Raw genomic sequence first — 72,089 nt, 5'->3', positions numbered from 1 at the left:
ACCTATAAAACTATTCCCATTAATTCAGCCCCACAGAACTACATTAACTCAGTTCCCTAGAGAAGATGCTAAAGTGAATGTTCTGTAGGGCGATCTGATGCCGGGATTGAAATTGTAATATAATTGTCTTTGCTGCTTACCCCAAAGAGTTTGATGGGCTGACACGGAGGCATGCCCCTTCGATTCTCCTGGTTAAGATAAGAAAACTCAGATCAGTACAGAATATGATAAAACAAATCTTTACAATGTCTTTAATTGCACTTTTCCATTCATTGATTATTTTCTGCTTACCTTGCAGTGATAGCAATGGTGGAAGGGGAATGTTGACGAATGATGGTGTTCTTCCTGGATAAAACAGAGAGAAGATCAGAAACAAATATTTCACAGCGCAACTGAACGCAAAGTTTGTAAAAGGTATTTTTTCTGCTTACGTCATCTTGGCTCTTTTCAGGCTCCTGACAGTCCTAATGGGAATACAGAAAAAGGGGATTAAACTCAGTTCAGTTAAACTCCTTATTGCAGCGCAACACAACATATAAACGTAACATATTGTGCCCATTGCTGCTTACCTGCGGCAGAGCGTCGCCTGCTCCCTCCTAGTTTTGGCGAAAAAAAGAATAATATTGTGTTAATTTAGCCCCATAAATCATTCTGAGATAAAACTTGTATAAAGGAAAGTAATATAATACTGAGTGGCGCCATTTTCACAATATGTCTCCCTTCCCTTTTACTTACCTGACAGGTGTTAGTGTCAGTGGGAGTCTCAGCTGGTTCCTCCTAGTTAAGAAATAGAAAAGGCCCAGATCAGATCAATTCAATGTAGTAATGAGGATTTTGAGACAGGGTATAAATATGACAAAGGGACACGGTAGGAATGACATTAATATGGCTGCTAAAGTGTAAGAGAGCAGAAACAATTATTCCTTCTTACCTGGCGAGTCTGAGCCCCGGGTGTTTCTGGGCGCTCCTGGGTAAGAAAGGGAAATGAAAAAGATGAGCGAGGTTGTATGATTTCTGTTGTAAATAAGCCGATTGGCTGATAAGTGACTTTGATTTGTACTTATCCCTCTCTATTAGCCTAAAGGTCCCCATACACGGGCCGACTATAGTTGCCGATATGGGTCCCTTGGACTGATTCCGCAGCTAATCGGCCCGTGTATGGGCAGAACAGAGCGGCCAGCCTGACCGATATCTGGCCTGAAATTGGCCAGATCTCGATCGGCCAGGTTAGAAAATCCAGTCGGATCGGGGACCGTATCGGCTCGTTGATGCGGTCCCCGAACCGACTGCCCCATAACCACAAATGTAATCTGATCGTTTGGCCCCAGGGCCAAACGATCGGATTATTTTTTTTTAAGTTCCTTGCTACCCGATATTGCCCACCCATAGGTGGGGATACCGGGTGAAGATCCACTTGCTTGGCGACATCGCCAAGCGAGCGGATCTTATAGTGTATGGGCACCTTTATGCTTACCTCAATCTCCTCGCCAGGCTCAGCAATCTGCTCTGGTTCCTCCTGATGAAGAGCGATACGATTAGTTATGGGATCAACTTACTATAGTTCTGTAGCTCATTATCATTAATTAACTCAGTTTCAGCAAATAAAATAGTTCCTTTACTACTTACCTGGCAGATGTTGGTCTCAGGGGTCGGCGGCTCTGGGCAGATGTCAATGCCACATCCAACCGACGGAACCTGATTAAGAGAGGAAAATAAATCAGATTCACACATTTCTGGATTTTTCACCAAAAACCTCAATCCTCATTTTCACAAGAATTTCCATGTGCTTACAAACAATACAAATCATGGAAACCCCTTGAGCCAAATATTCAATAAAGGCTACAATTTGCCCAGCGCGGCTCCCACTGACAGCTTTTAGATTGCGTCATTTTCTATTAGGGTTTTTACACTTGGTAAATCACAGAAATATTGTGTAATTAGTAAAATACTCAATTTTTAGGGCTAAAAAGGTGCGATTCAAAAAAACAAACAATAATGTAGGGTGTCAACTCCTTTTCTGCTTACCAGGCAGGTGGTGGTCTCCGGAAGAGCCTGGGAATGAGATAAACAAAGTGATGTTATTTTATAGAATTAACGGCCTATCATCTATCAAGATCTATATAAGGCACAAAATGACTAAAGATATGTTTAGTACTGGGGGAAAAAGTGCTTTTGAGAAGATATCATTCATGTGTATAAATAAATGCAGTCTGTACATGAATTTATTCTGATATGAATTCAAAGGGGAAGGGGCTGTCTCTTGCCAGGGAACCAAACATATTGAAAAGGGTTTCAGCCAATAATAATCTATTATATATATTGATATGTTATAGAATGTGCCAGATATGGTTTGTGGTAATGAATGATTTTGTAGATTTAGATATAAAAGTGGGAAAGTAGAAATGATGGGGGAATGGGGTCAGTAGTGAATATACCAGTAAATTCTCAGCGTTATTAAGGGCCTGTGACAAAGTCACATATAAATCTATAGGTCAGTAAATAATAAGGTTTCAGTAACACAAATAACCAGGAAAGTTGTGTTTTTTACATTTGGCCAAATTGCTGCTTACCACAATGATGTCGCCGGCGGGTTCGTCTTGGTGGTTCTAGGAAGGATAAAATCATGTTTTATTACAAGAATAAACGAGCAAAAATGGCCAAAAATAATAGTAAATGAAATGGCTGGAAAAGCACAAATAGTGAGCAAAGTGTGATCATTATATTGTGTTAACCAGTTCCTCCCTGCTTACCACGACGACCACATCGGCTTCATCTTTTTCAATCTAGGAAGAATAAAAACACATTTTATTACAAAAATTAATGAGAAAAAGGCAAACAGATTGTAAATGCAATGGCTGGAATAGGGCAAATAGTAACGTGGGAATTTTATATTGGGTTAACCAGTTATTCTCTGCTTACCGCAAGAAATTCTCTCGGGGGTTTATTCCGTTTTTTCTAGTGAAGAATAAAAAAAGGTTTTATTATCAAAGGAAATGAGCAAATAGGCAAAGTAGAATGAATTCAGCAATACAATAGGGCGAGCAGATCCCTTGGGAATTCAGGGACACGTCTGAAACTGCAATCAGTGCCGCCCTGCAACATGGATTTATTAGACGTGTCCCTGAATTTTCAAGTGATCTGATCTCCCTACAATAATATATATATATGTATAGGATCCCTTATACGAAAACCCGTTATCCAGAAAGAAACAGTACCTGTACTTGATCCCAACTAAGAAATAATTACCCCTTATTGGGGGCAGAACAGCCCTATTGGGTTTATTTAATGGTTAATTGATTCCCTTTTCTCTGTAATAATAAAACAGTACCTGTACTTGATCCCAACTAAGAAATAATTACCCCTTATTGGGGCAGAACAGCCCTATTGGGTTTAAATGATGTTTAAATAACTTTTTAGTAGACTTAAGGTGTGGAGATCCCAATTACGGAAAGACACCTTATCCGGAAAGCCTCAGGTCCCGAGCATTCTGGATAACGGGTCCTATACCTGTATATAGCAAGGCTATGAATAGCACTATATGAGGGATATTAGAGTAAAAAGAATAAAGTACTTACCCTCGGCACGCAAGGCAAAAACGAAAGTAAACGCCGAAACATTTTCTCTCACTTTCTCTCTATGGAGACAAACAGAAATATCCCTTTAGTTACAGTAATTAGTGAGTGAAAAATGAGTGAAACTGTCAAAAAAATTGCTGTGTGGGTCAGAAACACGACGCGCAACATTTCTTTTCATGTCCGTCAATTTTTTTTGACAAATTGTTTCCGAATTTTTGTGCCATTTCGAAAAAACAATACACCAAAGCCCCCACAGCGCCAGTATTAAACTGATTCGTTATTATTATCTCTTATTCCTGCTAACGTTGGCACCAACACCCCTAGAGCTCCACCTACCTCAGTCACCTGATCAAGAATGAGCCAGTTTGGCCGCTGCTTGGGCACTTTGACTGTGACATTGTGACATCACAACGACATCACTCACAACAAACACTAATTACATTGACTCCAACCTTTCTGAGGTTCAAACCATTGTGACATCACACGTGCAACTGGGGCCTGGGAATGTGGGTTACACACATATAGTTACATAGGGTTGGAATAACAATGTCACGTGACCAGCCCCAGCTGGGAATGGGTGTCATGTTACAGATGGCAGTTGAAATGGCAGATCTGTATTCCTGCACAGGCAGCGATGGGTTAATGTCTGTATAATAAATCCCATTGACTTAACATTGAGGCCGACTGTGAGGGATTGTAGCGCAGAGAGGGAATTGGTTAGAAACGTGAAATTTACCACATTTGAAGAGGTTTGCAACCTGTGTCAGAAGATACCCCCCACAAGGGTATAAGTTTTACCCCTGGGGCAAGAGTGGTCCCCAAATTAGCCCCATTGACTTATAATGGGGATTGTGGCAAATAACTAGTTTGTCGTAGACCCATGAATGAGGTGTCAAACCGTGCGGCTTATTTGGGAATGGGGTGCTATGACTTTTCCAAGGGGAGGTAATTGCCCCAGCAGGGGGCAATTAACCACCATTTGTCGTAGACCCATGAATGAGGTGTCAAACCGTGCGGCTTATTCGGGAATGGGGTGTTATGACTTTTCTAAGGGGAGGGAGGTTAATTGCCCCAGCAGGGGGCAATTAACCACCGTTTGTCGTAGACCCATGAATGAGGTGTCAAACCGTGCGGCTTATTCAGGGAATGGGGTGCTATGACATTTCTGAAGAGTGGGCAGTTAATAGCCCCAGCAGGGGGCAATTCTCCACCCATAGACTTAACATTGAGACCAACTTTGACTGAGTACCGCAAAGTTTGTCGTAGACCTATGAATGAGGTGTCAAACCGCACGGCTTATTCAGGAATGGGGTGCTATGACTTTTCTAGAGGGTGGGAGGTTAATTGCCCCAGCAGGGGGCAATTAACCACGTTTGTTGTAGACCCATGAATGAGGTGTCAAACCGTGCGGCTTATTCGGGAATGGGGTGCTATGACATTTCTGAGAGGTTGGCAGTTAATTGCCCCAGCAGGGGGCAATTAACCACTGTTTGTTGTAGACCCATGAATGAGGCGTCAAACCGGGCGGCTTATTCAGGAATGGGGTGGTATGACTTTTCTGAGGGGTGGGCTGTTAATTGCCCCAGCAGGGTGCAATTAACCACCGTTTGTCGTAGACCCATGAATGAGGTGTCAAACCGTGTTGCTTATTCGGGAATGGGGTGCTATGACTTTTCTGAGGGGTGGGCAGTTAATTGCCCCAGCAGGGGGCAATTAACCACCGTTTGTCGTAGACCCATGAATGAGGTGTCAAACCGGGCGGCTTATTCAGGAATGGGGTGCTTTGACTTTTCTGAGGGGTGGGGGGTTAATTGCCCCAGCAGGGGGCAATTAACCACCGTTTGTCGTAGACCCATGAATGAGGTGTCAAACCGGGCGGCTTATTCAGGAATGGGGTGGTATGACTTTTCTGAGGGGTGGGCAGTTAATTGCCCCAGCAGGGGGCAATTAACCACCGTTTGTCGTAGACCCATGAATGAGGTGTCAAACCGTGAGGCTTATTCGGGAATGGGGTGCTATGACTTTTCTGAGGGGTGGGGGGTTAATTGCCCCAGCAGGGGGCAATTAACCACCGTTTGTTGTAGACCCATGAATGAGGTGTCAAACCGTGCGGCTTATTCGGGTTGGGGTGCTATGACTTTTCTGAGGGGTGGGGGGTTAATTGCCCCAGCAGGGGGCAATTAACCACCGTTTGTCATAGACCCATGAATGAGGTGTCAAACCGTGCGGCTTATTCGGGAATGGGGTGCTATGACTTTTCTGAGGGGTTGGGGGTTAATTGCCCCAGCAGGGGGCAATTAACCACCGTTTGTCATAGACCCATGAATGAGGTTTCAAACCGTGCGGCTTATTCGGGAATGGGGTGCTATGACTTTCCTGAGGGGTGGGCTGTTAATTGCCCCAGCAGGGGGCAATTAACCACCGTTAGTCATAGACCCATGAATGAGGTGTCAAACCGTGAGGCTTATTGGGGAATGGGGTGCTATGACTTTTCTGAGGGGTGGGCGGTTAATTGCCCCAGCAGGGGGCAATTAACCACCGTTTGTCGTAGACCCATGAATGAGGTGTCAAACTGTGCGGCTTATTCTTGAATGGGGTGGTATGACTTTTCTGAGGGGTGGGCGGTTAATTTCCCCAGCAGGGGGCAATTAACCACCGTTTGTCGTAGACCCATGAATGAGGTGTCAAACTGTGCGGCTTATTCGGCTTTGCTTTGTACCCCCACTTACTTTATTGTGCAGGATATACCACTGGGGGCATATGGGGCTATTATATGAGAGAGTACAGACTGGGCAGGTAAATAAGCCTGGGATTCCCAGCATGCTTTGCTTTGTACCTCTGGATACATTATTGTGCAGGATATACCACTGGGGGCATATGGGGCTATTATATGAGAGGGTCCAGACTGGGCAGGTAACTAAGCCTGGGATTCCCAGCATGCTTTCCTTTGTACCCCCGGGTACATTATTGTGCAGGATATACCACTGGGGGCAGCTCCTATGATACAGAAACTGTGCCGCTGACCTGATTGGTCACAGACTGGGCAGTACAGTGTTTGGGGAATAAGGCATAGATTCCACTTTTCCCTTTCTAATGCTAATTTAAACACAAGTGTGTAATACAATAGTGAGTCTTTAATAGGCTGTGTGGGATCTTTGGCTGGTAGTGGCTGCCTAACTGATGGGCCAGATTGGGCAGTTCCATTCATCAGGCCCCTGGGACCCAGATACATGGGAGGGGGGTTGTATATAGGGGCAGGGTTGTCTTGTTGCACTGAGCCCTACGCACTCCTCAGCTAGGGGTATTCTCTGTACAGGGAAGGCACTGAGGCCATTGTATTAAAGGGTTAATGGGCTTCCTGAGCAGAACTGCAGGGAGAACCCCACTGACCAATTGCGTTGGCCAGTGAGAAGTTTGGAGAGTCGCAGCCGCTTGTCTGTATTGGTGCCGCCTGTCACTCAGGTCTCTTAAGCAGCCTGTGCCAAGTCTTTCCTGCCCCCAATGTCCCCGGTGTTAGTGTGGCTGTGTGCGAGGGCTGAAATCTCTGTGTGAGCACTAACACCTTCCTGCTTGGCTTCTAATGGACCTTCCCTCTTGTCTCTAACTAGAATGGGTTTTTCCATCAGCACGGCGCCCCCACCAGCGACACCAAAGTAAAGTACAACAGCCGCAGCGCCCAGATGTACCGGGAGAAGATCAGACAGCTGGCGAATGCTGCCATGTCTAAGCCTGGCACTGATGTGAGTGAGCGAGGGAGGCCATTGGGTAACAGTGCCCACAAATGGCAAAGATGGATATCATTGTGTGTTTGTATTGGTACTCTTGGTACCGTATCCATGGCCCGGTGCAGCCCTCAGTCACCGAGATTTGTCAGTGCATCACCTCACCCTATTGGATGCTGATCACAGCATTAGTTTGGGCCTGCCTGGTATATAAATGGGCACGGTTACCATCAGGGGCACTGCAGTCAGGGGCTCCGTGACAGAGGGAGGGCAAGAGCTGGAAAGGCGCAGTTAGTGGGTCAGGAAAGGGTTGGACTTGTGGGGAAAATGTGGGTTTTGACATAGGATTTGGTCAGGGTAGATTAGGGTGTAAGCAAGGTGCCTTTTTTTCATTGGGGCCCCATTTTACTTGTTGGCAGGGCCTCCAACCAGGGGCCCAGATGAATGAGCCAGTGTACTTGTGCCACATGAGAAGTGTTTATAAGATGAACCTCTGTCTCTTGCCAGCTCTGGATCGATGGGATGAACTGCGCTCTCGTTCAGCCGGCAGAGAAGAAAGAATCGGACTTTTTTGCAGAGATGACCCAGGTAAGCGCTGCTCCCGTCACTGTCATGGTTACATTTCACGGGCGCCATTAACTGGACCCATTGTAATCGCTCACCTCTTCAGCCTTCCAGCTCCTGGGAGGCAACCCCAGCATCAGAACCCGCATCTACCCTGTAACCCCTGTAACAAGAACTATACGCTCCCCGGAACCTGCTGATTCTGCAAGTGAGTGTGTATTTGTTTTTATAACTTCTTTATTATGAGTTGACATAGAAAGGTTCCAGTCATGTTAATATTCACATCTAGTGCCTCCTCTTTCCTTCAACTCAGGAGAGAAGGTGTAGCGTTATTTTTACCTTTCCCTTAATCGTTTTTAGCAATTCAGTGTCTATTAGATTAACTCAGTATTAGAAAATAGTGTAACATTGTCGGCTTATAACCGATAAGTAGTAACTACCTCACCGGGTCTGTCCTTGTGCTGCTTGCTATTGGTTCCCAGTCTGAATGCACTTGTTTGATAGGACTATGAAAGTTCTGCAGTCCTGTTTGGGGGGGTTAGTACTGTATGCATTCCACGGGGACCATATCTTTTTGTAGTTGGTGAGTCTGTTATCTTTTCTCGCCGACATTTTTCCCATTGTTGCTCTCCTACCGATCGCTTGTATGATTTGTTGTAAGCTGCTTTGTCCGCCTGTTTCCCAGTGCCTTGCTATTTCCGTAGTTGTGGCGTTAAACACATGAAGTAGAAGTTTTCTGTTATGTTTGTTTTGGGAAGTATAGTAGTAATGCTGTTTCAGGAGTTTTTGTGATGTTTATCTCTGTATTGATCCAATGAAAGACTTGTTCCCACAGTTCCTTTATTTGCCGGCATTCCCACCACATGTGGAATAATGTGCCTTTCTGATTGCATCTTCTCCAGCACGTTACAGGGTATGTGCCTGTTATTCGCTCTCATTTCTCTGGTGCCATATGCCATCTGAGTAGGAGCTTTTTATATGCTTCAATGTGGTTGGTGCATCTCGTTGCTCCTGTAGTTGTGCTGAGTATTTCTTGCCATTGTTCCTGTTTGATTGTTATTTTTAGGTCCTGTTGCCATTTTGTCATGTGTGGGTGTTTATGATCTTGTGGGATTGCTAATAAGAATTGGTAACATTCTGAGAGGGATCCTTTTCTCCTCCCCTCTAAAGCACATAATTGTTCCATTCTGGTTTTGTGTCTTAATGTTTTATATGAGGGCATATTCGTGCTTAATAGGTGCGTGATTCCCATGTATTTATAATACTCCTTATTTGGGATTTTTCCTGGAGTTCTTTGAATGTCCTGTAGGTGTTAATTAGATATAAGTCTGCTATTCTGTTGATACCTTTGTCCGTCCAAGTCGGGGAGATTGTGGGTCAGGGGCCCAAAGCTGCTATTGGTGTTATTGGGGAGGGGAATTCTCCCAGTTCCCCTTGTTTTGGTTGTGCCAATTTGAAAGTCCAGTTCTGGTGGTTGGTGATATCTGTGGTGTTTCCGGTCTCTGGGATCCGTAGTAGTTGGGGTATTGTCATATTGGGCAGGAAACTATATTTTCAATGTCAAGCCATTTTTTGGTGTGTCGAGGGCTGTGCATTTGGGCTGCTGTGCCCGGTATTGTAGCCCTGTAGTAGTGCAACAGGCTGGGAACCCCTAATCCGCCATTTGTTACTGAGTACTGAAGAATTTGAGTTGCAATTCTTGGCTTTTTATTGGCCCATATAAAATTGTTAATATGTGACTGCAGAGTCTGAAGGTATGGTAGGGGGAGTTGTATCTGAATTGTTCTGAAAAAGTATAGAATTCTTGGTAGGGCGTTCATTTTAATGGCCACTATTCTGCCTAGCCATGAGATACACTGTGCTTTCCATTTCTGGTAGTCATTCTGAAGGGCTTTTTGTAGTGCTTTGTAGTAAGCTTTAAACAGTAGTTCAGGGTCTTTTGAGAGTTTTACTCCTAAATATTTTATAGAGTGCTTCCGCCATTCAAGTTTTCTTTCATAAGTTGTATTTCTGATGTTGGGATGTTTATCGGGAGAGCTTGTGTCTTACTTGCGCTTATCTTATACCATGATATTTGATATAATTGTTCTAGTTCCTTCAGTAAGTTAGGGATTGATATGTGAGGGTTGCTGAGTGAGAGTATTATGTCTTCTGCAAAGCGGCCTGTGGTCTGGGGGCAGCCTGTGTTTGTGTTCCTGTGATGTTGATGTTCGCTCTTATTTTGCATGCTATTGGTTCTACCATTAGGGCAAATATTAAAGGGGACAGGGGGCAGCCTTGTCGCGTGCCATTCGTGAAGCAGAAAGTCTCCGACAGGATCCCTGCTGCGTTTACCCTAGCTGATGGTAATGAGTAAAGAGTCATTACTGCCTTTATGAAATGAGTTCCTAGGTTACATTTTTTGAGTTTGTTCCATATATTCCCAGTGGATCCTGTCGAAGGCCTTTTCTGCATCTAGAGATAGCAATAACGCTGGTGTTTTACATTGTTTTATTATTTGCAGTAGTGTGTGGAGCTTTCTAGTGTTATCTGGGGCCTGACGTTCCATCACAAATCCGACCTGCTCTGTGTTTGTCAAGGAGGGTAACATTTTATTAAGTCTATGTGCGAGTATTTTAGAATAAAGCTTTAGGTCAGTGTTTAATAAGGCTATTGGCCTAAAATGCTGACACATATCTGCTGGTTTCCCTGGTTAAGGTATAGTTGATATGTGCGCCTGTAGGAATTCTGGAACAATTTCACCTGTGTCCGTGATGTCTGTAAATAACTGTAAAAGCCGTGGGGCTAATTCTTTGGCAAATGTTTTGTAATAGATATTTGTATATCCATCTGGACCTGGGGCTTTCCCAATTTTGAGTTGTTTTATTGCTTGTTGTACCTCCTCTATTGTGATTGGTGAGTTAAGGGTTTCTTTTTGGTTTTGTGTGGGTTGTGGAAGATTCATTGATGTAAGGTACTGTGAAATAGTTTCTGCTGTAGGTTTTGGTTCGGTGTTATTTGACGTTAGATTATATAAGGGGGTGTAGTAGTGCTGCGAAAAGATCTGCTATTTATTTGTTCTGCAATATAGGGGATCCTGGTTAAGGCCTGTTTGTTTCTCAGCTGTGGGGCTAGTAGTTTGTCTGCCTTGTTGCTTTTAGTATAATCAGTTTGTTTTAGAAGCTTTAATCGGTTTTCTGTTTTATTCAGTAGAGCTTGGTTTAGTTCTCTCTTAGTGTTTTGAATATCCTGGGCTAGTTGTTAGTGGGGTTATCGTGGAATTGCTTTTCTAGGTGTTTTATTTCTTGTTCTAAAGTGATTGGTTGTTTTTCAGTTTCCCTACGTTTCCTTTAGCCATAGCTATAAATTCCCCTCTCAGGGTCGCTTTATGTGCGAGCCATAGGTATTGTGCTCCTACCTCTTCTGATTTATTGTTTTTAACCTTTTTAGTGCCATAGGACGTAGATTCTACGTCCTAGGTACCAAGGGACCAAAGTGCCATAGAACGTAGAATCTACGTCCTACAGCACTAACGGGTTTACAAGCACTGCGCTCGCTTTTAAAGCAGCGCAGCGCTTGTAAAGCCTGCACAACCCCCTAGGCAACGAGCAAGAAAGGACATACTCACCGATCCGGGTCCCCCAGCGCCGCCGATCCGGGTCCTCAGCCAATGACAGCAGTGGACACGCATTGATGACGTGTCCACTGCTGTCCCTTTAATTGTCGCCGCCGTCGCCTCTTCACTCTGCTGCCACGTGAGACTGCTGGAGCCCCCCTGCTGCCTTCCTGCTGCCTTCCTGCCAGATTGGTCGCCCTGACTGCCTGCCTGCATTGTGTAAGCTGAACTACAACTCTCTATCCACTGTTTATTTTGCTTATTTCTATCTCAACTGTCTAAAATTTTTTTTTTTTTCCATTTCTTCTTCTATCTTTGTCATTATTACACTTTTACACACATACACACTTATTTACAACTTTCCCAAGCACACACAGACACTTACACACACACTTACACTTACACTTTTTTTTTTTTTTTTTTCTTTCTTTCTTTTCTTTTCTTTCTTTCTTTGCTTTCTCTGGCAGTCTTTTTTTTTTTACTAAAACTTTATTTCTGATCTTGCTCTATAATTATCTGATTTATTTGGTTGCATTTTAGTGTTTTTTTTGCATTTTCATAATTGATTTCTGTTTTTGAATTATTCTATTGCACTGTAACTTTTGTATTGCTATTGGGTGCTGAATTTGCAGTGACGTTGGTGGATCCAGGGCTCTGACCACCGATTTCATTGCAATTATTGTTCTTCTGTTGGTTTGAGTGGTTTTTATTTGAATTTACTGATTTTATGGTGTTTTATCTTTGCATTGTTCTTTATTGTGTATTTAGTGCCCCAAAAAGGTTGCTTTTCCAGTGACATTGGTGGATCCAGGGCTCTGACCACCGATTTCATTGCAATTATTGTTCTTTGATTGCTTTTAGTGGTTTTATTCCATTTTAACTTCATTTGATTTCAGTTGTTCTAGAAAGGTCCAGAGGTGCTAAGATTGTTCTGGTAGTTTCTATTGCCAAGGGTTAGGCTGATGCCACACATGGTGTAGGGCTGATTTTTTCAGCAAGTGGAAAAACGCTTGCCGAAAATTCAGCCCTACGCCTGCTACTTGTGCCTGCACCCGAATGAATGGGATACGCTCGGGTGCAGGCACATGTAGCCGATATATGCATGAAAACGCGAGACTTTGCATTCTCACGCGTTTTCATGCGTATATCGGCTACATGTGCCTGCACCCGAGCGTATTCCATTAATTCGGGTGCAGGCAAAAAAAAAAGGGGTGCATAGAGTGCAGCCCCAATATTATGCATTTTCAGGTTTGGCGGCCATGTACTTATGTGCACCCATACATATGAGGTATCGTTTTATTCAGGGGAACTTGCAGATTTATGGTTAGTAAGTTTTTGGTAGTTGCCATGGAGATTTTGGGGAGAAATCTAGGTTTGTATCTGGTTTTTCCTTGATTTCTGACCAAAGCGTGACTTCTGCAAGGGACTGCGGCCACAATTTTCCATGTAGAAAGAGAAGAGTGGTGTCTTTGAATAGCTGAAGCTGTGCACTTTTCATAAATATATATAGTTTGCGGGGGTTATTTCACAGGTAGGGGGGTGTTTAGACTAAATAACTGCAGGTAGAGCACATAGAGCACAGACCCCCCTTATGCATTGCCCCTGTTTGGGGGCATTTGGTGGCCACGTTTTTATGTGCACCCATACATATGGGGTATCGTTTTATTCAGGGGAACTTGCAAATTGAGGTTTAGTTAGTTTTTGGTAGTTGCCATGGAGATTTTGGGGAGAAATCTAGGTTTGTATCTGGTTTTTCCTTGATTTCTGACCAAAATCTAGGTTTGTATCTGGTTTTTCCTTGATTTCTGACCAAAGCGCTGACTTCTGCAAGGGACTGCGGCCACAATTTTCCATGTAGAAAGAGAAGAGTGGTGTCTCTGAATAGCTGAAGGTGTGCACTTTTTGGAAATATATAGTTTGTGGGGGTTATTTCACAGGTATGGGGGTGTTTAGACTAAATAACTGCAGGTAGAGCAAAGCCCCCCGTTATGCATTGCCCCTGTTAGGGGGCATTTGGTGGCCACGTCTTTATGTGCACCCATACATATGGGGTATCGTTTTATTCAGGGGAACTTGCAAATTGAGGTTTAGTAAGTTTTTGGTAGTTGCCATGGAGATTTTGGGGAGAAATCTAGGTTTTTTATCTGGTTTTTCCTTGATTTCTGACCAAAATCTAGGTTTGTATCTGGTTTTTCCTTGATTTCTGACCAAAGCGCTGACTTCTGCAAGGGACTGCGGCCACAATTTTCCATGTAGAAAGAGAAGAGTGGTGTCTCTGAATAGCTGAAGTTGTCTTTTTTTAATCAATATACAGTTTATATGGTTTTTTTCACAGGTAAGGGGCAATTTTGTCTGAAAAGCTTTGAGATGTGCACATAAATTGCAGCCCCATTATTATGGATTGCCCCTGTTTTGGGGCATTTGGTGGCCACGTCTTTATGTGTACCCATACATATGGGGTATCGTTTTATTCAGGGGAACTTGCAGATTGATGTTTAGTAAGTTTTTGGTAGTTGCCATGGAGATTTTGGGGAGAAATCTAGGTTTGTATCTGGTTTTTCCTTGATTTCTGACCAATGCGCTGACTTCTGCAAGGGACTGCGGCCACAATTTTCCATGTAGAAAGAGAAGAGTGGTGTCTCTTAATAGCTGAAGGTGTGCACTTTTCAGAAATATATAGTTTGTGGGGGTTATTTCACAAGTAGGGGGGGTTAACACTGAAAAACTGCAGGAAGTGCACATAGAGCACAGCACCCACATTTTTAGCTGTAATTGCCCTTGTGCATTGCCCCTGCTTTGGAGTGTTTGGTGCCCATGTCTTTATGTGCACCCATACATATGGGGCATCATTTTATTCAGTAGAAATTTGTCTTTCAAATTTGCCTTTGTTAGAAAATTTTTATGAGATTTTTTTTTGTCAAATCCACATTTGATCATGCGTCCAAGTTTACGTTTTAGAAAAAAAAAAAATGTCAAAAAAACTTCCAAATTTCACAATGCACTGACAAAAAGTATTTGGCTTTTGAGTGAAAACTACATTGCACCTAGAAACCTGAAGGTCTGTAGTTTCTAAAGATACCGAACATGAGGGGATATTTTAGATTTACATATAAGTTATGCTGCATTAACTGTTACAAGCGCTTTTCCGCTTTGTTCTGGTGTGATATTGTACTAAGTATTGCTTTAGTTTGGGGGTTACTTCTGGACAGGAACTGTGGGGTACCACCACATATTTGGTATCGTTGGACTTGGGAGTATCAGGGCTTTTACAAACAACAAAAAAAAGTGTGTAAAATTAACTTTTCTATGGAAAAAAAACTCAAAATATACAGAAATTTTTCATAATTTTTTTTTTTTTTTACATAATTCACCCAAAATACACATCATATCTCCAGAAAAGTTATAAAATTTGGTATGTATGTCGAAGCCCAATTAGTGACGAAAAAAACGATATATAATTTCCCTAGTTTCATGGAGGTTTTCCTACCAAAAAACATTGTTAAAGCGAATGAGTACAAAATGCTTAAAAAACGTCTGGCACTGGGGGGAACCGAAATGACGAATTCGGCTGGCACTTAAAGGGTTAAACTATTTGTTTATGTTTTGTTTTATTGGGTTTTGGTCCTCTCTTCGTGTGAGGAGGGAGTCGTTCAGTCTCCAGGGTTCTATGTTACTAGTAGATCTTCCTCGTCCTATTTCTACACCTATTGGGGCGAGGTCCGACCAGTTTTGAATTCCTATCCATGCTTTGGTTATTGATGTCGTGGGTTGTCTGTAAATATCATGTCTATTCTAGAGTGCATGGAGTGCCTAGGGGAGTAATAGGTAAATTCCTTAAGCTCTGGGTTTTTTGCTCTCCATGTATCCACTAGTGCTAAATTATGGAAAAGATCCCTAAACTTCTGTGCTGCTTTTACCTGTTGTTTGGTTATCGTTTTTTTCACTGTTCTGGCTATGTCTTGGATTGGATCCATTATGCAATTAAATCTCCCGCTATAATACATTTCCCGCTTTTATATTCCAAGAGATTTGTGAGTGTTTTGGTGAGGTATTGTAGCTGGTTGTCGTTAGGGACATATATATTGATCAGTGTGTATACCTGGTCACCTATATTGCATATCAACATCAAGTATCTGCCCATAGAGTCCGCATACATCAGGTGCATATGAAATGATACTTGGGAGCTTATTCGCTTATTACGCCTTTTGATTTGGTTTTGGAGTAAGCGTGGTAATTGTGGGGATAGTTCCTGTTATAAAAGTTTGGGTGATTAGACTTTTTAAAATGGGTTTCTTGGTAAAATATCAGGTCAGCTTTGGCTCTAAAAGCCTCATTTAGGGAGAGATTTTGCGGGGTATTTAATCCCCTGGCGTTTATAGAGTATACATTAACCATCTCTGCATTTTGATGTATGCTTTACCCTTTGGGTTATTAACATTTTTGCCTTCCTGTGGCACAGTATTTATTTGTTGATACTGTGCCCTTTTATTTTCCAAGGCTTTTGCCGTTGGAGTGGGGAGGGGGGAATGCGCGATGGACTTCAATTTGCTCCGCATTCTCTGAGCTGCTTTCAGTTGCTTAATGTCTATTTTAGTGGTAGATTGTGAGGTTCACCTTGTGCATAGTTATGGAGTGTGCCATTCCCTGGGAAGCTTACGAGGTGATGGTGTTTGCGGAGGGGTGCGTTTGGATGGAGATGTTGGGAGTGGGAGGTTCCAGTGTTGCTTTGGCCTCTGGGGAGTTGAAGACAGTCGGTGAGCCATTTCTAAGCGCTATAAGCTTAACCGGGAATCCCCATCTGTACGGGATCTTGTTCTGCCGGAGCTGTGTGGTGACTTTGGCGTATGCTTTCCTTTTCATTAAGGTGGTTTGCGAGAGGTCTGTGTAGATTTGCCGGTCTGCGTATTTAGCCGGCCAATTTTCTTTCTTGCGTGCTGCTTGTAAGAGTCTCTCTTTTACTAAGTGGATCTTCGTCAGCACATCTCTGGGGGCTGCTTCTGGAGCGGATCTCGGCTTTGGAACCCGGTGGATTCTATCTATTGTCAAGTCTATTGGAGGTGCATTTGGTAGAATTGCCTGTAATAGTTCCGTTAGCTCTCCAGTTGGCGTGGGGGAACTGATTCTGGGATGCCCCGCAGTTTCAGGTTATTTCTGCGGGAGCGACCCTCTAGGTCCGCTACCTTGTTTGTGAGACGTTCAACCTCCTTCTCTAGTTTGTTCTGTTGGTCCGCTAGCTCGTTATGGGCCTCTGCATATTCTCCCATTTTGGTTTCAATATGTGCCGTGCGCTCTCTGAGCTGTTTTAGGTCGGCTTGTAGGGTTTTTTGAGGTCTAGCAGTATGCGTTTTATATCTTCCGCTGGTGCCTATTTCTCCCTCTGCAGTTTCATGCTGCTGATCTAAAATGGCGTCCCGCGACGCGTGAGTGTAGGGTTGCGGCGTAAAAAATGCAGTTATCTGCTTTGATGCTTTTTTGTTGGGATTTTTAGGACCCGTGTCCATTCAGCAGTGCTTTCTTGTCCCAGGTATGGTGTATGGGTAGGCTTTTTAGTGCTAATTTATCGCTTTTTTAGCTCAGATTGTCGGAGCTCGCCGGAGTTACATCCGTCAGGTTTGCTGGGTAGCTCCTCCCTCCCCAAGTGAGTGTGTATCTGATATGCCGCCCCCACCTCAGTCTCCATGGCGCTCTGTGTAATACAGATATTATTGTGTTCCTACAGATGCAGAGAGTGGGCCCAGTGTGGACAATCTAAGCACATCCCCAAAAGCTGCCGTGGGTGAGTCCATTTCCATTCTGTAGATTTGCTCACATGTAGGTTGGAAAGGGTAAAGCTAATTGCACCAGGAGAAGCGTATGTAGGACCTTAGCGAGTGTCCTGAAGTCAGGTATCTGTTAACCCAGGGCTAGTCTAACTGCAACTTTCAGCAGGATCCAGAACAATCCCAGCTGCAGATTGAGGTTTGGCCACTAGAGGGCAGCACAGGAGCTGGGAATAGAGAATATAGGTGGCCATACGTGGGCAGATTTCCGCTGCTGATTCTGGTCTTTTAGACTGATTCAACAGCTTATCTGCTGTATATGGGGCCCCCCAATGGGCCTACCCGACTTGTATCTGGCCTAAAATTGTCCAGGTCATGATCAGGCAGGTTTGAATTTCCCATCGGATCAGGGACTGCATCAGCTCCTTAAAGGAACAGTAACACCAAAAATGAAAGTGTATAAAAGTATTTAAACTATAATGTACTGTTACCCTGCACAGGTAAAGTTGTGTATTTGCTAAAGTAACAGTACTATAGTTTATATAAATAAGCTGCTGTGTAGCCCCGGGGGCAGCCATTCAACCTGGAAAAAAGGAGAAAAGGCACAGGTTACATAGCAGATGACAGATAAGCTCTGTAGAATACAATAGTGTTTTATCTGTTATCTGCTGTGTGCTTTTGCCTTTTCTCCTTTAAATGGCTGCCCCCATGGCTACACAGCAGCTTTGTTTATATAAACTATAGTAATCTTTCTGAGGCAAACACCCCAGGTGTACCAGCACAGGGCAATAGTACATAATATCGTAATTATTTTTATACACTTTCATTTTTTGGTGTTACTGTTCCTTTAATGCAATCCTCAGTCTGACGGCCCAAATACCTGCCATTTTAATTCAACCATTGGGATAATATACTGTAGGTGGGAATATCGGGAGACCTCGCCAAACAAGGACCTCGGTCCCATGGTGCCTATGCCCGCTGTTGTAATTCGGTCATTCAGCTCGGTATCTCTCTCCTTAGGTGGGCATCTCAGGAAGATCCTCTCGTTTGGCAACCTCAACAGATCGCTCAGGAGGAAGCCGGAAGTGGCGAAACGCGTCAGCGGTGAGAGAGGACACAGAGGAGGAGCACTATACAGGGCAGGACTGCTGAACCCAGAAACGACACTGCAGGTCGGGAACAGGGAAAGAAAAAGGAGCAGCCACCTGATCCATCCCAGTGACTCCTGACATGCGCATCCTATACTCTGTTTGTGAGTGTATTGGGAAGTTTTATTTATATTAAAGTATTTAAGTTTTTACACATATGGCGTATGCATTTATCCCACAGTAAGTGCACAGAAGGGGAAGGGAAGCGGAAAGGTCGTGGAATTAACCTAAAGTTGCTAAAGTTGGAAATTTACCTATGTGAAGTGGTTCCTAACACTGCCTGAAACTAAGAGGTGGGAAAGCAGAGAGTCGTGAGCTACAAGCGAACCAATTGGATGCCATATAAACCCAAGGGGGTCTGTAAGTAGATTGGCAATCGGAAAGGGATATCACAACTGGGCACAAAAGGGTGATATAAGTAAAAGTCATCACTGGTGTTAAAAAGCACATGAGAGTGCACATTGTGAAGTAATAACAGTATTACACTATATTTTTTTTTTCTTCTTTTCCTCATAAGACCTCATCGCTAAGTCTAAAGCAGAAGAGGGCACTTTGGAGTTATTTATTGAATTTTATTTAACCTGGGACACGAGGTATCTGAAGTGAGGAGCATACACTGAGAATTGCACTTATTTATATTTGTAAAACCTCAACAAACGGCAGATCTTACCGTGAATGGCCACCTAAAGTCCAGGTATGTTCTTCTACAGATCTAATCTACTTCTTAGTGGGATCTTCTCCAGCTTTTACCTACTGCCAGATATATTGTTCTCTTTATTGGTTTGATTCAAAATTCTGGGAATCTGGCCTGAAATTGGCCAGATATCGATTGGGCAGGTTAAAAAAATTTAGTTGGATCGGGGACCACATCGGCTCGTTGATGCGCTCCCCAAACCGACTTTGCCTATACCCGTCGTTATAATTCGATCGTTTGGCCCCAGGGCTAAACAACCGAATTAGCCTGGATTCTCCCTACGGGTGGGGGAAATCGGGAGAAGATCCGCTGGCTTGGTGACACCTTGGCACCTTAAGTCTACAATGTCCCCCAAACCCAAAGATACAAAGTTATAAAAAGGAAAAGAAAAAGGTACATTGTCGCAGCTGTAAGGGGGTAACCCCTGGGCTGTTGTGGGGGGTTATAGGAGATTTCATTTAAGGCAGCCTGTGGGGTTTGAGCAGAGCCGGGCTCATTCCCTGGGGTTGGAAGTTCTGAGCTATTCAAGTATTAAAGGTTATGACATGTTATGTGCTGTTCCAAATAAAGCGGCTGCGGCCTTTCCCCACCAATGCCCTTGTGCCCTGTGTATTTATTATTTGCTGTATGCCTATTGCCTGCTACTAGCCCCATGTCTCAGCCACACGGCTCCATTGCTCCAACAGTGACTGGAAAGGTTCCCTCTCCATATGCACATATAGATCCCCAACATCTTGTAAAGGGGAAATAAACCCCCAAAACAAATTTGGGTAGAAATGCTGTATTTCATGCACTGAACATAATGCAGCAGGCTAAAGTACCAGAACCTCTATACCAGTAATGATCCGGTCACTCACCCGTGGGCACAGGGGGGTCAGTGCCAGCAGCCCAGAGTATGTGCCGGGAATCAGCAGAAAGAAGATGGGGGGCTACTGGGGGCATCTTCAGGGGCACAGATCTGCTAAAGGGCCGTGGGGGCCTTGGGCTGGTACAGAACCCCAAAATGTAATTGCAGCATTTCTACCCTACTTCTTTTTTTGAGCTTTATTTCCCTGTTAAAGGTCAATAAAATGTATAATTCCACATATTAAATTGCGCATCTCTCACCCAAAGACGTATATTAATGGCAACATAATTGTTTCCAAAACTCTGCTTTGCATGTAATGAGGCCGGCAGCATGAGATCCATCCTCGGCAGTTAATCTGGGAGGGAACAGGCACAAAGTTTACAAGATAAAGCCCTAAGGCTACTGTCCCGCCTGGGCATTGCCAGGGACTTTGTTTGAATCGGGTTTCAGATACTTGCAGAATAAAATAAGCCCGGCCTCGTATCTGCTGATGCTCAATGTAAAGAGCTGGGATTGTGTGTGGGCTCCTCTCTATGGCAGGGATCCCCAACCTTTTATTACTCACATGTAACAAGTGTTGGGGAGCCACACAAGCATAAAAAATAGTCTTTTTGGGATGACAAATAAGGGCTGTGATTGGCTATTTGGTAGCCCCATGTAGACTCTGCAGGAAGCTATAATTGGAATAAAACTGTAACTTTGCGCTTACAAAACTTGCCCCAAGCCAGACATTTAATACTGGGCACCTACATTGGGGGCACTGGGATCAACCTCCAAGGGGTCGGTGAGCAACATGTTGCCCCTGAGCCATTGGTTGGGGATCCCTGCTCTATGGTAAGGGGGAGAGAGTGGTGCTTGCACCCAAAGTGAAAAAGCTGACACGACTTTTCCAGTTTCTTTCTCTTGATGGGTTGAGGCCCAAGGCGTGTAATGGATCTGCCCCTAGTTCCACAGTGCTAGGAACCTGCATAACACAGACCAAAGGGAAACATCTTAACATGGACCAACAGTCCCTCTACTCCACTGATCCCCAGCCAGTGACTCGGGGGCAACATGTTGCTCCCCAACCCCTTGGATGTTGCTCTCAGTGCCCCCAAACCAGGGAGTTATTTTTGAATTCCTGACTTGGGGGCAAGTTTTGGCTGAATAAAAACAAGACCAAATAAAGCCCCTGTAAGCTGATAGGGTGCATAGAGGCCCCTAATAGCCAATCACAGCCCTTATTTGGCTCCTCCATGGACTTTTATGGTGCTTGTGTTGCTCCCCAAGTCTTTTTATATTTGACTGTGGCTCACGAGTAAGAAAGGTTGGGGACCCCTGCCCTACTCCATTCTTCTGGTACTGCCTGCCTAACCAGGTCTTTGCTTCTGCCGAGGAAGATACCCCCATACTGTACTGTCAAAGGGAAACACTATGGCACCTCCTACCCATATGTATAAATACAAATATACAGAGAAGGAATGTTCTGGGCACACAATAAGCTGTACCCCCATACTGTACTGTCTAAGGGAAACACTATGGCACCTCCTACCCATATGTATAAATACAAATATACAGAGAAGGAATGTTCTGGGCACACAATAAGCCATACTCTCAGACTGTACTTGTATTTATACATACAGGAGGGAGTTGCCATAGTGTTTTCATGAGACGGGACAGTATGAAGATAGAGCTTTTTATGCCCATAATATTCCTCTTCTGTATGTTTCTTTATATACATATGGTAGGTGGGAGCTGCCACCAATATTTAGAAATAATATCATATAAATGTTAAGTTTCCTCTGAACCCAACAGAGGGCAGACTGAATGGGCAGGGGTTTGTTTATACAGCAGATAAAAGACAAACAGCAGGGGGGGTAATTACAGGACGCAAATAAATGTGCTGCAGATTTAAGTGAATAATTCCCATTCTCTTCCAGTCTGTTTAAGATTTCCCATTCCCAGGAAAGAGATGTTACCCCCCAATACCCAGGGACACAAGCTGCACATACCGTCGATTTGCCATTGTCACCGGAGTGCCATCCCCACCTGCCCAGGTGTATTTCTTCCCCTTCAGGCAGCTGTATAGGAAAACCGAACTGCACAGAGCCAAGAAAATCCCAAGAACGGTCCCCACGGCTATTATGGGCAGCATTATAGGGGGGGGCAACAAAGTGCCAGGAACTTTATATTATTGCCCTAGTGTCTGTGCCAAGGTTCCAGGTAAGGTGCCCACTGCCCATGGCTGTACCTGCTCAGGTAGCCTGTCGGTTCCAATGGGAGATGCCAGATTCCTGGAATGCCAAGCCAGCCGGGCACAGATAGGCAAGGGAAGCTTATGTCTCGTCTGTACAGCTTTCAGTGAATTGGGCTCTTGCTCCTTGCTCTTGGCTTCCACCCTCATACTCCGGGCTCCTTAGCGCCCAGCGGGCTGATTAGTCGGTCTGGAGGGAGAAATGAATGATCCCTTACCCTATGGACGGCTGCTCCCTGTAGGGACATATTTAGGAGATTCTGTAACAACATAAAGGGGAACTTTACACGATATGGGTCCCTTGGACCGATTCGGCAGCTAATCGGTGTATGGGCAGAACAGAGTGGCCTGGCCGACCGATATCTGGCCTGAAATTGGCCAGATCTCGATCGGCCAGGTTAGAAAATCCAGTCGGATCGGGGACCACATCGGCTCGTTGATGCGGTCCCCGAACCGACTGCCCCATTTTCATAATCCGGTCGTTTGGCCCCAGGGCCAAACAATCGGATTACTTTTTTTTTTTTAACTAAAAGCTCCCCGATATCGCCCACCCGTAGGTGGGGATATCGGGGGAAGATCCGCTCGCTTGGCGATCTCGCCAAGCGAGCGGATCTTACAGTGTATGGGGACCTTAAGCACCGTCCTAATATAAATGGCTTTAACGGTCTGTGTAATTGCCATTGAAGGCATTATCTGTTTGATCTGACTCTTGAAACAAAATAGCAGATGGCCGTTATCTTCCAGGTCTGTTAATCAGCTGGGGTCTGCTACATGTGTTTAGGAGTCAGAACCAGAAGTGAAGGGAATATAAAAGGGACCTAGATCTTCAAGAGTTGTATAGTTCCAATCAGAAATTGATGGACTGCAGCTTGCAATAAACGCCTATGCAGGTATGGGATCCCTTATCCGGAAACATGTTATCCAGAAAGCTCGGAATTATGGAAAGCCTGTCTCCCATAGACTCCATTTTAAAATCAGTTTTTAAATCACTTAAAACTTATTCCCTTTACTCTATAATAATAAGATATAATTACCCCTTATTGGGGGCAGAACAGCCCTATTGGGTTTATTTAATGGTTAAATGATTCCCTTTTCTCTGTAATAATAAAACAGTACCTGTACTTGATCCCAACTAAGATATAATTACCCCTTATTGGGGGCAGAACAATCCTATTACGTTTAATTAATGTTTTATTGATTTTTTTAGTAGAGATCCAAATTACGGAAAGATCCCTTATCCAGAATACTCTTGGTCCCAAGCATTCTGGATAATGGGTCCTATACCTGTATATTGAGGGCTGCTATTATAACAATGGGCCCTTGTCTACAGGGACCCCAGTCAGCTGGATGTTAAGTAGAACAATAAAAAAAAATTGCTGCACCCTGACAGTAATCCCCCTGATTCGCCCAAGAAATACCCCCAATTTTGAGTCTCCTTTGATCCCTCCTCTGCCATGGGGCCTCTGATTGGAGCACCTACTTAATGGTGTCCTGTGCATGCTGGGAACTGTAGTCTAGGAATATCAGGGGCAGTGAAAATCCTAACGCAATATCATCCAACAACACTATTTTTTCCCCAGCCTGCCCTATGGGCAATTGACTGTCTGCTCTTTGATCACGTGATCAGGCCTGGGGGGCATTTAGCCTTCTATCCACCCATATAATATTTGTTAACGTTTATGGCTCAACAAACAAATATGTCAAAGTATTGCCATTGCTTTATTGCAACAGAGAGATGACAGACTCTCTCATTGGAGAATTCTCTTGCATATTTAAGTTTGGGGGGCACACATGGGAGAGTATTAGGGAGGGTTTACATCCCCTTTAGTAATGCTGTATATATACCTGCACTCACAAATATCTATCCCACATACTAACTTATTCCACTGTACAAGCACCGTCTATAGCAGTGCTGCCCTGCTGGGGCAATTAACCTCCCACCCCTTAGAAAGGTCATAGCACCCCATTCCCAAATAAGCCGCACGGTTTGACACCTCATTCATGTGTCTACGACAAACGGTGGTTAATTGCCCCCTGCTGGGGGTCATAGCACCCCATTCCCCAATAAGCTGCACGGTTTGACACCTCATTAATGGGTCTTCTTCAAACGGTGGTTAATTGCCCCCCTGCTGGGGCAATTAACTGTCCACCCCTCAGAAAAGTCATAGCACTGCATTCCCGAATAAGCCGCACAGTTTGACACCTCATTCATGGGTCTACGACAAACGGTGGTTAATTGCCCCCTGCTGGGGCAATTAACCACCCACCCCTCAGAAAAGTCATAGCACCCCATTCCCGAATAAGCCCCACCCCTCAGAAAAGTCATAGCACCCCATTCCCGAATAAGCCGCACGGTTTGACACCTCATTCATGGGTCTACGACAAACGGTGCTTAATTGCCCCCTGCTGGGGCAATTATCCGCCCACCCCTCAAGCAAGTCATAGCACCCCATTCGCGAATAAGCTGCACGGTTTGACACCTCATTGATGGGTCTACGACAAACAGTGCTTAATTGCCCCCTGCTGGGGCAATTAACCGCCCACCCCTCAGAAAAGTCATAGCACCCCATTCCCGAATAAGCCCCACGGTTTGACACCTCATTCATGGGTCTACAACAAACGGTGGTTAATTGCCCCCTGCTGGGGCAATTAACCGCCCACCCCTAAGAAATGTCATAACACCCCATTCCCAAATAAGCCAACACGGTTTGACACCTCATTCATGGGTCTTCAACAAACGGTGGTTAATTGCCCCCTGCAGGGGCAATTAACCGTCCACCCCTCAGAAAGGTCATAGCACCCCATTCCCGAATAAGCCACACGGTTTGACACCTCATTCATGGGTCTATGACAAACGGTGGTTAATTGCCCCCTGCTGGGGCAATTAACCGCCCACCCCTAAGAAATGTCATAACACCCCATTCCCAAATAAGCCAACACGGTTTGACACCTCATTCATGGGTCTTCAACAAACGGTGGTTAATTGCCCCCCTGCAGGGGCAATTAACCGTCCACCCCTCAGAAAGGTCATAGCACCCCATTCCCGAATAAGCCACACGGTTTGACACCTCATTCATGGGTCTATGACAAACGGTGGTTAATTGCCCCCTGCTGGGGCAATTAACCGCCCACCCCTAAGAAATGTCATAACACCCCATTCCCAAATAAGCCAACACGGTTTGACACCTCATTCATGGGTCTTCAACAAACGGTGGTTAATTGCCCCCCTGCAGGGGCAATTAACCGTCCACCCCTCAGAAAGGTCATAGCACCCCATTCCCGAATAAGCCACACGGTTTGACACCTCATTCATGGGTCTATGACAAACGGTGGTTAATTGCCCCCTGCTGGGGCAATTAACCGCCCACCCCTAAGAAATGTCATAACACCCCATTCCCAAATAAGCCAACATGGTTTGACACCTCATTCATGGGTCTTCAACAAACGGTGGTTAATTGCCCCCCTGCAGGGGCAATTAACCGTCCACCCCTCAGAAAGGTCATAGCACCCCATTCCCGAATAAGCCACACGGTTTGACACCTCATTCATGGGTCTTCAACAAACGGTGGTTAATTGCCCCCTGCTGGGGCAATTAACCGCCCACCCCTAAGAAATGTCATAACACCCCATTCCCAAATAAGCCAACACGGTTTGACACCTCATTCATGGGTCTTCAACAAACGGTGGTTAATTGCCCCCCTGCAGGGGCAATTAACCGTCCACCCCTCAGAAAGTCATAGCACCCCATTCCCGAATAAGCCACACGGTTTGACACCTCATTCATGGGTCTATGACAAACGGTGGTTAATTGCCCCCTGCTGGGGAATTAACCGCCCACCCCTAAGAAATGTCATAACACCCCATTCCCAAATAAGCCAACACGGTTTGACACCTCATTCATGGGTCTTAATTAACCGTCCACCCCTCAGAAATGTCATAGCACCCCATTCCTGAATAAGCCACACGGTTTGACACCTCATTCATGGGTCTATGACAAACGGTGGTTAATTGCCCCCTGCTGGGGCAATTAACCGCCCACCCCTCAGAAAAGTCATAGCACCCCATACCCGAATAAGCCGCATGGTTTGACACCTCATTCATGGGTCTACGACAAACGGTGCTTAATTGCCCCCTGCTGGGGCAATTAACAGCCCACCCCTCAGGAAAGTCATCGCACCCCATTCCCGAATAAGCCGCACGGTTTGACACCTCATACATGGGTCTACTTCAAACGGTGGTTAATTGCCCCCTGCAGGGGATATTAACCGTCCACCCCTCAGAAAAGTCATAGCACCCCATTCCTGAATAAGCCGCACGGTTTGACACCTAATTCATGGGTCTACAACAAACGGTGGTTAATTGCCCCCTGCTGGGGCAATTAACCGCCAACCTCTCAGAAATGTCATAGCACCCCATTCCCGAATAAGCCGCAAGGTTTGACACCTCATTCATGGGTCTACAACAAACAGTGGTTAATTGCCCCCTGCTGGGGCAATTAACCTCCCACCCTCTAGAAAAGTCATAGCACCCCATTCCCAAATAAGCCGTGCGGTTTGACACCTCATTCATGGGTCTACGACAAACTTTGCGGTACTCAGTCAAAGTTGGTCTCAATCTTAAGTCTATGGGTGGAGAATTGCCTCCTGCTGGGGCTATTAACCGCCCACCCTTCAGAAATGTCATAGCACCCCATTCCCGAATAAGCCGCACGGTTTGACACCTCATTCATGGGTCTACGACAAACGGTGGTTAATTGCCCCCTGCTGGGGCAATTAACCTCCCTCCCCTTAGAAAAGTCATAACACCCCATTCCCAATAAGCCGCACGGTTTGACACCTCATTCATGGGTCTACAACAAACTAGTTATTTGCCACAATCCCCATTATAAGTCAATGGGGCTAATTTGGGGACCACTCTTGCCCCGGGGGTAAAACTTATACCCTTGTGCGGGGTATCTTCTGACACAGGTTGCAAACCTCTTCAAATGTGGTAAATTTCACGTTTCTAACCAATTCCCTCTCTGCGCTACAATCCCTCACAGTCGGCCTCAATGTTAAGTCAATGGGATTTATTATACAGACATTAACCCATCGCTGCCTGTGCAGGAATACAGATCTGCCATTTCAACTGCCATCTGTAACATGACACCCATTCCCAGCTGGGGCTGGTCACGTGACATTGTTATTCCAACCCTATGTAACTATATGTGTGTAACCCACATTCCCAGGCCCCAGTTGCACGTGTGATGTCACAATGGTTTGAACCTCAGAAAGGTTGGAGTCAATGTAATTAGAGTTTGTTGTGAGTGATGTCGTTGTGATGTCACAATGTCACAGTCAAAGTGCCCAAGCAGCGGCCAAACTGGCTCATTCTTGATCAGGTGACTGAGGTAGGTGGAGCTCTAGGGGTGTTGGTGCCAACGTTAGCAGGAATAAGAGATAATAATAACGAATCAGTTTAATACTGGCGCTGTGGGGGCTTTGGTGTATTGTTTTTTCGAAATGGCACAAAAATTCGGAAACAATTTGTCAAAAAAAATTGACGGACATGAAAAGAAATGTTGCGCGTCGTGTTTCTGACCCACACAGCAATTTTTTTGACAGTTTCACTCATTTTTCACTCACTAATTACTGTAACTAAAGGGATATTTCTGTTTGTCTCCATAGAGAGAAAGTGAGAGAAAATGTTTCGGCGTTTACTTTCGTTTTTGCCTTGCGTGCCGAGGGTAAGTACTTTATTCTTTTTACTCTAATATCACTCATATAGTGCTATTCATAGCCTTGCTATATACAGGTATAGGACCCGTTATCCAGAATGCTCGGGACCTGAGGCTTTCCGGATAAGGAGTCTTTCCGTAATTGGGATCTCCACACCTTAAGTCTACTAAAAAGTTATTTAACCATCAAATAAACCCAATAGGGCTGTTCTGCCCCAATAAGGGGTAATTATATCTTAGTTGGGATCAAGTACAGGTACTGTTTTATTATTACAGAGAAAAGGGAATCATTTAACCATTAAATAAACCCAATAGGGCTGTTCTGCCCCAATAAGGGGTAATTATTTCTTAGTTGGGATCAAGTACAGGTACTGTTTTATTATTACAGAGAAAAGGGAATCATTTAACCATTAAATAAACCCAATAGGGCTGTTCTGCCCCAATAAGGGGTAATTATTTCTTAGTTGGGATCAAGTACAGGTACTGTTTTATTATTACAGAGAAAAGGGAATCATTTAACCATTAAATAAACCCAATAGGGCTGTTCTGCCCCAATAAGGGGTAATTATTCTTAGTTGGGATCAAGTACAGGTACTGTTTCTTTCTGGATAACGGGTTTTCGTATAAGGGATCCTATACATATATATATATTATTGTAGGGAGACCAGATCACTTGAAAATTCAGGGACACGTCTAATAAATCCATGTTGCAGGGCGGCACTGATTGCAGTTTCAGACGTGTCCCTGAATTCCCAAGGGATCTGCTCGCCCTATTGTATTGCTGAATTCATTCTACTTTGCCTATTTGCTCATTTCCTTTGATAATAAAACCTTTTTTTATTCATCACTAGAAAAAACGGAATAAGCCCCCGAGAGAATTTCTTGCGGTAAGCAGAGAATAACTGGTTAACCCAATATAAAATTCCCACGTTACTATTTGCCCTATTCCAGCCATTGCATTTACAATCTGTTTGCCTTTTTCTCATTAATTTTTGTAATAAAATGTGTTTTTATTCTTCCTAGATTGAAAAAGATGAAGCCGATGTGGTCGTCGTGGTAAGCAGGGAGGAACTGGTTAACACAATATAATGATCACACTTTGCTCACTATTTGTGCTTTTCCAGCCATTTCATTTACTATTATTTTTGGCCATTTTTGCTCGTTTATTCTTGTAATAAAACATGATTTTATCCTTCCTAGAACCACCAAGACGAACCCGCCGGCGACATCATTGTGGTAAGCAGCAATTTGGCCAAATGTAAAAAACACAACTTTCCTGGTTATTTGTGTTACTGAAACCTTATTATTTACTGACCTATAGATTTATATGTGACTTTGTCACAGGCCCTTAATAACGCTGAGAATTTACTGGTATATTCACTACTGACCCCATTCCCCCATCATTTCTACTTTCCCACTTTTATATCTAAATCTACAAAATCATTCATTACCACAAACCATATCTGGCACATTCTATAACATATCAATATATATAATAGATTATTATTGGCTGAAACCCTTTTCAATATGTTTGGTTCCCTGGCAAGAGACAGCCCCTTCCCCTTTGAATTCATATCAGAATAAATTCATGTACAGACTGCATTTATTTATACACATGAATGATATCTTCTCAAAAGCACTTTTTCCCCCAGTACTAAACATATCTTTAGTCATTTTGTGCCTTATATAGATCTTGATAGATGATAGGCCGTTAATTCTATAAAATAACATCACTTTGTTTATCTCATTCCCAGGCTCTTCCGGAGACCACCACCTGCCTGGTAAGCAGAAAAGGAGTTGACACCCTACATTATTGTTTGTTTTTATGAATCGCACCTTTTTAGCCCTAAAAATTGAGTATTTTACTAATTACACAATATTTCTGTGATTTACCAAGTGTAAAGACCCTAATAGAAAATGACGCAATCTAAAAGCTGTCAGTGGGAGCCGCGCTGGGCAAATTGTAGCCTTTATTGAATATTTGGCTCAAGGGGTTTCCATGATTTGTATTGTTTGTAAGCACATGGAAATTCTTGTGAAAATGAGGATTGAGGTTTTTGGTGAAAAATCCAGAAATGTGTGAATCTGATTTATTTTCCTCTCTTAATCAGGTTCCGTCGGTTGGATGTGGCATTGACATCTGCCCAGAGCCGCCGACCCCTGAGACCAACATCTGCCAGGTAAGTAGTAAAGGAACTATTTTATTTGCTGAAACTGAGTTAATTAATGATAATGAGCTACAGAACTATAGTAAGTTGATCCCATAACTAATCGTATCGCTCTTCATCAGGAGGAACCAGAGCAGATTGCTGAGCCTGGCGAGGAGATTGAGGTAAGCATAAAGGTGCCCATACACTATAAGATCCGCTCGCTTGGCGATGTCGCCAAGGCAAGTGATCTTCACCCGGTATCCCCACCTATGGGTGGGCAATATCGGGTAGCAAAGGAACTTAAAAAAAAATAATCCGATCGTTTGGCCTGGGGCCAAACGATCAGATTACATTTGTGGTTATGGGGCGTCGGTTCGGGGACGCGCATCAACGAGCCGCTACGGTCCCCGATCCGATGGGATTTTCTAAACCTGGCCCGATCGAGATCTGGCCATTTCAGCCAGATATCGTCAGGCTGGGCCCGCTCTGTTCTGCCCATACACGGGCCGCATTAGCTGCCGAATCAGTCCAGGGACCCATATCCGGCAGCTTATAGTCGGCCCGTGTGATGGGGACTTTAGGCTAATAGAGAGGGATAAGTAAATCAAAGTCACTTATCAGCCAATCGGCTTATTTACACAGAAATCATACAACCTCGCTCATCTTTTTATTTCCTTTCTTACCCAGGGAGCGCCCAGAAACACCCGGGGCTCAGACTCGCCAGGTAAGAAGGAATAATGTTTCTGCTCTCTTACACTTTAGCAGCCATATTAATGTCATTCCTACCGTGTCCCTTTGTCATATTTATACCCTGTCTCAAAATCCTCATTACTACATTGAATTGATCTGATCTGGGCCTTTTCTATTTCTTAACCAGGAGGAACCAGCTGAGACTCCCACTGACATTAACACCTGTCAGGTAAGTAAAAGGGAAGGGAGACATATTGTGAAAATGGCGCCACTCAGTATTATATTACTTTCCTTTATACAAGTTTTATCTCAGAATGATTTATGGGGCTAAATTAACACAATATTATTCTTTTTTTCGCCAAAACTAGGAGGGAGCAGGCGACGCTCTGCCGCAGGTAAGCAGCAATGGGCACAATATGTTACGTTTATATGTTGTGTTGCGCTGCAATAAGGAGTTTAACTGAACTGAGTTTAATCCCCTTTTTCTGTATTCCCATTAGGACTGTCAGGAGCCTGAAAAGAGCCAAGATGACGTAAGCAGAAAAAATACCTTTTACAAACTTTGCGTTCAGTTGCGCTGTGAAATATTTGTTTTCTGATCTTCTCTCTGTTTTATCCAGGAAGAACACCATCAATTCGTCACATTCCCCTTCCACCATTGCTATCACTGCAAGGTAAGCAGAAAATAATCAATGAACGGAAAAGTGCAATTAAAGACATTGTAAAGATTTGTTTGATCATTATTCTGTACTGATCTGAGTTTTCTTATCTTAACCAGAGAATCGAAGGGGCATGCCTCCGTGTCAGCCCATCAGACTCTTTTGGGGTAAGCAGCAAGACAATTATATTACAATTTCAATCCCGGCATCAGATCGCCCTACAGAACATTCACTTTAGCATCTTCTCTAGGGAACTGAGTTAATGTAGTTCTGTGGGGCTGAATTAATGGGAATAGTTTTATAGGTTGGTTAGACTGCAACACGCAGACTGTCCGTCTAAAGATTGTAACTGACTTTATTTTTAATCCCCCTTTTCCTGTCTTTTCACAGCCCAACATCATCGGAGGAATCCAGTGACAGTGACAACATTCCTGTCACTGTGAGGTAAGCAGAAAATAATCAATGAACGGATGAAATGCAATGAAAGAAATGTTAAAGAATTTGTTTATCATATTCTGTACTGATCGGAGTTGATCTCATAAATAATGTTTTCTTTATCTAAACCAGGAGAACGAAGGGACATAGCCCCCATTCGAGCCTATTTGATTCTGGGGAGTCATCAGGGGAGAGCAGTGACAGTGTAAGCAGAAAAAGAAAACTGTTACAAACTTTGTATTCATTTGCCCTGTGAAATATTCATTTTTCATCTTCTCTCTTTTTATACCAGGATGAACAACTGAGCGAGGAGGGAGCCCCCTCCGAGCTAATCTGGATGAGCTCTCTGAGCTCACTGTTCTTTGTGTGAGGTAGGGGATAATATACCTACTGTACCCATTATATATATTACTGGCTCATTTGTTGGGGAATTGGTTAGTTCTTCTACAATTTAATAAACTCACATATCAATGCTCTTCTTATTATTAATAAGGGAAAACTCTTTCAGATAAAAAAACTTGCAATACCTCGAATTTACTAATTGTAAAAAATATGGCACGACTTTGCCCAGAGGCAACTCCATTTACTTCTAGTATAAACTCACTCGATGTTAGATGGTGAAGTTTTACATTGGAGTTTTCAGGTTTTTTGCACTTAATAACAGACATTTGAGTTTTCGAAGCATAATTCCAATTTGAGGTTCTTTGACGTGCAAAATATCTTAAATTGTGAAAAAAAAGAAATCAAACTCCAACTATTTACAAATTCCCCCATATATTGAGAACCCGACTAAAATGTTACCTAAGATAATGGTACCCCAACAATGAATTATTCCTTGTCCTTTATATATTTATTTCAACATTTTACCTAATACACTGAATTCATATGATAAATCCTTTTTCTCTTCCTCAGGTGGCGCAAAAACATCTGCCGAGCTGTAACACCTGCTCTATATAGTAGAATTAGGTCTGAAGCAACTGGACTTTTCCCAGTTCATCTTGGAAACATTTCCCCAACTCATCCGAGCGGCTTCTTCAGTTCAGATGGCAGGTAGGGAATTCCCCGGCACTTGAACCCTTGAGGGTAGTACACTCACAGACATCCAATCACAATGGTTCCACTGAACTTGTTCAGTTAGGGGTTGGCTGAAACTGACAGGGGTAAGAAGGTGAGATCCAGTCACAGTGGTACCATGATTCTTATTGATGAGGGTGTTAATCCTTCAAAGTACATGACTGGAAGTGTGAACTGCTGTGAAACTGCTGCATACCGCCCTGATGACTGATCCGCAAGCCAGAGGGAAAGAAAGAGGCAGCAGGAATCAACATCAGTGAAACTTGTAGAAATCAGTAAGAAGGTCCGAGCGGGACATAAAAAGAGACAGAGAGACAAATGGCTAACTAGCAAGTAACCTCTACCTTGGCTGCAGGGGAGAGAGAGGCATTGCAGGACATTCAAGTAACTGCCCGGGACAGCTGGCTGTGCTATAGAAAGCGGCACTGTAAAGCGCCATTGTATGTTGATGATAAGCAGAGTGAGGAAACGGCTGAAAAAAGACACCGCCCTCAACAGCAGAACAAAGCTGAATCCAGAACAAGTTTGTTCCTTACTGGGCCTGTGTCTCAATACCACCTACTTCAAGCACAATGGAGTTTTCTATGGACAAAAACATGGTGGTGTTATGGGTTTGCCTGTGTCTCCAGTTCTACTGAACTGGTTCATGGAAAAAGTGGAAAAGAAAGCCCTGGGCACCTTCAAGGGAACTGAAAGAGCAGTACTTGCTTTTTGATTCCCACCGCCCTTTGGAACATACAACTTGGCGTCATTAGGACTTGACACTATTGGGCTGATACAGCAGAACAAAGCTGAATCCAGAACAAGTTTGTTCCTTACTGGGCCTGTGTCTCAATACCACCTACTTCAAGCACAATGGAGTTTTCTATGGACAAAAACATGGTGGTGTTATGGGTTTTCCTGTGTCTCCAGTTCTACTGAACTGTTACATGGAAGAAGTGGAAAAGAAAGCCCTGGGCACCTTCAAGGGAACTGAAAGAGCAGTACTTGCTGTTTGGTTCCCACCGCCCTTTGGAACATAAACTTGGCGTTATTTGGACTTTATACCATTGGGCCGAAACTGTGGCACCCAATGCAGAGGCTGAAGAGAAGGAATACAAACCTCTAAAAGGAGCTCTGAGAACTTGTGGGTCCCCAGACTGGGCCTTTATGGAAACTGAATCAAAGACAAGTAGTGATGAGCAATGTTGTTCGGCAGACATGGATTTGCAGTGAATTTGTGCATTTCGCAATTACCAAATTGTTTTGCCACGGAAAAATTGGTCGCCTGGTAAAAAAAGTTGTGGTCGTGTCAAATTGGGCGCAGTCCCAGCGATTTCACAACAGTTCACACTTCCAGGCATGTACTTCGAAGGATTAACACCCGCATCAATGGGAATCATGGTACCACTGTGACTGGATGTCACCTTCTTACCCCTGTCAGTTTCAGCCAACCCCTAACTGGATACGTTTAATGGAATCATTGGGATTGGATGTCTGTGACTGTTCTACCCTCAAGGGTTTAAGTGCCGGGGAATTCCCTACCTGCCATCTGAACTGAAGAAGCCGCTCGGATGAGTTGGGGAAACGTTTCCAAGATAGACTCCGAAAAATACAGTTGTTTTACACTTAATTCTGCTACAAGGCAGCCATCGGGGGTGGGGTAGGGGCACAGGGGCCCATTTGTCATCCTCGGGCCCCACAATAACATCTTAATAACATCTGGTCCCCGATGGCTAGCCTCCTCTGCAGCAAAGGAAAGAAATATGGAATTCAGAAAACACTTGCAAGCGTTGGTAAGTGCATCTGATGCTAAATCAAATAGAAGTCGCCCTTCAAACAGAAGGCTGACAACAATATTAAATCTTTTCTCTTTTTGTAAAGAGACAGATTTATACAATAAACGTTCCATTGTTGTGTGACATTGAGCGGCTCTGTTTGCTTATTAGAGAGACAGGGAAAGGTTGGGGGAACAGGGAGGGGGGACTGGAGTTTTGCTTTGCTGAGACACCTGAGAAACTATGGGGGGGCATTTACTAACCGGCTTTTTGGGGTCAGACGCAAAAATGTCTCAAACCCATTAAAAGTTGTGGGGAAAAAGTTGCAACTTTGTTTTCAACGTTTTTCCGATTTGACTATGTAATTTCACTGCAGGATTCTGCTGGAGAAGCTCTATAAGAACTTTTACTTAATGTAACATTATGCACTCTAATAACCAAAAAAAACTATTTTATATTTGGTGTTAGTGTCCCTTGATCCAAAAAAAAGACCTTGGGTCTCACATTTTACTAACCATTTTCAGTTGTGTAGCAGCCCCCTATTGTTTAAATGGCCAAAATATGTTTGTGTGTTTTAATTGGGCACAAATCTAAGCACATAATCAGTTTAGTGGCAAAACGAGGTTTATTCACACAATTAAATAAAAACAATGTATATTATATAAAAAGAATGTGTACTGCTTTGTACTTATATTTATAACACATTTACTTACTGGCACAGATCCTATCTGATCCCCCCATTGTAAGCAGCAGTCCTGCCCTGCTTTATGGCTGAGATTCTAGCTATCTGTATAACAGAGCATTCTGTCACAGTGGCACAGATCCTATCTGATCCAGCAATGGCTGAGATTCTAGCCTATTGATCCCGTAAGCAGCAGTCCTGCCCTGCTTTATGGCTGAGATTCTAGCTATCTGTATAACAGAGCATTCTGTCACAGTGGCACAGATCCTATCTGATCCCCATTGTAAGCAGCAGTCCTGCCCTGCTTTATGGCTGAGATTCTAGCTATCTGTATAACAGAGCATTCTGTCACAGTGGCACAGATCCTATCTGATCCCCCCATTGTAAGCAGCAGTCCTGCCCTGCTTTATGGCTGAGGTATTATTCCTATCTGATCCCATTGTAAGCAGCAGTCATGGCTGAGATTCTAGCTACAGAGCATTCTGTCACAGTTGGCCCTCTTGCTAAGGGTATGGCTATTCTAGGCAGAGCAATTCCTATCTGAGTAAGCAGCAGTCCTGCCCTGCTTTATGGCTGAGATTCTAGCTATCTGTATAACAGAGCATTCTGTCACAGTGGCACAGATCCTATCTGATCCCCATTATAAGCAGCAGTCCTGCCCTGCTTTATGGCTGAGATTCTAGCTATCTGTATAACAGAGCATTCTGTCACAGTGGCACAGATCTGATCCCCATTGTAAGCAGCAGTCCTGCCCTTATATTTCTAAAGAGAAATAAGACATTCTGAACACATATTTCAAAATTGCTATGTTCTACTCGACCATCTAAGGACATAAATGCTTGCTAAGATATCCAAGATGTTTAGGATTCAATATGAATGACATCTGAATCACCAGGGGAATTGGATCCATATTCTAAGTTGCATTTCAGGATATAGGCACTGCAAATAGAAAATACATGATTGGGTGATGATCAGTAAAGTGGCAGAATGTTACATGGAGTTGGCCAGAGACTTATCATAACGTTGCTACTCAATACCCACCAAAACTGTATGTCAGCACAAAGCCAGGCGCTTGCTCTGTTTGATCACTGATGAACCTGAGGAACATGTTCTGACCAGTGGAGGTGGCCGAAAGGGTGAACAGGGGTCCACAGAATGTTTTCAGGAGGGGTGCGTTAGTGGAAGTCCCATCATACACAGACAGGTAATCATTGCTACATGTGTGGCTATTTTGTGTATAGAAACTGATCTTGCTCAGTGAGACCTAGAAGACAGAAGGAACAGTAGAAGTCTGAGCAGAGGCTGGTGCTTTTACATTCTGTAAACAGGTAGAGACCTGAAGGGATTTGTCCCTGGAGCAGTGCAACTTACACTATTGGTTTTTTTTTAGATTTCATGATATAAGCACTATTAAAAAATATGAATGTGTTTCAAGGGCGCCCCCTGCTGTTCCAGCCTCCATGAAGGCCAGGCAGAATGGCTAAAGCTTAATTCACTGAAACAGGATCCATCTTCTTATGTTTCCCTGCTCAGTTATACACTCCTGTAACCACAAAGCTGGGCCCTACTGGGATCTTGCCCTCCCTCTCCTGGCAGGATCATTGCATGTCTATCAAATCAGAGAATTAATTTATATATTGGATGAGAGTATCTCCTTACCTTATGGGAAGCCGGAGCAGTGATGATATAGGAACAGTTGCTATTAGGGGGGTAATTCTTGGGGTATCCAGGAGAAGTGATGTTCCTTGATGGGGTGTAATAAGTGCCTCCACATTTCACTGGTAGAAACAGAAAGAAAGCGCATTAACAGGATCCCTCATTTATCAGCTTCTCATCTAATATATATGGATTAGGGGACTCGAAGACGATTGACCAATAACAGAAATTCTAGCAAGTCAGTCGGACCCAGAAACCCATTTCCAGAACAGAGTTTCAGGCAATGGGCTTCTAACAGAGTTTCACATTGCAGCCAATAGAAAGGGGTCCTACGAAGCAATGAGAGAAGGCTTTTGTCGTTGGCTTTACTGGTGCCCCATATTTGATGCTTTAGGTGCCATTACTTTATTACGTGCTCCCTACTGAGCCAGTTTCCTTGTGTAACATACAATGAAATAACAACTATACTGTACCTTATTTCCCTTTTGTGTGTATCTACTCCCTAGATTCTATGAAGGTCTTCCTGCAGTTTCAGTCTTTCTTGCAATCCATTAGCCATTATTCACCTCCTATCACCTGCTTGTAGAGTTATAACACTCTAACAGAAAGCTGAAAAGTGATGCCTGGGGGGTGGCCGCGGATGTGGCACCACTTTGGTCAACTTAGGGTGGCAAATGGGCCTAAACCTCTCTGATTGTGGTTCTATGGCCCAAGAGTCGTGCAATATTGGGTTTGAGAACATGAATGGAATGCTACATTTATAGTATTATCAGGAACGAGTATGTTCATTGGTTGTACAGAGTAATACTATTGGCAGCATAGTTCAGTGGGGTGTAGTGGCCCTTTAAGAACCACCAGAGTATATATTTCCCCCCAGTATGATATGTATCTAATACAACGGCGGCACTGTAGCCAACCCATACTCACCTGTACTGTACGAGGCACTGAAACCAGTCGCTTTAAGGTTTTTACTACCGACAAACTCCACTAACATCATACTTGATGAGGCGATCAGTGCAGGAACGCGTTTAGACCCACAGGTTCTGTCCAGTAGAAGCGGGGAAGTTCTGGTGCGCCCATCATAAACTCTAATGTAGTCAGAGGCACAGTTTGGGGCAGATTGGAGATTAAAGGCAGCGAACGTCAGGGTTACCTGCAGGGGCAACGTTAATGTCAGCGTGTGTTAAAGGGAAACTATACCTTCCTGTATTTAATAATAGACTTACATATTTAATCCATTTTATATACTATGAAGTAAGCAATACTGATGGATGTTTTTGCCTTCCAATTTTGCCTTTTTCAAATGGGAGTCACGGACCCTGGCTAAGAAAAAGCTGTGGCCCTTTGAGGCTGTAGTTTGGTCATTTGTCTCTTGTTATTGTTCCTGTCTAATTCCTCTCCCATTCATTTTCCATTCTCTCATTCAAACCCCTGTGTGCTTGCTAGGGTAGGTTTGATCCTAACCTGATGTTCTTGGGGTGTCACTTTGTTTTGCCTCAATATAAGGAGCCCCTCACATATAGTATGCCTAGAATAAACAGTGATTTAGATTAAGCAACCCTGAACCAAGATAGAAATAGAAGAAAATGAAGTATATGAAGTAATAGATTGATCACCAAATCGGACGGTGCCTGGATGACCCACACACACTTGGCATTATTTGGGTAAGGAGATGGATAATTGGCTGAGGTGACAGTTCCCTTGGCATCAGTAAGGAGAGAACTACAGACATCTGAAAGGGAAAATATGTATTAGGAATCATTAGAATGGTCCATAAAATACAGAGATGGGTGTAAGCCATTTACTGAGCACTTGGCTCGGTGCTTACCACACTCATAGAGCCGGTTTATCTTTATAATATCCAAGCTGGTCATTGTGCTTCCCGCTCCAATTATTATATTGGGGTTAAGCTTGGCCACTATAGTGTTTTTTCCAGTTGTGTTGCTGAAAGCCCACCTACAATAAAGGCAAGAAGTAAGTCATATAGCCACAAGGCAGCAGGAGAGGTTGTATTATCTCCACAATATATATATATTCATGTGTGGATGCATTTTCCCCACCCCAAGCTTTTGTATAGTTATTATTAGATTTGAGGCATCATCTCAAACTTTCATTATTATCTCCCGTAACCCTTCTATACTCATATACTGTATATGTATATAATGATATACTCACGCTGGGTAATGCATGATAGAGCGGTAGTCATATATTGTGTTGAGGTTGTTGGTATTCATTATCTCAAAGTTGACGATGTCACCTATCATAAACAGCAGGTCAGAAGGGCTGGGGCGTCTTTGCACCTTTTATATAAAATCAGCAACTTCCATCAAGGGGTTGGTGAGCAACATGTTGCCCTGAGCCACTGGTTGATCATCACTGTTATAGAGCATAAGGGCCCTTTAGTTTCTGGTGGAGATGGTGGGGAAAAAACCCGGTGGGCCCCGGTGGCCCAGATCCGACCCTTGCCGGCGCTCCCCTGGCCGACTGTTCCTCCCCTGACGCATTAAACGCTCATGGGAAGGACGTCGGGTGCGGGACCCTGCAGGGGGCTAAGGGAGGCTCAGCGGGGGCCCCTGTGGGGGGAGTTAGGGGGTGCGGGTGACTCAGCCAGCGGGGGCCCAGTGGGCCCTGCACCCCCCAGTCCAACCCTGGGCATTTATGCACCTTTTATATGAATTCAACAACCTCCATCAATGAAACAATACAAAGCACTCTCACCCTTCTGAAAAAAGATCCATAATACAGATGCAGGAGCATAAATACAATATATTGTCTCATAGTCTATATAGAAACAGGTACATGTTCATTATACAGGTTCAGCATAGGAATTCCCATATACTAATCATTACACTGCAGGAACAGCCCCCTGTGCCTATACAAAGACATACTATGAAACCAGGGCACCTTATGTATCCCCTGTACTAAGTACATCTCAGCTGGAACATTATAGAGCATGGGGGCCCTTTAGTTTCTGGTGGAGATGTTACTAACCCCACATACCTGGTGAGATGTACTGATACATTATATTAACATAGTTATCCCGGTCGCTCCTGGAGTGCTCATGTACAAAGCCCAGGGCATGGTTGAGTTCGTGCATGGTTGTCCCCTCGGAAGTACAGTAACCTTTCTCTACGGACACCACTTGGGCACCTCCTTGACGCCCCATGTAGGACCAACAGCTGGAATAAAACATAGGAAAGTTATTGACAAACTGGGTTAATAAACAGATCTTCAAACCACTTTTCACACCGATATATACAGTAGTTGCTGCAGTTGCCATTTGGCTGTACTTATTTTTGAAGTGTGAATCTTATATTGATCTGTATGGATGCAGGTTGGACTATCACTGTAAATATCTAAATACTTTGGCCTATTGCTGTAAGCATTCTAACGCAGGTTGGTCAACAACTGGGCGCATTCTAATGTCTGGTTAGCTATAGGCTGAAGCTACCACATGATCCTATTGGTTAGAGAATGGTCTATCACAGTTAGTATTCTAATGCTCCAGTTGGTTCCAGGTTGATCTAGCACTGTAAACATTCTAATGCTCTGATTGACGACAGATTGATCTAGCACTGTGATAATTTAATGCTCTGATTGGCTACAGGTTAGTCTACAACTCTAAAGGTGGCCATACACGGGCCGATTGTAGCTGCTGATATCAGTCCCTTGGACAGATTCAGCAGCTTATTGGCCCCTGTAGGGGAAACAATTACTGGCCTGCCCGACCGATATCTGGCCTGAAATCGTCCAGATATCGATGGGGCAGGTTAAAAAATTCAGTCAGATCAGGGAGCTGATGCGGTCCCCAAACCGATTGCGCCTATTTCAGTCATTATAATTCGATCGTTTGGCCCCAGGGCAGCCTACTATAGGGGCCCCACACACAGTGCCCCCAATTGCCCCCATAGACAATGCCCCATAGTAAGTGCCCCCAATAGCCCCCATAGATTGATTGAACTATCCGGGACAGCGGGATGCGCTATAAAAACCGGCGGGACAGTGTTGGGGGTATGTTATAATATATAAAAATGTTTTTTTGGAGCAGCTGGGATGGTGCCCCCCTGGGAGTTGGTGCCCTATGCAGACTGAGTACTCTGCTTATAGGGAGCGGCGGCCCTGCCCCAGGGCCATACAACGGAATTAGCCTAAGTTCTCCCAATAACGCCCACCCGTAGGTGGGGATATCGGGAGAAGATCCCCTCGCTTGGCGACTTCGCCAGGTGAGCGGATCTTTACGTGTAGGGCCACCTTAAGCATTCTTACACTCCAATTGGCTGCAGGTTGGTTTACAACTAGGTGTATTCTAATGTTCTAGCTAACTACAGGCTGATGATCTATCACTGTAACTATTCTAATGCTCCTACTGGCTACAGGTTGATCTACCCCTGTAAGCATTCTAATACCCTAATTAGCCACAGTTACTATTTGGCTGTGCTAATTTTTGAAGTCTAAATGCTGTATTGATCCATATGGAAGCAAGTTGGTCTATCACTGTGATTATATCATTACTTTGGCTACACATTGATCCACCATTGTAAGTATATAATGCTTCAATTGGTTACAGGTCGTCAGTATTCTAATGCTCAATCACTGAGTCAGTATTCTAATGCTCTAATTGGTTACAGGTTGGTCTATCACTGTCAGTATTCTAATGCTTAATTGGTTACAGTTGGTCTATCACTGTCAGTATTCTAATGCTCTAATTGGTTACAGGTTGGTCTATCACTGTCAGTATTCTAATGCTAATTGGTTACAGGTTGGTCTATCACTGTCAGTATTGCTGCTAATTGGTTACAGGTTGGTCTATCACTGTCAGTATTCTAATGCTCTAATTGGTTACAGGTTGGTCTATCACTGTCAGTATTCTAATGCTCAGGTTGGTCTATCACTGTCAGTATTCTAATGTTACAGGTTGGTCTATCACTGTCAGTATTCTAAATTGGTTACAGGTTGGTCTATCACTGTCAGTATTCTAATGCTCTAATTGGTTACAGGTTGGTCTATCACTGTCAGTATTCTAATGCTTCAATTGGTTACAGGTTGGTCTATCACTGTCAGTATGCCTAATTGGTTACAGGTTGGTCTATCACTGTCAGTATTCTAATGCCTAATTGGTTACAGGTTGGTCTATCACTGTCAGTATTCTAATGCCTAATTGGTTACAGGTTGGTCTATCACTGTCAGTATTCTAATGCCCTAATTGGTTACAGGTTGGTCTACACACTATCACTGTCAGTATTCTAATGCTTAATTGGTTACAGGTTGGTCTATCACTGTCAGTATTCTAATGCTAATTGGTTACAGGTTGGTCTATCACTGTCAGTATTCTAATGCCCTAATTGGTTACAGGTTGGTCTATCACTGTCAGTATTCTAATGCCCTAATTGGTTACAGGTTGGTCTATCACTGTCAGTATTCTAATTGGTTACAGGTTGGTCTATCACTGTCAGTATTCTAATGCAATTGGTTACAGGTTGGTCTATCACTGTCAGTATTCTAATGCAATTGGTTACAGGTTGGTCTATCACTGTCAGTATTCTAATGCCAGGTTGGTCTATCACTGTCAAATTGGTTACAGGTTGGTCTATCACTGTCAGTATTCTAATGTTACAGGTTGGTCTATCACTGTCAGTATTCTAATGCTTCGGGTACCAGGTTGGTCTATCACTGTCAGTATTCTAATGCTTCAATTGGTTACAGGTTGGTCTATCACTGTCAGTATTCTAATGCTCTAATTGGTTACAGGTTGGTCTATCACTGTTAGTATTATAATGCTTCAATTGGATACAGGTTGGTCAACCACTGTGAGCATTTAATGCTTTGATTGGCTACCAGTTGGTCATAAGATTAAAATCATTTCTATAGTGTAAGTGAAGTTTATTTTGCCTGACAAACACAATAGAAAACAATTTGGAATTATTTCTTAGGGTGAAAGGGACCCTTTACCCGCCAGGCAATGGAACTCTTTATAGGCCCACCAGCCCCTTGTCTGATGTCACAAAGGGGCGGAGGCATGCACCTATAAATAGAGACTTCTGTTTTCTTGTGATATTTTTCATAATTTCCCCCCCAAAATATATAAAATACTATGTGGTTGGTAGGGTAATTGGGAAAAGCCATAAAAAGTACAATTTCCCCAAGAGTTATATCTACTAATTATATCTATTGTGGCTCTTCCAGGACACACCCGATGTAAGTTTCCGTAAAGGTGGCCATACACGGGCCGATTCTAGCTGCTGAAATGGGTCCCTTAGACCGATTCACCAGCTTATCGGCCCATGTAGGGGCACAAACGACAGGCCTTCCTGACCGATATCTGACCTCGGGCAGGTTAAAAAATCTAGTCGGATCGGGGACCGCATCGGCTTGTTGGACCGACTTTGCCTCTACCCGTCGTTACAATTCGATCGTTTGGTCCCAGGGCCAAACGACCGAATTAGCCTGGATTCTCCCAATATCGCCCACCCGTAGGTGGGGGATATCGGGAGAAGATCTGTTCACTTGTTGGCGCTCGTAAACGTACCCATCGCCAGATGTTATATTGACATAATCATCTTCATCAGTGTAAGGGACAAACTGCACGCAGGTCAGGGTGGCGTACACTTCCATGGCCGACGTCATTGTGTTAACTTCACTGTTACCTGTGAGAAGCAAGAGGAAAAAAAAACGTGAATTTCTGTTTATTGCACATAAGGGTGTCTGTGCATTCCATTTTAAAGGGGAAGTAAGGCATCATTAAAATAAAAACAGAGGGCTTACAGATTCTCTAAAACGAAAGATTTTTTCATTTATCGTCGGACCAAGCTTATCCTGAAACAATCATTTAAAAGTACGATTTGTCCATCAACGAAAACGACCATTTCAAGCTATATCGTCTAGTTGAAGCTGGAAACTACCTGCTTTGTCCTGCAAACAACTAGACAATGGGCAAATGTAATTGTTAATGAGATAAAAATCTTAACCTGTATGGCCATCTTGATTCTTTTGCACAACATAGTTTTCCCTATCAGCCATCTTGGTGGTATCTAACATAGGGAGATTGATAAGCAATCAAACTAAAGCAGAGATACAGTGGCAATGAGGGTATAAAACCAAGAAGAGACAGTCAAGTCATTGGCATTTATTGGGCCACCAAAAAATGTTTTATTGTGCAGTGTTGCTTTAAGACTCAAACTCCCATCATCCTTTGCTACTTGTTGAGCATTGGGTGTCCCACTATCTCTTGTATGTCCTCTTTAAAGTAAATATGCAGAAGTGCCTACCATATTCCACACCATTCTGCAGAGCCCAGTGTGGTCACCTGACCTACTAGGGCCTAGTGGGTCTACTCGGGCTCCCCAGAAAACTTGACACCCTGGACCTACTATCACAGCCAACAGTTATATAGGTAGTATAGGCCCACAGTTAAAATAAGCAATGGCTGATGGGAATTCTCCTAGGCTGCAGCCCAGTAGGTCTTGGGTACAAGGGGTGAAGGTAGGCCAGTCCAACCCTCCACCTGAGGCACCCTTAAGGTCCCCATACACAGGCCGATTCTAGCTGCCGATATAGGTCCCTTAGACCGATTCGGCAGCTAATTGGCCCATGTATGGGCACTACCGACGGGTCTGCCCGACCGATATCTGGCCTGAAATCGGGCAGGTATCGATCGGGCAGGTTAAAAAATCTAGTCAGATTGGGGACCGCATCAGCTCGTTGATGCGGTCCCCGGACCGACTTTGCCTATACACGCCGTAATAATTAGATCCCCGGACCGACTTTGCCTATACATGCCGTAATAATTAGATCCCCGGACCGACTTTGCCTATACACGCCGTAATAATTAAATCGTTTGGCCTGGATTCTCCCAATATTACCCACCCATAGGTGGGGGATATCGGGAGAAGATCCGCTCACTTGGTGACATCGCCAAGCGAGCGGATCTTAAGGTGTATGGGCACCTTTACACAGGAGACTTCAGATTGGAAAGGTCGCCTACACAGTGAATTGACCCCATTGGCTCCCTGTAAGAGCTGGCAATAAAAACAGACCTTTCAGCATGACCATCATCAGAAATCATGGAGCCCTATGCAATTTACCTAACAGGGCCCACCCCCCACCATGCCCCTCATGCCCAGAAATTGCCCATTATCTACTTAAACCCTGTGGATCTTTACTTCTCTGGGGTCCTCTTTGGCATGATGTAGATTGACCTAGCTATTTGATTTTTCAAATGAACATACTAAGAGCAGGACTGCCATTGGTACCACTGTGACTGGATCTCACCTTCTTACACCTGTCAGTTTCAGCCAACCCCTAACTGAATACGATCAATGGAAGCATTGTGATTGGATGTCTGTAACTGTTCTACCCTCATGGGTTTAAATGCCGGGGAATTCCCTTCCAGTCATTTGAACTGAAGAAGCCGCTCGGATGAGTTGGGGAAACGTTTTCAAGAAAAACTCTTTTAGAATGAATTCTACTAGATACTGTATATCATGACCTGGATGAATGAGAATCTTCATAGAAATGTTGTTGGAAGAACTTACTGTATTTACTATCCAGTGTGTACGGCACATACACTGTCTCATTTGTTTTCTGCCATAAGCATTCTGTGGAGGTGATGGCACTACGTGAGACCCCAACAGCAATGTCTTCTTGAACCCGTGGGACTCCATTTCCTGATTCAAAAATAAACATAAAATGATGGCACTTGCCTTTCTTTGGAAGGACAACAGTCCTGTTCTGCTTTATGGCTATTTTTTACAATAAAGCACTGAGTCATAGATTTACATCTGAAAGACTTGGTCACTCCTAGGGTTGCTACTGGTTACCATCAGGGTTGCAACCCCAAGGATATTTTTACATGGGGCATTTGTTGACGATGTAAAATCACCTTTTGATCAGGAGACATTACCTTTCCATTGAAGGACATGGGAATCTCTGTGTGTACTCATTGCCCCAGTTTACCTTGGTTGGCTTTTAAGATCCTGCTGAAGACATCGCCCTGGCCGAAGGGATCACTTTTTCCTAGGGTGGGGGAAAAACAAATTTTGCTTTAATCTGAACATGATTGTGAGTCCATGAAAGCTCTATAGTGATATGGACATATTAAGTCATATATATTCAGGGCCGCCATCAGAAATCACAGGGCCCCTCACAACAAAATTTTCTGGGCCCCCTCCTCCCACACCCCCAATAGCCCCTCCCCAGTGACCCCTCCCATCAATACAAAGGACATACAGACATTGGTAGCCAGGGCCCCCTAAAACTTTGGTAGCCAGGGCCCCCTTAAAACATTGGTGGCCAGGGGTTACATTTTGCATTGGTGCCAGGGCAGGGACCCCTTAAAACATTGCTAGCCAGCCCAGGGCCCCCTAAAACATTGGTGGTCCTCCCCAAATTACTCATACTATGGCCCGCTCCTTGCTGCTTCCTTCCGCATCCTTCAGCTCCCTACCCCTCCTCTGGCTCCCCCCCAGCATCCTCCTGTTTCTTCCCGGGCCACCCAAGAATCCTCCGGCTCTCCCCCAGCATCCTCCTGCTTCCCCCAGGATCCTGCTGCTTCCCCCAGGGCCCCCCAGCATCCTCCTGCTTCCCCCAGGGCCCCCCACAAGCATCCTCCAGATCCCCTTCCCTCCCCCAGTGGACTCCTGCTTCGTCTGGCTCCGCCTGCTTCCTCCGGCTCCGGTGGTGTCCTCCACTATGTCCCGCGGCTCCCCGCTACTTCTGTGCTTTTATAAGGTTGCGTCCTGTGCGCGTGATGTCAGTAAGCACGGGCGCAACCTTTTAAACGCGCTGATGTAGCGGGGAGCCGCGGGACATAGTGGAGGACACAACTAATGACAGGGCCTGGAGTTGATTAAAGGGGGCCCGAGCTAAGGAAACATGGCCGGGCCCCCTTTAAAGTTAAAAACGCCCGGGCCCGGGACGATTATCCCCCTGTGCCTCCCTGATGGCGGCCCTGTATATATATATATAGTATACATTGCATTGAAACAAATGGCTGGCATCATCTATTGGTGGCTGGCAGCACGAGTGCTCTACTGCCATCAGCCTATGTTGTATATCAATCCAAGCTGTCACCCTTTCCATTCCATTTCCCCGGCACTGTATTCCACTTCCATGCTGCACCCTATTCCCAGAACAGAGCTATAAAAGGCAACTTGTAAATAAATTTGTAAATAAATCTACAGCAAACCTGAACTCTGTAATTACCAGCTAAGCAAGTGATCTGGCATTCATCCTTACATTATTATTGTATACTGCAATAAGCAAGGGGCCACTTTTTAAGTTTCTGACTTATAGCAGTACATGAAATAATTAAGCAAAGCACTTACCAGTACTATTATTGGGTGACAAGGTGGCCTGAAATTAGACAAACAGCTTTAAGCATTCTGAGAATCCTCAGTAAGCAAAGCATGGGTATGGGGCAAAGGTAAGGGGCAAAGGTAAGAAGCAAAGCATGGGTATGGGGCAAAGGGAATGGTAAGAAGCAAAGCATGGGTATGGGGCAAAGGGAATGGTAAGAAGCAAAGCATGGGTATGGGGCAAAGGGAATGGAATGAAGCAAAGCATGGGTATGGGCAAAGCAAAGCATGGGTATGGGGCAAAGGGAAGAAGCAAAGCATGGGTATGGGGCAAAGGGAATAAGAAGCAAAGCATGGGTATGGGCAAAGGGAATAAGAAGCAAAGCATGGGTATGGGGCAAAGGAAATGGTAAGAAGCAAAGCATGGGTATGGGGCAAAGGAATGCAAAGCATGGGTATGGGGCAAAGGGAATGGTAAGAAGCAAAGCATGGGTATGGGGCAAAGGGAATAGAATGAAGAAAAGCATGGGTATGGCAAAGCATGGCAAAGGAATGGTAAGAAGCAAAGCATGGGTATGGGGCAAAGGGAATGGTAAGAAGCAAAGCATGGGTATGGGGCAAAGGGAATGGGAAGAAGCAAAGCATGGGTATGGGGCAAAGGGAATGGTAAGAAGCAAAGCATGGGTATGGGGCAAAGGGAATGGAATGAAGCAAAGCATGGGTATGGGGCAAAGGGAACGGTAAGAAGCAAAGCATGGGTATGGGGCAAAGGGAATGGTAAGAAGCAAAGCATGGGTATGGGGCAAAGGGAATGGGAAGAAGCAAAGCATGGGTATGGGGCAAAGGGAACGGTAAGAAGCAAAGCATGGGTATGGGGCAAAGGGAATGGTAAGAAGCAAAGCGTGGGTATGGGGCAAAGGGAATAGCCAGAAGTGTTGGCAAAAGAGTCCATTTTACTTACCTGATACTTACTCAATGCTTGGCCAAAAAGACAGGAGATAAGGATGGCACAAATGGAGCAGACCATATTGTATTGTGCAAGCTGAGGAATTCTCCTGAACTCTCATACTGTAATTCCCAAGCCCTTATATTTAGAGCCCAGTAGCAGTGGATTGGGAGGGAAGGCAGCCGATTGGCCTCCAAGTTATACCATGTAAAAGTGCCCTCTTGTCTACAATCATAACAAATATTAATAATGGCAGCCCCCTTGGCTGAGCTGCTCTCCCTTCTCTTTGGTCGGAAACTCCTCGTCCTTGGTTATATAATATAATTTTTGTAGTTGGAGAATGATAAGTAGGTTTATCAAGGCCACAGGCCCAAACATGTAGTGTGTTATGGCTGCTCTAATAGATGACGTATAAATGCCTGCCTTGAGCTGCCTGGCTACTATTATTCCCTCGATAAAATACCAGGCACCTTCAACCAACGGCTTGAAAAAAAATGTCTTTAAATGGAATAGCCGAGACTTGGGTTCTCTTTTATTCTGGGCCTTTACATAATGCTTTCTGTTAGTCCTTCCAACCCTATTCCAACATTCTGATCCAACAGATAAATAAGGTACAAAGGAGAGGTAAATACCATTGCTTTATTACCCAGCACTTTACTTCTCACATATATTGGTGTATAGGCACCATCCCAGTGCATTGTGCCTGAGTCCGAGCTTTCAGCCAGCGCTACACATTAGAACTGCTTTCAGCTAACCTATTGTTTCTCCTACTCCCATGTAACAGGAGGAGTCCCAAGCCGGACTTGGATTTCTTACTATTGAGTGCAATTCTGATACCTACTGGGAGCTGCTATCTTGCCCCTTCCCATTGTTCTGCTGATTGGCTGCTGGGGGTGAGGGGGTGGATATCACTCCAACTTGCAGTGCAGCAGTAAAGTGTGACTGAAGTTTATCAGAGCATACTCTATAGTTATATAACTACAGAATAGACTATGCAGACCCGCTGAGGTCACTGTGCAAAGTGCAGTAGAACTTTTAACACCCCTCCCATACCAAGCAATGGACCAGTCCCAGCACCCATGTGTATACTGGTAAATAGAACAGTGTATTTCATGGTCTAGGGCAGTTCTCTTTCCATGGGGCAGATGTGGGAGCTTGGGGACTTAGCCAGTTCATTAATTTCAAAATGTTTAATGGGCAAGAGTTCCAATTAAAAGCCACAGGGCCGCCATCAGAAATCACGGGGCTCCTTACAACAAAATTTTCAACAAAATTATACAGGGAACTCTGAGTATCACTCATGTATTATAAGGGATAATGTACCCCCTACTGTAAATGATAAGGATATTAGCAGTCACTGAGGGGTTCTGTGCCCATATAAAGGCACAAGGCTGCAGGGAGTTATACAGGGAACTCTGAGTATCACTCATGTATTATAAGGGATAATGTACCCCCTACTGTAAATGATAAGGATATTAGAAGTCACTGAGGGGTTCTGTGCCCATATAAAGGCACAAGGCTGCAGGGAGTTATACAGGGAACTCTGAGTATCACTCATGTATTATAAGGGATACTGTACCCCCTACTGTAAATGATAAGGATATTAGCAGTCACTGAGGGGTTCTGTGCCCATATAAAGGCACAAGGCTGCAGGCTGAGTTATACAGGGAACTCTGAGTATTACTCATGTATTATAAGGGATAATGTACCCCCTACTGTAAATGATAAGGATATTAGCAGTCACTGAGGGGTTCTGTGCCCATATAAAGGCACAAGGCTGCAGGCTGAGTTATACAGGGAACTCTGAGTATCACTCATGTATTATAAGGGATAATGTACCCCCTACTGTAAATGATAAGGATATTAGCAGTCACTGAGGGGTTCTGTGACTAAAGCTTGACAAGGATTAGGCTGCACATATTTTTGAGCTTCTATACCAGCCCTTTAGTAGGGAATATCTGTGCCCCTGAAGATGCCTTTGCAGCTCCCCTTCTGCCTTTCTATTAGTTTACACCACATACACTGGGCAGTTGTCATTTGAAAGTATTTACTTCCCCTTTATCCTTTCCTGTCTCTTCCACTGTGGCACTTAATCCCAGAATTCCATGACTCCCTTGGCTTGAGCCCCACATCAGCCCAACAGACAGTGACTGTGGCATCTTACAGAAGCCCTGGCCCATAACTTACTCCGTGCAAAAGTGACCCCTAAATAGCAATGATCCAGTGGTTAATTAAAAGGGGAATAAAACCAATGTACTGACCTTCTCAGGAGGCCTGAGGTCCCACCCACCGAGCTGCTCCAAAGGGAACCCCTAGATTAGCCAGACTCAGGGTGATTTCCCCGGCTACCTGGTGCCTGGAGTAGCGGTCACAGTGCCTCAAGCCTCTACTCGTTCCTCCTCTGATAAGGGGAACAGCAGAGCCTCGTCCCAAACTGTATGTGGGGTCCTATTCATCAGCGAGGTCTGGGCTTCTGTTTGCCCACCATTGCTGGTGAGAGTGCCCCCAATGTAGCTGTGACTCCCAGGCTCCTCCTCCTTGGTAAGTGGGCAACCAACAGCTGAAGAACAACACAAACAGGGCTACTGAACATGATGTATCTGCTGCTGACCCACCAGAAGAGGACAGCCCGGACCTGGAAGGGCATCAGTATGAAGAGAAGAGGCTTGAGGGAGTTGGATCTGCTGTACCTACTGACCCATAAAGCTGCCCTACCCTGAGACCCTCACCAACCTACCTTCTAGGAAAGAAACACACAGTTCTCTCTTCTGGTGGTCGTACCCCAGGGAGTAGCGCAGCTTTGGGATGTGGTTGAGGCATTGGCTGAACTTCTCCACATATTCATTCTCAGGAGCCAGAGATTCCTCGTTCTTCTCTACAACAAATATACAGACACAAAAAGGCTTATGCAATGGTTACATGCCCCCAGGCACCTCCCATAGGGGCTGCCCCCTCTATGGTTATGCCATATGAGATGCCAACCCTGGAGGCCTCAGATTAAGGGTTGGTTTGGGGATCATCTTATTATGTGATACCTGAATTTATCTTCTCTGAAATGGTTTCCACCTTTCCCTGTGGTTCCGTCTCCCCTGACTTTTCATCCTTGTTTTCCTTCGATGTTTCTTCTTTATCGCCCCCCGCCCTATCTTGGGGCAGGGCTCCTTGCTTCTGTAGGTGTAGGGAAAGCGCAGTTTGGCTTGAGGGTGAACCAGCTCAGTGCGCTTGTATATACTCATCTGTAGGGGAGAGAAGAGCAGCAAAGAGCCCGTCAGAATCTGATCCCCCATTGTAAGCAGCAGTCCTGCACTGCTTTATGGCTGAGATTCTAGCTATCTGTATAACAGAGCATTCTGTCACAGTGGCACAGATCCTATCTGATCCCCCCATTGTAAGCAGCAGTCCTGCCCTGCTTTATGGCTGAGATTCTAGCTATCTGTATAACAGAGCATTCTGTCACACAGATCCTATCTGACCCCCCCCCCCATTGTAAGCAGCAGTCCTGCCCTGCTTTATGGCTGAGATTCTAGCTATCTGTATAACAGAGCATTCTGTCACAGTGGCACAGATCCTATCTGATCCCCCCATTGTAAGCAGCAGTCCTGCCCTGCTTTATGGCTGAGATTCTAGCTATCTGTATAACAGAGCATTCTGTCACAGTGGCACAGATCCTATCTGATCCCCCATTGTAAGCAGCAGTCCTGCCCTGCTTTATGGCTGAGATTCTAGCTATCTGTATAACAGAGCATTCTGTCACAGTGGCACAGATCCTATCTGATCCCCCCCATTGTAAGCAGCAGTCCTGCCCTGCTTTATGGCTGAGATTCTAGCTATCTGTATAACAGAGCATTCTGTCACAGTGGCACAGATCCTATCTGATCCCCCATTGTAAGCAGCAGTCCTGCCCTGCTTTATGGCTGAGATTCTAGCTATCTGTATAACAGAGCATTCTGTCACAGTGGCACAGATCCTATCTGATCCCCCCATTGTAAGCAGCAGTCCTGCCCTGCTTTATGGCTGAGATTCTAGCTATCTGTATAAGAGCATTCTGTCACAGTGGCACAGATCCTATCTGATGCAGCAGTCCTGCCCTGCTTTATGGCTGAGATTCTAGCTATCTGTATAACAGAGCATTCTGTCACAGTGGCACAGATCCTATCTGATCCCCCCATTGTAAGCAGCAGTCCTGCCCTGCTTTATGGCTGAGATTCTAGCTATCTGTATAACAGAGCATTCTGTCACAGTGGCACAGATCCTATCTGATCCCCCATTGTAAGCAGCAGTCCTGCCCTGCTTTATGGCTGAGATTCTAGGGAGCAATTGGTATCCTATATAGCAAACATTAAAATACAAATATAGAGAGAAGGCAGTCAGTTATAAGTGAGTTATAAATATGTACCAGTTTTGCCCCCCCATACACAGTACCCCCATACACAGTAGCCCCCCCACACACAGGGACATTCATGGAACTATCCAGGACAGCGGGATGCGCCATAAAAATCGGGACTGTCCCGCGAAAAGCGGGACAGTTGGGGGGTATGTTCTGGGCACACAATAAGCTGTACCCCATACTGTACTCTCTATGGTAAACACTATGGCACCTCCTACCCATATGTATAAATACAAATATACAGAGAAGGAATGTTCTGGGCACACAGTAAGCTGTACCCCCATACTGTACTCTCTATGGTAAACACTATGGCACCTCCTACCCATATGTATATTCCTTTGGCTCCCAGGGACTGTAGGACGTCTGTGCTTGAGGAGAGCCTGCGCTATCTAAATAGTAAGAGAATGCCAAGAAATTTTGGGATAATGCCTGGTTGGCCCTTCAAGGGAGGCTTTTTGTGAGAGGAAATTTAAAATATCTCAATATAGTTGATAGACACTGCCCATGGGGATGTAAAAAGGAGGAATCACAAGAACACTTTTTAGTTGATTGCCCCGTGTCTCGAAATCTGAGAAAATCTCTAGCTGTTTCTTTAAACTTGAAAGTTCTTGAAAATCTTAATTTTTCTGAGTTTTCTTATGGGATTGTAGGTGAGAGGGGAGTGCAAAATGTTAAGAGGGAATCCTTGTATATAGTCATCTCTGTGTTACGGTACCACCTCTGGCAGATGCGCTGTAAAATGACTCTGGGGCAAATAAGTGACTCTATTGAACGGGTTGTTAATGTGATTTTAAGAGAGATTTTTCTTATTAAAACAAGTGAAATGAGGAAATCAAATACAAATGAAACTTTTTGGCAAAATGTAACAGTTTCTTTTTGATTTTAAAGTTTTTCGTGTTGTTTGATGTTATTGTAATATGAAGTTATTTTTGCTTTTGTAATGTTTTTATTCTTCAATAAAATCCCTACCCATATGTATAAATACAAATATACAGAGAAGAATGTTCTGGGCACACAATAAGCTGTACCCCCATACTGTACTGTCTAAGGGAAACACTATGGCACCTCCTACCCATATGTATAAATACAAATATACAGAGAAGGAATGTTCTGGGCACACAATAAGCTGTACCCCCATACTGTACTGTCTAAGGGAAACACTATGGCACCCCTACCCATATGTATAAATACAAATATACAGAGAAGGAATGTTCTGGGCACACAATAAGCTGTACCCCCATACTGTACTGTCTAAGGGAAACACTATGGCACCTCCCTCCCATATGTATAAATACAAATATACAGAGAAGGAATGTTCTGGGTACACAATAAGCTGTACCCCATACTGTACTGTCTAAGGGAAACACTATGGCACCTCCTACCCATATGTATAAATACAAATATACAGAGAGGGAATGTTCTGGGCACACAATAAGCTGTACCCCCATACTGTACTGTCTAAGGGAAACACTATGGCACCTCCCTCCCATATGTATAAATACAAATATACAGAGAAGGAATGTTCTGGGCACACAATAAGCTGTACCCCCATACTGAGAGGAGGTGTGTGAGCTCCAGACTGTGAGGAGAAAGTACCGGTACGGGCAGCATTCCATCTGTAATCGAGGTCCCCGAGCGAGCGAACACCCTGGACGACCAAGCCGAAGTTGCTGCAAAGAGTTACAGTTCTGCTGTGGAAAACGGCACTTCTGTTGCTGGGAGCTGCAGTTCAGAGGCAAGCCAGGAACCTGCTGCAAGGCACGCTGGGACCAGGAAGGAAGTGCTGCAAGGCACGCTGGGACCCAGGAAGGAAGCGCTGCAAGGCACGCTGGGACCCAGGAAGGAAGTGCTGCAAGGCATGCTGGGACCCAGGAAGGAAGTGCTGCAAGGCATGCTGGGACCCAGGAAGGAAGCGCTGCAAGGCACGCTGGGACACAGGAAGGAAGTGCTGCAAGGCATGCTGGGACCGGAAGGAAGTGCTGCAAGGCTTGCTGCAAGGCATGCTGGGACCCAGGAAGGAAGTGCTGCAAGGCATGCTGGGACCCAGGAAAGAAGTGCTGCAAGGCATGCTGGGACCCAGGAAGGAAGTGCTGCAAGGCATGCTGGGACCCAGGAAGAAGTGCTGCAAGGCATGCTGGGACCCAGGAAGGAAGTGCTGCAAGGCATGCTGGGACCAGGAAAGAAGTGCTGCAAGGCACGCTGGGACCCAGGAAGGAAGTGCTGCAAGGCACCCAGGAAGGAAGTGCCGCAAAAGGCACGCTGGGACCCAGGAAGGAAGTGCCGCAAGGCACGCTGGGACCCAGGAAGGAAGTGCCGCAAGGCACTGCAAGGCACGCTGGGACCAGGAAGGAAGTGAGGCATGCTGGGACCAAGGAAGGAAGTGCTGCAGGCTGAGTGGCTATGGAGGTGGCTGAGGAGGCGCTGAGAGAGAGCCCTGAGGCTGATGCCACACGTGGCGTTTTTACGCTGCGTATTTTCGGCGGCTGAAAAACGCCTGATATCATCATCCATAGAAATAGCTTGAAAAGACGCGAAGCAAACCACACAAAGCGGAAATACGCTAGAAAACGCCTAAGCATGGATTTTTCAAGCGTAGGCCGAAATACGCCAGCACTTGCAAAGCAAGCTATTCCTTTGTGTACGCAAAGGCAGCTGGCAGACCTAGCGGAAATACGCGGCGTTTTTTGCTATTTTGCACTATTAGCACCATGGCAACAGGATTTGCTTACGTCACCAGTTCTAGGCTGAAAAACGCCATGTGTGGCTTGTGCGGCGTTTTTCGGCTGAGAAAAAACGCAGCGTAAAAACGCCACGTGTGGCATCAGCCTGAGACTGCTGCAATGGCCCAGGTAGGAGCAATGCCCCTGTGTGATGGGGGAGAGACAGCTGCCAGCAATGGCGCTGGGAAGCCAGAGACTGTGGGCTCAGCTGGGCCCAATCAGAACCAGATAATCAGGGCCCTGAGAGACATTAATATTCTGGAGGAGAAAAGGAACATTTTGGAGGGGAGTATTGATAACATGGCGGCTGGACTGGGGGCCTTAGGGGGCACAGAGAGCTAAAGCAGTTCATAAACGTGATTATATGAGTAAGGACTTGGGGGACAGTGACAGTAACATTACCAGGGTTCTGGCAGTTATAGAGCCCCGGGGAGAGGGTTTTGATAATCACAAGTGATTCCAGGAAATGGAGAAAAGTTACCTGAGAAAGTGGTTCAAACGCTCTGCTTTTCCTAAAGGGACTGTGATTCCTGCGGGTGGGAATGTGGGTCCTTCCTGTGCAGATTCCCGGGATCCATTAACTGTTTCATTGCCAGGCACTAATGTTAATATCAATACTTTGAGTGTGTCGGGTGTGAGTGCAGTGTGGCAAGCCTGCTGGGAGTACTGACATGGCTGCGGGCAGTACTGACATGGCTGCTGGGAGTACTGAGTACTGACATGGCTGCTGGGAGTACTGACATGGCTGCGGGGAGTACTGGCATGGCTGCTGGGAGTACTGGCATGGCTGCGGGGAGTACTGGCATGGCTGCTGGGAGTACTGGCATGGCTGCGGGGAGTACTGGCATGGCTGCTGGAGTACTGAGTACTGGCATGGCTGCTGGGAGTACTGGCTGCTGGAGTACTGGCATGGCTGCGGGGAGTACTGGCATGGCTGCGGGAGTACTGGCATGGCTGCGGGGATTACTGACATGACTGCTGGGAGTACTGGCATGGCTGCTGGGAGTACCGACATGGCTGCTGGGAGTACTGACATGACTGCTGGGAGTACCGACATGGCTGCTGGGAGTACTGACATGGCTGCACTGCTGACTGATAAAACTGTATGTGATGCTGCAGTAAGAGGGGGGGAAAGTGGTGCCACAGAGGGTGCAGGGAATCCCCCTGTAAATACCGAGAGTGAAGGGGCACAAGGGAGAAGAGGTGCTTGGGACGGTAAGAGACTGTTTGGGCAGAATGTCTCTATGGCGGGTGAGAGTGCTGCCAGTAGGAGGAAGAATGCAGTGATGATCAAGTGGGTGAAGGAGAGGGGTGAGTTCCCGGGGCAGGTTTGTAGCCAGGAATCAAACAACCCCTGGGTTTTACCCCTGCAGACGTGTTTGGGCTGATAAGTGTCACAGACACTGAGTTTGATCTCAGCTTCAAACTGTCTCAGGGGTTGGATGATTTCTGGCGCAGGTATGAGGGTAAGAGAGGCGCCCAGAGTGGGAGGGGTTTAGGGTGACCCCAGTCTCCAGGCTGATCTGGCTAAAGAGACACCGTTCTGCCCCCTTTACCCCACTGTATGATGGGGAGGATTTCTGGGTGGGGGGTTGGAAGGTGCAGGTCAAACTGCACAGGAATTTCCCCAAGCTCCTCCCTAATTCCTTCTTTATTGGGAAGGGGCGTTTGCTTCTACCCCGGCCAAGCCAGGGTGTGTTTCAAGTGCGGCTCAAACAGGCACTTTGCAGTTAAATGCCCAGTTGTAAAGTGCGCCCTCTGTGGTGAGACTGGGCACCCCAGTACGGAATGCCAGAAACTCCGCTGCAATTTGTGCTTAAAGTTAGGCCCCGCCCACAACTCTTTCCCCGATGCCTGGCACAATATGGTTGCGGAATGTTCTTTGGAAGGACAGGAAGAGAGAGAGAGAGAGAGAAAGAGAGCGGGGAGGAGAGTCAGGGGGAGTCCCCAGGGGAGGAGGTGATGGTTGCCCTGGAGGGGGCAGAGAGTACCCCAAAAGAAGGAGTGATGCAGGGGGTGGGGCAGAAGCAGAATAGGCTCTAAAGATGCGCAGTGGTGCGGCAGCTCTGTATATTGTTATATCTGTCATGTGATTTTATTCTGGTGCTTTTTATTGGTTAATAATGTGATGCTTTTTTGCTTCTGAAATGTTTATGATTTGCTTGTAATGTTTATACATTCAATAAAATACCTACCCATATGTATAAATACAAATAAATAAATACACAATAAGCTGTACCCCCATACTGTACTGTCTATGGTAAACACTATGGCACCTCCTACCCATATGTATAAATACAAATACAGAGAAGGAATGTTCTGGGCACACAATAAGCTGTACCCCATACTGTACTGTCTAAGGGAAACACTATGGCACCTCCTACCCATATGTATAAATACAAATATACAGAGAAGGAATGTTCTGGGCACACAATAAGCTGTACCCCATACTGTACTGTCTAAGGGAAACACTATGGCACCCCTACCCATATGTATAAATACAAATATACAGAGAAGGAATGTTCTGGGCACACAATAAGCTGTACCCCCATACTGTACTGTCTAAGGGAAACACTATGGCACCTCCTACCCATATGTATAAATACAAATATACAGAGAAGGAATGTTCTGGGCACAAAAGCTGTACCCCCATACTGTACTGTCTAAGGGAAACACTGGCACCTCCTACCCATATGTATAAATACAAATATACAGAGAAAGAATGTTCTGGGCACACAATAAGCTGTACCCCCATACTGTACTGTCTAAGGGAAACACTATGGCACCTCCTACCCATATGTATAAATACAAATATACAGAGAAGGAATGCTCTGGGCACACAATAAGCTGTACCCCCATACTGTACTGTCTAAGGGAAACACTATGGCACCTCCTACCCATATGTATAAATACAAATATACAGAGAAGGAATGTTCTGGGCACACAATAAGCTGTACCCCCATACTGTACTGTCTAAGGGAAACACTATGGCACCTCCTACCCATATGTATAAATACAAATATACAGAGAAAGAATGTTCTGGGCACACAATAAGCTGTACCCCCATACTGTACTGTCTAAGGGAAACACTATGGCACCTCCTACCCATATGTATAAATACAAATATACAGAGAAGGAATGTTCTGGGCACACAATAAGCTGTACCCCCATACTGTACTGTCTAAGGGAAACACTATGGCACCTCCTACCCATATGTATAAATACAAATATACAGAGAAAGAATGTTCTGGGCACACAATAAGCTGTACCCCCATACTGTACTGTCTAAGGGAAACACTATGGCACCTCCTACCCATATGTATAAATACAAATATACAGAGAAGGAATGTTCTGGGCACACAATAAGCTGTACCCCCATACTGTACTGTCTAAGGGAAACACTATGGCACCTCCTACCCATATGTACAGGCCCGGATTTGTGGCGAGGCCACAAAGGCCCGGGCCTAGGGCGGCACAAACTTAGGGGCGGCATGCCGGGGATTGGGGATCTCTCCCCAATGCTCCGTATGGGACCTTTACTGTTCACGCATGCATGCTCGGCAGCGAGGGGGTTTGCGCATGCGCGCGCGTGCGAGGGGGGTTGGGGGCCGAAGAATTGGGGAGTTTATCACTATTTGAAATGTTTACTATTTTTATAGTATAAGTAAACATTTTGTTTTAGTTTTTTTTGTCATACCATCTCAAGTTTAATGTTCATAGAAGGTTACAATTGTTTGGATCAGCTCCAGACGAAATAATGGAGATTAAGGAGCTGACTATTCAGTAGACGTGTGTTTGGGCTTGAGGGGAAGGGGTGGATCTATACATACGGGTGGTATCTGGAGTGATTGTCTAATTATTTTTAATTCTTCCCTATCAGCTATCAGTGGGTGAAATAACCCACTAATGAATGCTGCCATGGATAGCCAGGAAAAGAAAATTCCGGTAAGTTGGTATTGAATTTTCCCTTTTACCGGTCTGTGTAATTGCCACTGAAGGCAGTATCCGTGTTTGTCCTTATCTTTCCTCTAGATCTGACTCTTGACACAAAGTAGCAGGTGTCCGTTACCTTCCAGGTCAGCTGGTATCTGCTACATGTTTTTAGGAGTCAGAACTAGAAGTGCAGAGAATATAAAAGGGACCTAGATCTTCTAGAGCAGGATGGTTCCAATCAGAAATTGATGGGCTACAGCCTGCATTAAACACCGATATACTGAGGGCTGCTGTTATAATCATGGGCCCTCGCCTACAGGCGCCACAGTCAGCTGGATGTTAAGTAGACAATGAAAAAAAAAATGTCTGCACCCTGATAGTTATCCCCTGATTCGCCCCAGGAATACCCCCAATTTTGAGTCTCCGTTGACCCTCCTCTGCCTTGGGGCCCCTGACTGGAGCACCTACTTAATGGTGTCCTGTGCATGCTGGGAACTGTAGTCTAGCATTATCAGGGGCAGAGATAATCCAAAAGCAATATCATCCAACAACATCATTTTTCCCCAGCCTGCCCTATGAGCTATTGACTCCCTGCTCTTTGATCACGTGATCAGCCCCGGGGGAATTTAGCTTTATATCCACCCATATAATATTTGATAACATTTATGGTTCAACAAACAATCGTCTAAAGCAGTGCTGCCCAGTCTGAAGTCAACTGTTGCAACTACAACTCCCAGCAGACTTAGTAGTGTGCAGTGTTTTAGCAATATCTGTAAGGCCGCAGGCTGTAGAGCTACAAGATATTATTGCCAGAAAAAAAGAGAGAGATTTGTTGAAAAAAAAAAAAAGATCAACTCGAACTATTTATAAATTTACCATGCCCCATATCATGTGAGAAACCGACTTAAAATTGTACCTAAGATAATGGTACCCCAACATGAATTATTCCTTGTCCCTTTATATATTTCTTTCAACATTTTACCTAATACACTGAATTCATATGATAAATCCTTTTTCTCTTCCTCAGTGTTGGCGCAAAAACAATCTGCCGAGCTGTTAACACCTGCTGCTATATACGTAGAATAGGTCCTGAAGCAACTGGACTTATTCCCAGTTCTCATCTTGAAAACCATTTTCCCAACTCATCCGAGGCGGCTTCTTCATGTTCCAGATGGCAAGGTTAGGGAATTCCCCGGCTACTTGAACTCCTTGAGGGTAGTACACACTCACAGACCATCCAATCAGCAATGGTTCCCACTGAAACTTGTTCAGAATAACGGGGTTGGCTGAAACTGACAGGGGTAAGAAGGTGAGATCATCAGTCAAGGTGGTAACCATGATTCCTTATTGATGAGGGTGTTAAATGATAGCGTTCTAAAGTACAAAATGACTGGAATAGTGAACTGCTGGTGAAACTGCTGCATACCGCCCTGATGATGATCCGCAAGCCAGAGAGGGAAAGAAAGAGGCAGCAGGAATCAACATCAGTGACCCACTTTGTAGAAATCAGTAAGGAAGGTTCCGCGCGGGACATAAAAAGAGACAGAGAGAGACAAATGGGCTAACTAGCAAGTCAACCTCTAGCGCTTGGCTGCAGGGGAGAGAGAGGCATTGCCATGGACATTCAAGTAACTGCCCGGGACAGCTGGCTGTGCTATAAGAAAGCGCCACTGTAATAGCGCATTGTATGTTGATGATAAGCCAGAGTGAGGAATACGGCTGAAAAAAGACACCTGGCCCTACAGGGCAGACAAAGGCTGAATCACAGAACAAGTTTGTTCCTTACTGGCCTGTGTCTCAATACCCACTACTTCAAGCACAAGGGAGTTTATCTATGGACAAAACATGGTGGTGTTTTATGGGTTTGCCTGTGTCTGCCAGTTCTACTGAACTGGGTTCAATGGAAAAAGTTGGAAAAGAAAGCCCTGGGCACCTTCAGGGAACTGAAAGAGGCAGTACTTGCTTTGTTCCCACCGCCCTTGGAAACATACAACTTGGCGTCTATTAGGACTTGACACTATTGGGCTGATACAGCAGAAGCAAAGCTGAAATCCAGAACAAGTTTGTGTCCTTAACTGGCTGTTGGTCTCAATACGACCTACTTCAAGCACAATGGGAAGTTTTCTATGGACAAAACATTTTGGTGGTGTTAGGGTTTTTCCTGTGTCTGTCCTCGCAGTTCTACCTGGAACTGTTACATGGAAGAAGTGGAAAAGAAAAGCCTGGGCACCTTCATAGGGAACTGAAAGAGCAGTACTTGCTGTTTGGTTCCCACCGCCCTTTGGAACATAAACTTGGCGTTATTTGGACTTTATTACTGCATTGGCCCGAAACTGTGGCACCCAATGCAGAGGCCTGAAGAGAACGGAATACAAACTCTAAAAGGAGCTCTGAGAACTTGTGGGTCCCCAGACTGGGGCCTTTAATGGATAACTGAATCAAAGACATAGTCAGTGATGAGCAAATGTTTGTTTTTCGGCAGACCATGGATATTTGCAGTGAAATTTGTGCATTTGCAATTACCAAATTGTTTTTTGCCACGGAAAATTGGTCGGCTTGGTAACAAAAGTTGTGGTCTGTGTCAAATTGGGCCGCAAGCTCCCCAGCGATTTCACAACAGTTTTCACTCCAGGCATGTACTTCGACAGGATTATACAACCCGCATCAAATGGGAATCATGGTACCCACTGTGACTGGATTCACTTCTTACCCCTGTCAGTTTAAGCCAACGCCTAACTGGATACGTTTAATGGAATCAATTGGGATTGGATGTCTGTGGACTGTTCTAATCCTCAAGGGTTTAAGTGCGCGGGAATTCCCTACCTGCCATCTGAGCTGAAGAAGCCGCTCGAGGTTTGAGTTGGGGAAACGTTTCCAAGATAGACTTTAGGCCCGAAAATACAGTTTGGTTTTACACTTATTCTGGCTTACAAGGCAGCCATCGGGGGTGGGGGTAGGGCAGCAAGGGCCGCCATTTGTCATCCTCGGGCCCCACAATAACATCTTAATAAACATCTGGTCCCCGTATGGCTAGGGCTCTCCTCTGCAAGCAAAGGAAAGAAATATGGAATTCAGAAAACACTTGCAAGCGTTGGTTAAGTGCATCTGATGCTAAATCAAAATTAGAAGTCGCCCTTCAAAAGATAGGCTGACAACAATATTAAATCTTTTTCTCTTTTTGCCTAAAGAGCAGATTTATACAATAACGTTCCATTGTTGTGTTGACATTGAGCGGCTCTGTTTTGCTTATTAGAGAGACGGGAAAAGGTTGGGGGGAACAGGGAGGGGGGACTGGAGTTTTTGCTTTGCTGAGACACCCGAGAAACTAATGGGGGGGGCATTTACTAACACGGCTTTTTTGGGGTCAGACGCAAAAATGTCTCAAACCATTAAAAGTTGTGGGGAAAAAGTTGCAATTTGTTTTTCCAACGTTTTCTCGCATTTTGACATGTAACGTTTCACTGCAGGATTCTGCTGGAAGGCTCTTATAAGAACTTTTACTTAATTGTAACATTAATGCACTCTAATAACCAAAAAAAACCTTTTTATATTTGGTGTTAGTGTCCCTTGATCCAAAAAAAAGACCTTGGGGCTCACATTTTACTAACATTTCAGTTGTGTAGCAGCCCCCTATTGTTTAAATGGCCAAATAATATGTTTGTGTGTTTTTAATGGGCACAAATCTAAAGCAGCAGTAATCAGTTTTAGTGCAAAACGAGGTTTTATTCACACAATTAAATAAAAACAATGTAATAATATATAAAAGAATGTGTACTGCTTTGGTAATCTATATTTATAAACACATTTAACTTACTGGCCAGATGCCTATCTGATCCTCCACCCATTCGTAAAGCAGCAGTCCTGCCTGCTTTAATCGGCTGAGATTCTTACTATCTGTCATAACAGAGCATCTCTGTCACATGTGGACCAGATCCTAAACTGAATCCCCCCATTGTAAGCAGCAGTCCTGCCCCTGCTTTATGCGCTGAGATTCTAGCTATCTGTATAACAGAGCATTCTGTCAGCCGTGGCACAGATCCTATCTGATCCCCCCATTGTAAGCAGCAGTCCTGCCCTGCTTTATGGCTGAGATTCTAGCTATCGTATAAACAGAGCATTCCCTGTACAAAGTGGCACAGATCCTATCTGATACCCCCATAGTGTAAGCAGCAGTCCTGCCTGCTTTATGGCTGAGATTCTAGCTATCTGTATAATCAGAATGCAATTCTGTCAGCAGTGGCACAGATCCCTATCTGATCCCGCATTGTAAGGCCGCAGTCCTGCCCTGCTTTATGGCTGAATTCTAGCTATTTGTTAAAAGAGCATATTCTGTGTGCACAGTGGCACAGATCCTATCTGATCCCCATTAGTAAGCCGCAGTCCTGCCGCTGCTTTATCGGCTGAGAGATTCTAGCTATCTGTATAACAGAGCGATTCTGTCACAAGTGGCATCAGATCCTTGATCCCGCCATTGTAGAGCAGCAGTCCTGCCCCTGTTAATATCTAATGAGAAATATTAGACTTCTTGATAAAGAGCATTTTCAAATAGTGGCACGATTATCTGATCCAATTAAGGCATAGAGTGCTCTGCCTAGACTTAGGCTTAGGATTCAGCAATATGAATAAGAGCATCTGTCAGAGTGCACAGATCAGGGATCATTGTAGAAGCGTTGCCTAAGCTTCTAAGTGGCTGAGATTCTAGCTATATAGCACTGAATAGAAAAACATGATGGTAACATGTCAGTAACAGTGGCAGATATGCTACTGATTGCCCCCATGGACTTATCAGCACGTCCTGCACTCAATGCTTAACTGCTGAAATGTATGTCTAGCACTAAACAGAGCGCTGCCGTGATACGTGACCTGGACATGTTTCGACCAGTGAGCAAGGTGAAACAGGTTCCACTGACCATGTTAAGGCAGGGTGCGCCTGCTTATGGACTGAGTCTCACTATCTTATTACACAGAGGCATCTGTCAAGTCAAGATCTATCTGCGACCCCCATTGTGCGCATCTGCTGCTTTAGACTGAGATTTAGCTAGTGAACTAACAGACATCTGTAAGGAACAGTATGAAGTCTGACCCCCATGTAAGCAGCAGCTGCCTGCTTTATGGCTGTTCTAGTTTCTGTAAACAGAGAGACTCTGTAAGTGGAGTCTTTGATCCCCATGTGTAGGCAGCAAGTTCCTACGTCCTCTTTTGGTGTAGATTTCATGATAAAGCCTATTAAGTATGAAAGTGCTTCTTCAAGTGGCCCCATCCTGACTGTATCGCCCCGCATTGAACAGCGTCCCCGTTAGGCTAGACATGTGTAAACAGAAGCTCTTACATGCAAATCCTATGATCCCACAGGTAAGCGATCCCATGCTTTAGCTTGAATCAGTATATGTATACAGGCATCTGTCAGTGCAAGTCCTATCTATCCCCCCATGACATCCTGTGTTAAACCACTGGCTGGCTTCTACTACTTGTTTCTGGAAACAGGATCTTGCACATGGTTATAACAGATCCTATCTTTTGATATCCCAATTGTAGAGTATACAGTCCTTAGCCTCTTTATGGCGAGTCCAGGCGTATTGATATAGAACAGTGCATTACTGTCGAGGGGAATATCTATGGGCTATCCCCATGAAGAAGTGCAATGTCCTTGCTGGTGTGTGTATAGTGCTCACATTTCACTGGTAGAATACAGAAAGACGCATTCATGATCACGCTGCAATGATCGCTTCTGCAGTCTCCCATTATATAGGACAGTTAGGCCGATCTCGAAAGAGATTGCCAGCCACTATAACAGACATTCTAGCCAGTGGCAAGATCCTATGATCCGGTCGCTGTATACACTCCTTTAATGGCGAATTACTAACTGTATTGCATTTGCCTCGTGCAGATCCTATCTTCATTGTAAAGGAGTTCTCTTATGGCTGAATTGATCTGTATATAGCTTGTCAGTGGAAATCCTACTGACCCCCCCCATTTAACAGCATCTGCAGCATTTATGAAGTGAGTTCTATAGCATGTAGTAAAGGCCATTTGTCACAGTTGGCTTATAGTCTGATGCCCCATTATTGATAAAGCAGCGTGCCCTTAATATTTTAAGCGACTCGACATCTGAGCCAGTATTCTCAATTGCTGTTAACCTACTCGACATACTAAACTATACATGCAGCTTATTGCAGTCCAAGTGTTTGGTCATTGAATGATCTGAATCACCAGGGATTGTCCTATGGTCTCAGTTTTGCATTTTCAGATATGCATCCAACATATTGACATACCTGTTGGTGATATATAAGGCAGATGTCCTGAACAGTTGGCAGAGACCTTACATAACGTGTTAGAATACCAACAAACTGATGCAGCACAAGGCGGGGCTGCTCTGTTGCATGTATGCCGAGCGACATTGGTTCAACGTGAGGGTGGGCATAGGGCCCTGATAACAGGTCCACAGATATGTTTTCAGGGTGGTGCGTATGGACCATAGTCCCATCGCATATTGGTTTCCAGAAGAACATGCTACATATGGTGTGGCTAATTTATGTATACAGGAAAGTTGATCTGCTCAATTGTGTAACCAGAGTACAACTATGGACAGTAGGTCCTGAGAGAGGTGGGTGCTTTACACTGTAAGGCTTAGAGACCACAGGTGATTATTCCCTGGACATGCAACGTTACCTTTGGTTTGATCAATGTATACTCATACAAAATGAAGTGTCAGGGCGCCCTGCTGACCAACCATATACCTGTATAGGACGCCAGGCAGTGGCAAACAATTCGCTGTTAAACAGGTATTTCTTAAGGCCCTCATAACCCCGAAACACAACGACTCGGCTACTGGAATCTTGCCTCCCATGGCGGATCATTGAGTCTATCATCGGAATTTCATTGGATGAGGTACCTCTTATGGGCAGTTCAGTGTGATGATAGAAAGTCTAAGGGGTATTCTGGGGCTATCAAACTTAAGTGAGCAGCCGATGTTTTGGCGCTTGGATGAAGGAGATAGGGTACATAGAGTGGCAGTTCCACATAGTTCAAGCCTGTGTTAGAACGAAGAAAGCTGCATTAACCCTGGATCGCGCATTTATCATAGTTACATATTACCATTTCTAATATATATGATTAGGGGATTACACTAATACGATGGAATTTTAAGTTTCGTCGCCTTCGAATTTGACCATTTCCAAAGAGTCAGGGAACTTGGGCTTAACAGAGTTCCAAAAGCATGTGGCCCATTAGAGGGGCCTACGTAAGTCATTATGGCAGAAGTGCTTTTGCGTTTTGTTCACTGGTCTCCATATTTCGAAATCTTTATGCTTACTATCGTCTCCTACAACCAGTTCCTGTGTACATTACAGTAGTTTGAATCACTAATACCTATGTTCCTTGTGTGTGTACTTCTGTTCTATGAGCTCCAGTTAGTTTTGAATCAAGATCCCTCACATATCACCTGCTATGTAGTAAACCTCAACAGAACTGAAAATGTCCTGGGGCCGAGTGGCACTTTTGACTTAGATGCAACCTCTGTGATTGTGTTTATGGCCCAAGAGTAGAAATATGGGTTGAGAATGAATAATGTACATTTATGTATATGACGGTATGCCATGGTTGAAGAGTATATACCAGCAAGTCATGGACGGTGCTAGTGTTAATGACCCTAGCTACACATATTGCCGCATTGATATTTCTATACAGGGAGCACTGTAGCAAATACACTTTGTGGCCTGAGAACGTGACTAAGGTTCCCTTGGGCATCCATAAAATGTGAGGTAGCAGAACGTTTACAGCACAGTTCTAGAAAGGGAAAGTATATTGGTGAGCAATCATAAATATGAGTCCGATAATGCACGAGTTTGGGGACAGGCAATTTACTGAGAGACTTAAAGGCTAGCGAAGTCGGTTTACCTGCAGGGCAACTCATCGTCAGGGTGTAGACCCGTGTGTTAATAGCTTACTATAATTCCAGTTAACTTGAGTCAATCTGTGGGCTGTTTTGCCTTCCAAAATTTTAGGTTTTACGGGAAGTCCGGCCTGGTAAGAAGCTTGGGCCAACTTATAAGGTTGGTATTTTGTCTCTTGTTTTGTTTGTTAAGCTCAATTTAGCCCATTCCGCTGGTACTTTTAGGAGGTTTGAAAACAACGATGTTCTTGGGTCACTGTTCCATATACGAGCCCCACAAAGCTAGCCCTAGGAAGTTTATCTCCAAAGTATATTATGATTTGGTGGACGCATTCACCCAACCCAAGTTATAGATAGGAAAATGAGTTATATGAAGTAATAGATTGACATCAACTCAAAACTTTCGACTGATTATCTGTAGACGCCCCTTATCACTAAACTTGGCATTATATGTGTAATATATTGTAACCTATGCCGCTGGGTGACATGTCCCTTGATCAAGTAAGGTAGAACTATTCCAGGTTTGAAGGCTTGTTGGTATCATTAGTGTCCATAATGACAGATGGTCGAGCGCATTATAACAGCACTGGCATCGAAGTGGCTTAGCGTCATTCAACGAGCGTTTTATACTTAAATATGCCAGGCATTGCTCGTCAATTTTGGGGTTGAAGTGGCACACTATAGTTGTTTCCCAGCATTGGTTGCTGATGCACTCATAGCAGAAGAGCATAAGGGCCACTTAGTCTAGGTCAGGAGATGGTGGGGTATATCAAAACTGTAACGTGGGCCGACGTGTGGCCATGATTTCCGCCCTGCCGAGCTGCTCCATATATTACGTGAGGCTCTCTCTTTCATATTTCCCCGACTCTAAGCTATACGTAATATATATCTACCCTTGGTAGCAAGTAAGCGCAGTATAATGTTGAGTTTGATTCTTCCAAAGTACGATGTCATATAACGGGTCTGAAGGGGTGGGTCTGCACCTTTAGATTCATCAGGGTTGGGTGAGCAACAGTGCCTGACCTGGTATCACACTTAGACATGGGCCTTGTTGTTGGTGGGAAAAACTGGCCCGTAACGACGCTGCCGGGTCGCCCGACGTCCTGCGCATTACTCAGGAGGAGCGTGCGGACCTGGGGGCTAGGGAGGTCGCGGCCCGGGAGTTAGGGGGTGCGGGTGACTGCAGCCAGCGGGGGCGCCAGTGGGCCTGCCACGCCCCAGTCCCACCCTGGGCATTTTACTGCAACTTTTTATATGAATTCAACAACCTCCAATGCAATGAAACAATACCAAAGCAGCTCCTCACCCTTCTGAAAAAAGATCGCATAATACAGATGCGCAGGAGCATAATACATATATTGTGGCTCATAGTCTATATAGAAACAAGGTAACATGTTTCATTATAACTAGGGTTCAGCATAGGAATTCCCATATACACTAATCATTACAACTGCTGCATGGAACAGCCCCCCTTGCCTATATACAAAGACATACTTGAAACCAGGGGCACCTTATGTAGTCCGCCCTGTACTGAAAGTACATCTCAGCTGGAACATTATAGAGCATGGGGGCCCTTTAGTTTCTGGTGGAGAATGTTATAACTCCACATAACCTGGTGAGATGTACTGATACATTATATTCAACATAGTTATCGCCGGGTCGCTTCGCTGGAGCTGCTCATTGTTGTAACAAAGCCCAGGGCATAATGGTTGAGTTCGTGCATGCTTGTCCCTTTCAGGAAGTACTAGTAACCTTTCTCTACGGACACCACTTGGGTCAACCAATCCTTGACGCCCCATGTAGGACCCAACAGCTGGAATAAAAACATAGGAAAGTTATTGACAAACCTGGGTTTAATAAACAGATCTTCAAAACCCACTTTTCACACCGATAATATACAGTAGTTTGCTGCACGTTTGCCGATTTTGGCTTGTTTACTTATTTTTGAAAGTGTGAATTCTATATTTGATCTGTATGGAAATGCAGGTTGGACTATCACTGTAAAATAACTAAATACTTTGCTATTGCTGTAAGCATTCTACACGCAGGTTGGTCAACCAACTGGGCGGCATTCTAAGTCTGGTTAGCTATAGGCTGAAGCTACCGACATGATCGCTATTGGTTAGAGAATGGTCTATCACAGTTAGTTATTCTAAATGCTACCAGTTGTTCCAGGTTTGATCTAGCACTGGTAAACATTCTAATGCTGCGCTGATTGTACGACAATTGATCTAGCACTAGTGATAATTTAATAGCTCTGATTGGCTACCAGGTTTTAGTGCTACAACTCTACAAGTGGCCATACACGGGCCGATTGTAGCTGCTGATATCGTCCTTGGACAGAATTCAGCAGCTTATTGGCCCCTGTAGGGGAAACAATGTACTTGGCCTGCCGACCGATATTGGCTGAAATCGTCCAGATATTCATGGGGCAGGTTAACAATTCAGTCAGATCACGGGAGCTGATGCGGTCCCCCAAACCGATTGCGCCTTATTTTGCAGTCATTATGAATTCGATCGCTGTTGGGTCCGCGCAGGGCAGCACTACTTAAGGGGCCCACCAACAGTGCCACCCAATTGCCCACCCATAGACAATGCCCCATACGTAAGTGCCCCAATAGCCCCATAGATTGATTGAACTATCCGGGACAGCGGGAATGCCGCTAAAAAAACGGCGGGACCAGTGTTGGGGGGTATGTTATATATATATAAAATGGTTTTTTTTGGAGCAGCTGGGATGGGTGGCCCTGGGAGTTGGTGCCCTATGCGACGTGAGTAACTCTGCTTATAGGGAGGCAGGCGGCCCTGCCCCAGGGCCATACAGAACGAATAGCCTAAGTTCTCCACTACACGCCCACACCCGTAGGGGGATAGTCGCGGAAAGAATCCCGCCGTCGCTTGGCGACTCGCGCACGGTGAAGGCGGATCTTTAGGTAGGGCACCTTAAGCACTTCTTAACACTCCATTGGCTGCAGGTTGGTTTACCGCAACTAGGTGTATTCTATGTTCTAGCTAACTACAGGCTGATGATCTATGCACACTGTAACTATTCTAATGCTGGCCTAGCTTGGCTACAGGTTGATCTAACCCCTGTAAGCATTCTAATAGCCCTAAATTAAGCCACCGTTACTATTTGGCTGTTGCTAATTTTTTGAAAGTCTAAATGCTGTAGTTGATCCATATGGAGCAAGTTGTGTCCTATCACTTGTGTTCTGATTATATTATTACTTGTGGCTACAACATTGATCGCACCATTGTAAGTATATAATGCTTCAATTGGTTTACAGGTTGGTCTATCACTGTCAGTATTTCTAATGCTTCTAATTGTTCCAGGTTGGTCTATTCCTAGCTAGTGCTAATGTTACGTGTCTATACTGCGTATCTAATCTTAATGGTTACAGGTTGGTCTATCACTGTCAGTATTCTAATGCTCTACAATTTGCTACAGGTGGTCTATCACTGTCAGTATGCTAAATGCTCTATATTGGTTACAGTGGTTGCCGTCATTATTCATGCCTATGTTACGTTGGTCATCACGTATTCTAATGCCCTATCATTGGTTACAGGTTGGTCTATCATGTCAGTAATTCTAATGCTTCCAATTGTGGTTACAGGTGGTCTATCACTGAGTCAGTATTCTAATGCCTCAATTGGTTACGAGGTTGGTCTACTGGCACTGGCAGTAATTCTAATGCTCTAATTGGTTACAGGTTGGTTCTATCACTGTTCAGTATTCCTCAATGCCTCTAATTGGGTTAGCAGGTTGGTCTATCACTGTTGCAGTTATTCTAATGCTCTAGATTGGTTCAGGTTGGTCTAATCACTGTCAGTATTCTAATGCTATCAATTGGTTAGCAGGTTGGTCTATCACTGTCAGTATTCTAATCGCTCTATTAGGTTACAGGTTGGTCTAATCACTGTCAATGATTCTAATGCTCTCTCTATTGGTTACAGGTTTGGTCTAATCACTGTCACGTATTCTTAGATGCCTCGTAATTGGGTTACAGTTGGTCTATCACTGTCCAGTATTCTAATGCTCTAATTGTTACGGTTTGGTCTATCACTGTCAGTTATTCTAATGCTTAATTGGTTAGCAGGTTGGTCTATCCACTGGTCAGTATTCTAATGCTATCAATTGGTTACAGGTTGGTCTATCACTGTCAAGTATTGCTATGCCCTCTAATATGGTTTACAGGTTGGTCTATCATGTCAGTATTCTAATGCCTCTAATTGGTTACAGGTTGGTCTATCACTGTCAGTAATTCTAATGCCCTACATTGGGTTACAGTTGTCTATCACTGTCAGTATTCTAATGCTCTAATTGGTTACAGGTGGTCTATCACTGTCAGTATTCTAATGCTTCAATTGGTTACAGGTTGGTCTATCACTGTCATATTCTAATGCCCTACTTGGTACAGGTCTAATTCAACTGTCAGTATTCTAATGCTCTAATTGGTTACAGGTTGGTCTATCACTGTAGTATTTTCTGAATGCTAATTTGGTTACAGGTTGGTCTATCACTGTCAGTATTCTAATGCTTAATTGGTTACAGGTTGGTCTATCACTGTCAGTATTCTAATGCCTAATTGGTTACAGGTTCGGTCTATCACTGTCAGTATTCTAATGCTAATTGGTTAAGTTGGTCTATCCACTTGTCAGTAATTCTATGACTCTAATTGGTTACAGTTTTGGTTAATATGCAGTATTCTAAATGCCAATTAGGTTTACAGGTTGGTCTATTTCACTGTCAGTAATTCTATATGCTCTTAATTGGTTCAGGTTGGTCTATCGACTTGTCAGTATTGCTAATGTCCACTAAGTCTGGTTACAGGTTGGTCTATCACTGTCAGCTATTAGTCTAGAAATGCGTCCTAATTGTTACAGGTTGGTCTATCACTAGTCAGTATTCTAATGCAGTTCTAGATTGGTTACAGTTGGTCGTATCACTGTAGTATTCTAATCGC

General features: G+C 44.6%; 1 protein-coding gene and 3 long non-coding RNA genes across 4 annotated transcripts; 2 read left to right on the top strand and 2 right to left on the bottom strand.

Annotated features, from left to right (window-relative positions):
• Positions 1-2,609: 2,609 nt before the first annotated feature.
• LOC116410248 lies at positions 2,610-3,987 on the bottom strand. The gene is made up of 3 exons (XR_004222202.1): positions 3,576-3,987; positions 2,920-2,955; positions 2,610-2,783 (listed from the first exon to the last, which is right to left on the bottom strand). It is a non-coding gene; the product is annotated as an uncharacterized LOC116410248 (long non-coding RNA).
• Positions 3,988-27,270: 23,283 nt separating this feature from the next.
• On the top strand, positions 27,271-29,050 carry LOC116410251. The gene is made up of 3 exons (XR_004222205.1): positions 27,271-27,862; positions 28,705-28,740; positions 28,877-29,050. It is a non-coding gene; the product is annotated as an uncharacterized LOC116410251 (long non-coding RNA).
• Positions 29,051-31,924: 2,874 nt separating this feature from the next.
• LOC116410246 lies at positions 31,925-32,736 on the top strand. Its single transcript, XR_004222200.1, has 3 exons — positions 31,925-31,992; positions 32,080-32,158; positions 32,700-32,736. It is a non-coding gene; the product is annotated as an uncharacterized LOC116410246 (long non-coding RNA).
• A 3,241-nt stretch (positions 32,737-35,977) lies between these two features.
• Positions 35,978-48,938, bottom strand: LOC108644858 (embryonic protein UVS.2). The gene is made up of 13 exons (XM_031900444.1): positions 48,210-48,938; positions 47,279-47,306; positions 45,909-45,968; positions 45,488-45,619; positions 43,483-43,600; positions 39,957-40,135; positions 39,132-39,213; positions 38,785-38,912; positions 38,573-38,688; positions 37,884-38,109; positions 36,960-37,078; positions 36,342-36,564; positions 35,978-36,239 (listed from the first exon to the last, which is right to left on the bottom strand). Exons 1-13 carry the CDS (start codon positions 48,273-48,275, stop codon positions 36,226-36,228), a joined length of 1,491 nt encoding a protein of 496 aa, XP_031756304.1. The 5' UTR covers positions 48,276-48,938; the 3' UTR covers positions 35,978-36,225.
• Positions 48,939-72,089: the final 23,151 nt, after the last annotated feature.

This window comes from Xenopus tropicalis, chromosome 4 (assembly GCF_000004195.4).
Source record: "Xenopus tropicalis strain Nigerian chromosome 4, UCB_Xtro_10.0, whole genome shotgun sequence".
NCBI classification, from domain to species: Eukaryota; Metazoa; Chordata; class Amphibia; order Anura; family Pipidae; genus Xenopus; species Xenopus tropicalis.
This window is presented reverse-complemented; position numbering and strand designations above follow the sequence as displayed.

Bases quoted from the DNA above. Each gene is read 5' to 3' on its own strand.
- LOC108644858 (XM_031900444.1), bottom strand. From the start codon at position 48,275: ATGGTCTGCTCCATTTGTGCCATCCTTATCTCCTGTCTTTTTGGCCAA. The intron at 47,307-48,209 runs GTAAGTAAAATG...GTCTAATTTCAG, and splicing joins AAGCATTGAGTAAGTATCAG to GCCACCTTGTCACCCAATAA. The intron at 38,689-38,784 runs GTAAGCACCGAG...TTTCCCTTTCAG, and splicing joins AAACCGGCTCTATGAGTGTG to ATGTCTGTAGTTCTCTCCTT.